Consider the following 59,946-nt stretch of genomic DNA (forward strand, 5'->3'; position numbering starts at 1 on the left):
TAAAATATCCAGAAGTCTATAAGCTTGGGACTTTTTTTTTTTTTTTTTTTTTTTTTTTTTTTTGCAGACACAAAAAGAATCTCTTTCAGAAGATACAATCAATAAGGACCAGTAAACCATGAATTAAAAAAAAAAATTTAAAAATTTAAAAAAAGATGGAAAAAGAAAATTTATATGGTTAAACAGAAATAACAAACTGGTGAAATGGATCATCGCTATATGTTATAAAAGAAAGGTAGTCCGTGAGATTGAAAAAAAATATAAACATGAATGAATTGAGAATATAAAATAATTATTGACCCGCATCTTATTACAGTACTGTGAATGGCAACAAACCAACCAATATTATCATGCTAACTAAGCTGGAGATCCTGGGTTTAAATTCCTAAGACTGCAACCTTCCAATATAAGCTGAGGATAGAGGCTCACATGTGAGGAGTTAGATATATTCACCATGAGAGAATATTGAACTGAAACTTCGGGGGGTTTCTATACCTCAGATACCTTTTTCAAACTCCTTACATTTGTCAGTCATTACACAAACTTTGGGGCAAAATGTTCATGTTAGGCAGTAAAGTAAGATTTTACACTCATATATCAAAACAGAACAACACACTCATATATACAAAGGTACAAACTTGGACTGAAATAACACACAGAGATGCATAATTTCACTCACACAACAGAACCCAAATCCCTCCACTTTCACACAGAAAATCTATAACCACAAGAAAATTCCCAATGGCTCCACTTATTTTTTCAGAATTGTTACAGGCTATAGTGCGGTGTGAGGCTCATTCTGCAAGCTCCTCATGGTACATAACCTTAACCATAAAGAACACTTCAAACTCTCTGTCTGTATCAGCCAGTTGGCACCAAGTCATATTCCAACAACAAATTTCAACATTGCCACTTTCTTCTTGTTTTACAACTTCCATCAATGAAGCCCACTTCATAAAGCGGAAACCAAAACCACAGAACCATTTTCCACAAAAAAAACTCTACTTGTACATAAAAATAAGAAAAAATGAATCGTTTTCCCACTTGGGTATTGGCCATTTTTGTCACATCCCGGGATCGGTTCCGCCGTATCATGATATTGTCCGCTTTGGGCCCCCCTCTCTGCCCGCATGGTTTTGTTTCTGGGAACTCACGAGCAACTTCCTAGAGGGTCACCCATCCTGTGATTGCTCTAACCCCAACTCGCTTAACTTCGGAGTTCCCATGACTCCGAAGCCAATGAGCTCCCAAAAGGCCTCGTGCTAGATGGAGGCGGGCATGTACATATAAGGCACATCACCCCGACGTCCTCGTCGGTACACTCGCACCACACGGCAGAGTAGCTCTGATACCAAATTGTCATATCTCCGGATCAGCTCCGCTATAGCACGATATTGTCCTCTTTGGGCCCTCTTCTCTGCCCTCACGGTTTTGTTTCTGGGAACTCACAAGCAACTTCCCAGTGGGTCACTCATCCTGGGATTGCTCTAGCCCCAACTCGCTTAACTTCGGAGTTCCTATAACTCCGAAGCCAATGAGCTCCCAAAAGGCCTCGTGCTAGATGGAGGCGGGCATGTACATATAAGGCACAGCACCCCCTCTATGTTGGTCGATGTGGGATGTTACAATTTTGATCTTTCTCATCTTTCCAATGGCTAATTCAGAAGATCAAGACTTGAAGCAACTCAAGCAAGTGCTGGTGCAAGTCATGGACAAACTTTCACCAGGAAATTCAGTGAGAGATATCAAATGGGGTTGGAACATGAGTTCAGACCCTTGCAAAGACCAATGGGAGGGTGTGACATGTGATAAACATAATTTTGTGAAGAAAATAGTTCTTGAAATGTCCAATTTAACTGGAGTCATAAAAAGGGAACGCAAGATAAGTACGAACAGGAAAAAAAAAATTAAGCCACACAAAATCTATAACCATACGCAAACAAAAAATCTATAACATCTCTTAGAATTATAATTCTGATCTGGAGTCATAAAAATTTTATATATATATATATATCAGTCCCGATCTCTTGGACCACAGGAGTCCAAGAGATTGTGGTCACCCACCGTTGGATATTAATCCAATGGTTCAAAATGATATATATAAATGCAATATAACATAAATGATTATTACCCGATTCAAGTCAACCGTTGAATTTACATCCAACGGTGGTATATATATATATATATATATATATATATATATATAAAAGCAAGAGTCTATAACCACACGCAAACAGAATATCAGCCACACAGACATCAATTACCAGATTGATGAGCAGACTGGGAGTTCTCATATTGATTACTTCAGTTCTTTTTCCTTAGATCTTCCTCCCTTAACAACAAACCAAACTCAATTTCTGATTTACTTCTCAATTTTCGACATGACAAATGAATAAACCAACCTAGAAAACCAAAAGAACGTTAAAACCAACTTTTTTTTTTTTTACGAAACCCAGAAATCCTTTGAGCAAAACCCGTGCGTTGAGAAGAAGGATGAAGCGCATCTGGAACGGCAACACACGAACGCAACATCTGAGAGGAGAACCAATGAGAAAAAGACCAAAAGGGCGGCTGGATTTGCAGCGCGCCTCCCCAAACAAAAATCGACGCCCCCCCACGCATGCAGAATAGTGAGCTCTGATCTTCCATGGTTGCCCCCAACCAACCCAACCAACTGGTTCGAAACGGACTGGAAAGCTGAGAGCGAACGAAACGTTCGAATTGAAAGAGATGCAAATGGGAAGGGGCAAAAAGGGAACCTAAGGGAAAATTCAACAAAGGGCAAAATCGACAATTCACTATTCCTAAGCTATAGTCTAGGAACAGTGAATCGGTGGATTCGGTTTTAGTATATATATATTTCTTTTATTTTTATGTTTTATTTATTTTTAAACTAAAATAATATTTTATTAAGTTTCCATGTGTTAGTGGGCTCCACTTTGCCCACATGGCACTTAGTTCAGCAAAATTGTGGGTCCCATTAATGCCACGTCAGTATTTTGAACAGATTTTTTTATGGACTTAACGGTGGGGGGCACAGTGAGACACAAAACATCGGTCAACGGGGTAAAGTGGGTCATTTTAACTTTCAAGGGGCAAACTGAGATTTGACCACAGCTTTCGAGGACACTACAGTAAATAAGCCTTTTTTTTTTATGAGTCATTGAATTATTGAGGTTTGATAAGAGTTTAAATTTGGTTATACCTTGCGGCTCATAGTCTTATGAATTCATGAAAGTTTTGTAGTCAATTAATGGGGTCCAAATTATTTCCTTTTGCTTGAACCATTGCTTGATGGACCTAGAGTGTTAGTCAAGTTAGCCCTCCATGATGAGTAGAGACGACTTAACCTAGCCTTATATAAGCTTAAGACTTTGCTCTCATTAGGCACGTTCTCTAACCATAATCTCATCATAAAGAGAGAACTGAAATAGTTTTGAGAGAGAGCAGAAGCCTTAAGTCACTCATGTCTTGTATCTTGTGTTGATGTTGCTACTGGATGAGTTCTGAAGTTGTGTATTCAAGAAGATGGTGACATGCATGTGTACTCCTATGTATTTCCATTTATATGAAAGATCTTAAAATAATATAAATCTAACAGTTGGTATCAGAGCACATGGTTACACACATACTGAAATCAATTTAGCATGCCTATGAGTTTTTGCGATTTATTTACCTATGGATGCCATGATTGTTTGGTTGGTTATTTTTTCAAGTTTTGTTGCAGGTTTAAACATGCCAATATTACAGAATCTATTTTGAAGCATGTTTCAATTGATTTTTGATATCTTGCAAACTTAAAAGTTGTTTTTGACCTACTAAACGACCTTAAAACTCTAAAAATTATATTATGTCACATTATAGCAATGAGTTGTATTATTCTTCTCATCATTCCCTATTCAAAATGTTATGGTGGGTCTGAAACGGACACTGGAAGGCCCCAAAACACTATTCACGGCAATTTTAGGGTTTTTACTCTGATTGTATATGTTTGGTTAGATAGGAACTTATTTTGTTTTGGAAATCAACAAAATTTTCATAAAAAAACCAAACGTAATCCTCAAACCCTAAAGAAATAATCAAAACTGCATCATAAATTGAATTAGTTGATAAGTTTCTTCAATGAATAGAATAGATCTTGTATGTTTGGTTCTGATGGCACAAAATAACATGTAATCTATTTGTAAGTTATAAGTAATCTCTTGCCACAAATTGTGATACTTAATTCAGGAAGCTTGCATATGCTACTTGTTAGTTTTGTAAATTAAATTTAAACTAAAAAACTGTTTTCTCTTAACAAATTGAGAATCGATTTTCTTAGAAAGTACTTATGCTTTCTTTTGCAAATCCTTACAGCATCGAATCCTTCCTCAATCAATTTCATGCAAATTGAAATACTTACTGGATCGAACTTCAAGAGATGGAAGTCTGATCATGAATTTGCTGTTGGAATGAATGAGATCGATTATGCTCTCAGTCACGATGAAATAGCTAGGCTTGTTTCGAATTCCACTACTGAAGTTTATAGGATGCATGAAGCTTGAAGGCTAGCAAACAAGAAGTGTCTCCTCCTTGTGAAAAAAAACAAAAAACAAAAAACAAAAAAAAAACAAAAAAAAAAAAAAAAACCCATCTCGAAAGATATCTATGGCGAAGTTGGGAAACATAAAGTGCAAAGGAGTTTATGGAGTCCATTGATAGGAAGTTCAAGGAGTCAAACAAAGCTAAGACCAAAAACCTGATGTCTAGGCTGGCCAACACGAAGTATGAAGAGGGAGGGAATGTGAGAGAGCATGTAATGGGACTCGTGGACATTGCCGCCAAACTAAACAAGCTGAAAGTGCCTACTGACTCAACTTATTTAGTGCATACTGAACTGGATTCTGTACCCTATAAGCAGACTGGAGAATAGGACCAAAGCAGATAAGAGTAGAGGTTTGGTCAATTGGTCACTACAAAGAAGCATGAGAATAAGGGAGGTGCTGCCAACAAAAAAGTGGAGAAATAGAATCATTTTTCAAAGAGTAACAACTAGCATGGCGTGAATCCTACTACTGAATTCAAATGTTTCTTTTGTAAGAAGGATGGCCACATGAAGAGGAACTACAACCGTTACAAGAAATGGTTCGGAAAAAACAAGAACAAATGTAATAAACAAATAGTTTTAGTGATTTTTTGGTCTAGTTTACGGATGTTCCTTCTAATCCTTAGTGGTTTTAGGGGCTTTTTCGTTCCTGCAGCTACTACGGGCCTGGGCTACCGTAAAGGGCAGATGGATGAAATTGCCCCCATTGAGCCTGAGTTCGAAGATCAAGCCCCAAAAATGTTTCGAAAGGACAGAGATGCCTTAGGAAACACCTTGGTTACCTTCACCAACGAAAATAACAACAGCTTACAAATAAATTTTCTAGCTTGGCATGAGAAGCTTGTGGAATGGGAGCAAAATTGTCATGAGTTTAGCGCTGAAGAGAAAACTAAGTGTTCCTAGGGGAAAGATAGGGTATTAAGGTAGGAGAGAAAGGATTTTACAGAGAGGTTTGGTTGACCATGAGCAAAACGAGAGAAAATGGTGGCTTGAGTGTTTTTCCGGCAGCTTGACAGAGACTTTGTCAAGTGTTAGAACAGCTTGCGAAGAGGGAAAACTAAGGGAAAAGGATGGGCTGAGCATGAAATTACTGGGTTTTGGGAGTAAGAAAGGAAGCATGCTCTCTGATGTGGTTGACGCTTGTTGGGTAGAAGAGGCCCCTTTTATAGCCGCTGGAAGCCATCATTTTCCAAGAAACCCTAATGATTTCTATACAATTTGGCCAAATCTTTCCCTTCCTTTCTCCCCTCATCTCTTCAATCATCTTATTTTGGTGAAATCCACCCTGCCCATTTGCACAAAATCAGGGATTTTTTGGGAGCTCAAGGCCCCCTTTCCCGCGGCTGTTTCAGACTCCTATTTTCAGCCATCTCCTTTCTTTCCTTTCTTCCCTTTTTTTATGGCCAGGACTGATGAGGGAAAGAGAATGAGTATAGATGCTGGTTCGGAGGGCAACTCCTTGCGCGCCAATATCTCTTGGTCTCTTAGATGTTTTGCTTGAAAACTTGTTCCTTCCTTCCTTGCAACCCACGTGGTCTTCCAAACTCCTTCGTGGCTTTATCTTTCAGCCAAAAGATGGAGTCTTTGTTGCTTGCTACTTCTAATTGTATGGGTCTTCTAGGATAGGAAGTCAACCTACCAAACAAATGGGCCACCTTCATTGAATATTGGGCTATAGGGGTTAATTTTAGTGGACTATTTTGATTGGGCTTTTTGGTTGGGTTATTTTCCCTTTTGTGCTCACCCATATATTTGGGCCTAAGAAATGGGCTTGGGTTCCGAGGCTCCCAAGCAACCCGAAACCTCCATTTCTCCAGCCCAAATTAAATTGCAGTGGCATGGCATGGGTTTAGGAGCAACTCAAGGATGACCAGTTAAGTGTCTCTGAAATTACAGCCAGGTTTTTTCCGGGAGGTTGGAAGGGTCACAATGGTCCCCCTTAAAACCCAATCCTTCTTAAACACCGAGGGTGTTGCCTTGAAGAACTTTCCTAGACACTGTAATGTTGGAGGTCACTTACTAGAGTTACCAAGAGTTGACCTACTTTGTGTCACGAAATAGGAGAAAATGTTTGGTGGGTTAGCTCAAGATAACTACTTAGCTTGCGTGATTTATTTGCTTGAGTGACTAGAGAGGCCTGATTTTGCATGGTTGTCATTTGCAAGAGTTGCATTGACTTGCATGCTTGGTTTTGACGTGTATATTTAGCATGTATTATTGGTATTTGGCTTGATGCTTAGCATTGGCATGTATGCCTGATTTTGGCTTGATGCTTAGCATTGGCATGTATGCCTGATTTTGGCTTGTATGCTTGGATGCTTGGCTTTGGCGTGTACACTTGATTTGGGCTTGTATGCTTGGACGCTTTGCATTGGCGTGTATGCTTGATTTTGGCTTGTATGCTTGGATGTTTGGGATTGGCATGTACTGGTAGGATATTTGAAATAAAGCAGGTGCTGGCAGGGTGTTTGAAATAGGGCATGTGCTGGAAGGGTATTTGAAACTTGGCAGGTGCTGGAAGGATATTTAAAATAGGGCATGTGCTGGAAGGGTATTTGAAACATGGCAGGTGCTGGAAGGATATTTAAAATAGGGCATGTGCTGGAAAGATATTTGAAACAGGGCAGGTGCTGGAAGGATGTTTGAAACAGGAAGGTGCTGGAAACTATTTTGTTTGGCATGGAATAGGTGTTGGAAAAAACGTGACTTGGCTTGGCATGATTAGCTTAGACTTGCTATGAGGATGTGGATAATCTAATGGCTGAGTTGAATCAAGATATAGCTTGTTCTGACATGAGAGTATCTCGTATAGCGCATCATTATCTTCCATGTCTTGCTTGACTTGAATCTTGGTTATTGAGGCTTTGGCATTGCTAGTGGTGATTGCAGTGAATTCCTTCCTCAGCCGCCAAGAGCACCATAATCATCAAAAAAAGATTCTTGCAGCGTGGCCTTCTCAATACTTGTTTAGGTCATTGCATGGCGTGATGAACTTAAGATATCCCTTTGTTGTGATGGTGACAACTTGGCATGATGTGGTGATAGCATGGCTTCTTTTCTAGTATTCCAGCAGCTAGAATTGCCAAGTTCTAACATTGTCATTTTCGTGATGACTGTCTTACTTGAAAAGCTTGATATGTGATATCCAGTTTGGTTTGCTTGAAATGATTGCATCAAGTGAAACGCTTGAGTTGCATGGTTTGTGTGGATTGATTCACAAATGCTCGTATTGATGCATGGTGGGTAGAAGAAGAGATACAGGCTTGAGAGCACATAAGAGAGCTGGGCGTATTATCCCCTTGACTAGCTTGGCCTTCACGTGGGCAAAATTGTGTTGCCATTTCCTTTTGAATTTTTTTTTATTTGCAAGTAGCTACTCTCATTTCCTTTCATTTGTCATGGCATGCTTTATTTTCTGATTTTCTGTCATTCTCTTCTTTCTTCTTCTTCTTCAAGATTCAAACCCGTGGGTACTGTGCATCAGTACATAAGTCATATTTCGGAAGCTCGAATCAGAAAACTTCCTTGATGAAAGTTGTTCATCTACTCAAGTAGCCTGTAAAATTTGTAGAATTTGTAGAATTTTTCTGATACCTCAAAGCTGGTCTGCAACTTCTGCATTCATCCATGGCTGGTGAGACAGATTCTGCTTTTGCACGTGTCTTTAACTTATGATGCTTGGATGCTTGCACTTGCTTCACAAAATTTTCTCGAAATTATGTTGTTTATAACATATCCAAAATTGAGGATCATCCACCCATTCTAGTGCTCTCTGCCTCCATTTTACTGAAGCATGTTCATGAGTTGATGTTGATACCTTTGTTGCATGCTTGTTTTCTATGCTTGAATGCCTGAGTTCCTTTGTATTTCCCCGCATTTGTGAACTATAAATCGAATTCTGAGGTTGAGCTTTTGGTTTAGGATTCTAGCTTGGTGATAAATAAGAGTCATATAAGCTCACTTGGGTATGCATGCCAAGTACCCTAGGATTCCGCAGCCCACTCACAAAGGAATATTCACAAAAGGCAAAGACCCTAGGGAGGTCGACTTGATAACCCTCACAATGAGGACCGTGAAGAAAGGCGCTCCGCTGCTCACTTTTGAAGAGCTAGTTCTCCTCGACAAGCTACAAAAAATCCTTCACAAGCTCCGTCCACCAACACGCCGCTAGGCAGCATAGCTGAGAAGGTCGACCTTCACAAATAAACAAGGAAATCAATCAGCATCGCCCAAATTGCGAAGGTCGCCAACATGACCGACTGGCAATGTGTGAGGAAGATGTTGAGAAGCTTGTGAATGACCGACTTCGAGACTTAAAGACCAGAGGAAATTTTGACGATGCACTACGTAAGGAGATGGACCATGTAAACTCTACGCGTTGCACTGTCGAAATCGAGCAGGTTGCTCCCCCGAAGCAATTCTCAATGCCCTCGTTCACACACTTGAAAAGGGATTCCGATCTCGAGAAGGTGTTATGATCCTCTACAAGGCCGACGATGCGCTGATGTGCAAGGTGTTTGCAATGACCTTGCTAGGAGTAGCTCAAGACTGGTTCCACACCCTACCATCGATCAGCAACTTCAAGGAGCTAGCTTACTTCTTCACTAAAGAATACACCTCTTACCGGCCAATCAAGAAGAACCCTGACCACTTGTACAACCTGCACAAGAAGTTCGATGAATCTCTTCGAGTTTACATCAAGAGATTCAAAGTAGAGAAGGCCAACGCGTCCTTTGCTTTCAAGAAATGCCTTCCAGCTGAACACGACTTATACCGCGAGCTGACTATCACTCCCAGCTAGACTCTGGCAGAGGTCTTCACGATCGCAGAATGCTACACATTCTTGGATGACGATCAAATCGCTGCAAAGAAGTCTACCAAGCAAGAAGATCAGCCGTCTAAGCGGGCAAGCCAAAGAAGCGACGGGTTTAGCAACAGGAACAAGGACAAACGCAGGTTGCACCCACAAGAGGACGCTATGGCAGGAGAGAACTACACCGAGTTCACCATCCCTACACATCATATCTTAGCCCAAGTGAAGGACAAACCTTTGGTAAGAAGACCACCACCCTTGAAAGGAGATCCGGACCAAACGCATACTAGAAAATACAGTGCCTTCCATAGGACGCAAGGGCACACTACGAACAACTGCTTCGCTTGGAAAACGCACCTTGAAGAAATCGTGAGAAAAGGTCACTGCACAGAATTCATTGCGAAGCAGGCCATCCAACGAATAGATGATCGTGACACTGCCAGGGAGCCACCTCAGAAGGTCATAAGGATTAACACAGTCCCAGCCGACTTCGAGGACACTAGGCTAACTAGCAAAGAAAAGAAGAGGAAGATCAAACAGGGCACTGTGATCTCCCAAATCTCAATCGACCTTCCACCTGCAAAAGACGGTCATGTGACCGGCTTCCAAAAGAAAGATCTAATCGGCCTCGACATGCCACATGACAATGCCCTTGTCATTAGCATTCAAATTGCTCAGGCCATGGTCAACCGAATCCATGTAGACAAGGACAGCGTAGCCATTATCCTGCAACTGGCGGTCATCCAGCAGATGGGCTTGGAGACGAAGATCAATAAATCAGCCAAATCGTTGACCAGCTTTAATGGTGCAACAACGGTTACCGTTGGCACGATAGACCTTGATGTCTACTCCCCACCTGTAATCAGCTCGCAAACATTCATGGTTATTAATGAGGTCTCACCCTATAATGGCATACTGGGCAGACCATGGATCAGCAAGATTAACGCCATCACATCTGCTATACATCAGAAAATCTGCTACCCAGTGTCGGTCAGATCAACAACGATCAAGAAATGGCAAGGAAATGCTCGGCTCAATGGCTGAAGAAAAGCAAGTAAACACAATTCCTCCCGATGAATCAGGCATCTGAGGAAGGAGAACAGGCAGGTCTCGCTCCTGAAGACCAAGCAGGCCAGAAGCAAAAGGGAATACCTACTCCCCAATAGCAATCAAAGCATCAGGACCAAGTCTAGGGAATCTATCAGGAGGTCTCCCCTGAAGAATGATGGAAACTAGAAGAGGATGTTGAGCTAGTACCTTTGAATCTTGACAAGCCAGAGAGAAAAGCGTGGATTGGCTCGTGCCTAAGCCAGGAGGAGAACGTAAAGCTTGCAGCCTTCCTCAAGAACAACAAAGACGTATTCTCATGGTCGCCATCTAACATGCCCGACATCGACTCGAACATCATCTGTCATCGGCTCCATGTCAACCCAGTCAGTAAGCCAGTGGTGCGAAAGAGACGCAACTTCTCTCTCCAGCAGGTCGCGATCATTGAAGCAGATACCGACAAGCTCCTAGCGACCAGCTTCATCGAAGAGGTCTCCTACTTGGAGTAGCCAGCCAACGTTGTTCTAGCGGCAAAACAAGAAAATGGCAAATGAAGAGTTTGCGTCGACTACACCAACCTCAACAAAGCATTCCTTAAAGACAACTTCCCATTAACAAGAATTGATTAGCTCGTTGATTCAACTTTTCAACACCCAGCTACCTAGTCATGGAAGACGATCCTGTCATTATCTTTCAAGGAAAGGAAGTTCAAACACAATGGAATGCTCACCAACTTCGGGGGTATTATCCATGAAGCTCCTCACCTATCAGCTGACTCCAAGCAAGTGGCCACCCTTATCAACACGCCCCCGGATGCAGGCCAAATAGGCCACCCTCATCAACACGTCCCCGGACGTAGGCCAGACTGGCCACTCTCATCGGTACGTCCCCAGATATAGGCCAAACGGGCCACCCTCATTGACACGTCCTCGAACGTGGGCCAAACTGGCCCTCTTCATCGACACGTCCCTGGACACAGGCTAAATAGGCTAATTTCATCGACACGTCTCCGGACATAAGCCAAACGGGCCACTCTCAATGACACGTCTCCGGACGTATGCCAAACGGGTTACTCATTGACACATCTCCGGATGTAGGACAAACGAGTCACTCTCATCGACACGTTTCTAGACATAGGCCAACCGGGCCACTATCATCGATACGTCCCCGGATGTAGGCCAAACAGGCCACTCTCAACAACACGTCTCTGGACGTAGGCCAATAGGTCACTCATCGACACGTCTCCGAACGTAGACCAAACGGGTCACACTTATTGACAAGTCTCTAGACGTTGGCCAAATGGGTCACTCTTATCAACACGTCTCCGGACATAGGTCAAACCGGTCACTCTCATCGACACGTCTCCAAACGTGGGCCAAACAGGCCACTCTCATTGATAAGTTTCCGGACATAGGCCAAACATGTCACAACCTGAGGAAAAATGTCCTACGGGATATGCAGAACATGCTCGGAGTCCCTCAAAGGGGACCTTGACACTTGTTGAGTTTCCTAAGGAAAAACATCCTACGGGATATGAACAAAATGCCCGGAGTCCCTCAAGGGGGACCTTGGCACTCAAAAAATTCCTAAGGGAGACACACAGTCAAGATATTGGGTGGTTACTCAGGCAGTTCATGAGTCGATATGCAAATTGAAGTTGAAAAAATACCTAAATTTTCATAGCAAGCTGACCAACCAGCTGACGAACCAGCCAAGTTCAACAAAAAGAAGATGGTCAGACAAGACCAATTATTCTAAACAAGAAAGTATACTACAAAAGCTGAAAAGAAATAAAAGAGTCTTCATCTACTCTGAGATGCCAGCAGGAGATCCCTGATCTATAGCCTCTTCAACGTCCGCCTGATCAACCACATTCTCATTACCTCCACCTACCTGATTCGTGATGTCTGTCACTACCTCATCTGTTGCACCTCCCTCTGCTTCATCCTCTTTAGCTACCGCCTCTTCGGCCTACTGCTCTTCATCTCCCTCCATATTCGCAGCATTAACATACTCACTTTGCACAGGGAGCAAGTCAGAACAGAGCATCTCGACGTCTTCATCTCCAATGACAGAAGGGAGCAGACCCATTTGTGTAGTCCAAGTAGCCCAGCTTGTACGCATCTGTGTGTAGGAGCATTTTTTCTTTTGGCAGCTACAAATGGGCTGGGCTGCCGTAAAGAGCGAACTTATGAAATTATCCCTTGTGCCTAAGTTCAAAAATCAAGCCCCAAGAATGCTTCGAAAGGACAGTAGGGCCTTAGGAAACACCCTGGTACCTATGTCACTTTGGATTTAACCTTTCTGGAATCTGAGCTGTTCTTCCATGACCACTCATCCAATTCTACGCTTCAGGGGGAGATACAAAGTGAAGAGCAGAATTGGAGCAACTTCGAAAATGAAGAAATTGTCCTCTGTACAGAAATGATCAATTGTCTTGAGTCTAAAGCACGAGATTACTCTCTATCGAAAAGCGATCAATCGCCCATTCATAGCAATGAATTGCCTGACCCACCTGATCCATGCGAAGATATTTTTGATCCAAGTCTCACACCTACAGACAATACAGAACAACAAGATGAAGACGCCTCTAACTCAACAGTACCAACAGACCAATCTCCTGAGAATATCCTTGAGGTAACTACTCCTACTAGACTTGTTCATTTAGAGAATAAAACTATTTGACATCAATTACCTTTCAGGCAAAATCGTGAGAAGCCACCAAATCGTTATTAACCAAATATTAGCAAGACATCCAAGTATCTAATTGCAAATCATGTATCTACTAAGAAGCTATCTGAACCACTCAAGGCTTTTGTGCATCAGTTGTCTGCTTTCCATTTTCCAACTAAGGTCTCTGAAGCATTGAAAGATCCTAACTGGGTCCAAGCCATAAAAGGGGAGATGAAAGCTCTTGAGAAAAATCAGACTTGGACATTGGAGACTATACCATGAGGAAAAAAGACTATCGGATGTAGATGGGTGTTTACTGTAAAACACAATACAGATGGATCTATCGAACAATACAAGACAAAACTTGTGGCAAAAGGGTACACATAGACCTATGGTATACACTATGAAGAAACCTTTGCTCCAGTTGTAAAGTTAAACACTGTCAGATTCTTATTGCTCCTTGCAACTAATTTGGATTGGCCACTACACCAGTTTGATGTAAAGAATGCTTTTCTACACGGCGAACTCACAGCGGAGATGTACATGGACATTCCTCCTAGATATAATATTACTCAGACTGGAACAGTTTGTAGGTTACAAAAAGCATTGTGTGGATTGAAACAATCATCACGTGCATGGTTTGGACGGTTCACCATGGCAATGAAGAACAATGGTTTCAAACAGTGCAACTCAGATCATACTCTATTCTTGAAACATCGAAAAGGGAAGGTAACAGCATTAATAATCTATGTTGATGATATGATTATTACTGGGAATGATAAACAGGAAATATCACAACTACAAGACTATCTGGCTACGGAGTTTGAGATGAAGGATCTAGGTGGACTCAAGTATTTCTTGGGAATTGAGGTGGCTCGATCGCAGCAAGGCATATTTCTCTCTCAAAGGAAATATGTCTTGGACTTGTTGACAGACATAGGAATGCTAGATTGCAAACCTGCGGACACTCCTATTGTTCAGAATCATCATCTTGGAGAATATCTGGATCAAGTTCCAATTAACAAAGAAAGATACTTAAGGTTAGTGGAAAGATTGATTTATTTGTCACATACTCGACCAGACATTGCTTATGCTGTGCGCGTTGTCAATCAATTTATGCACTCTCCAAGTAAAGACCATATGAATGCAGTTCTTCGAATACTTAGATATTTGAAGTCTGCACCTAGAAAAGGACTTGTTGACAGGACCCGATTCTAATTCCACTTTGGAATTCGGGCCGGATCCTGTGCATGTCCGACACTTGACGAATGTCGGGCACAAAAGACTTTTTTACCCTTCCAATTACAAAATAAGATTTAAAATTTGCCTGGACTCCTACCGAAAATTTGGCAGTCTCCCCTGTAATTTTTTCAAAACCCAAAATTTCCACCTGTCAAACGAACAAATATTTACATCCAACTGCCAGAATAAGTAAACAAGGTATCCAACAATTCTGGTTTTCGACTATGACCAGATATCAGAGCAGTTACTAAAATATACAAGAAATTAAGCGTTTTACAACAAAATCCTACATTACATAGGTGGCGCGGGAGCTAGGAGAAGGCCCGGTGGTAGATTCCTGTGCACATCTACTGCTTGGGGGTGCAAAACATTTGAAAGTGTGAGTGGACAAAAATAGAGTTCTAGAAAACAGTGTATAAACATAGTAACCCCACTGTAAAAATAGATATGAAAATCTGAATATTCAACTGTATTTGAATTATGCTAAATTCAAAGCACTCACAGATTTATATACATATATACAATCACATTCAAAATCAATAAAACTTGCATGAAATCACTTATTTTACTTTAAAACTACCACCTAGGTGTACCCCTATAATTCCGTCAATTCTCCTGGCAGGTCTCGGCCACACATAGTCTATCCAAGCCGCAAACTGGTAGGATTCAGGGGACCGCAGTCAGCCTGATCCGCTGTCAGGTCTCGGTGACACAAAGTCAACCCGAGCCGCAAACTGGTAGGATTCAGGGGACCGCAGTCAGCCTGATCCGCTGTCAGGTCTCGGTGACACAAAGTCAACCCGAGCCGCAAACTGGCAGGATTCAGGGTACCGCAATCAGTCTGATCCACTGGCAGGTCTCGATGACACAAAGTCAACCCGAGCCGCAACTGGCAGGATTCAGGGGACCGTAGTCAGCCTGATCTGCAATTCTGGCTGGTCTCGATGACACAAAGTCAACCCGAGCCGCAAATCCTGGCAAGTCTCAGTGACACTAAGTCAATCCGAGCCGCAAATCCTGGCACTCATGGTGGTTTAAAATAAAATATTTTTGAAAAGTCTGATAAATAACTGTATTTTGGAAAATCTGAAACTATGCTGCCTTTTTATCTGATATAAATCTCAAACTCTGTTTTCTCTAACTCTTTAGCATAATCAACTAAGCAGCATATAAATAAGATATTTAACTTCACAAAGCTTGCTAGGAAAAATCACAATTAATAAAACTTATTCAAGATCAAATAATGAAATTCATTTATCTAAAATCATTTATAAAAGAAAAGTCCACTCACTTCTGGTCCAGGCTAGCTGAACCTCTTGAAGGTCCCTCCTGTGGGTCTGTCTGGCCCCGAGTACCTGATTAAACCATGAATATTTAATTAATAAAACTGCTCAATAAAAGTATTAATTTAAAACCCTGACCCCTGGCTCCTAGAAATGCGTGCACTTACTTTAAAGTCATTCCTATGCCCACTTTAGCATTTCAGACGAGTAAAACTGTCTTAAAAGACCTGAGGCTTCACTAAGCGATAAACTGCCATATCGGTCGATACGGAACCCCATGGGTTCCACGACCTCCGATTGCCAAACTGGGAATCCCTAAAGGTTCCTCACAAAGAAAAACCCATATTCTGCTAGTCTAGTCCGAATTGGACAGTCGGATTGACCACAATCGTGTAATCGCATAATTTCCAAACCCTAGCCCCAGGGTTAGCGATTTCGGAGTATCCGGGACTCCGATTCACAATCCGTTGAATCCTACGCGATTATGAAATTATGTAGAATAACATGTCTGAAATTGGGTGCAATCCAACGGCTCAACAGTACTGAACCCAGAAATCGCACAATATGGAAAATCCGTTCGAGGCTCAAACGGTATCCAAATTGAGATCCACGAAATTCTACGCGCTCTTGACAACACGAGGATCGCAATAATACACAGTGTCACTGCACTACCCTCACCCACGCGCCGCCACAAGCGCCGGCAGCGGTGGGTGTCTAAAGCGATAACGCCTTACCGGAAAAACTCAAAACCATAACTCCAAACTCCTATCCTAGGTATAACACCACATTTGGAACCACTTTTGTTCTTGGACCTACCCCGAAAACTGGCCGAAAACGGCCTATCACGGAGGCCGAAACTCGGCCGAATTGAAAATCGAAAACTGGGCGATCTACGGTTAAAATTGATGCAAACCTATCCAACCATCAGCTAGAGCATCAAAAATAGGTAAGAATCCATACCTTACTCGACATATTTGGAGGAGAATTGAAGGAGAACGAAGGGTTGGAAGTTCTTGCAAAATCGGACGATTTTTCGTCCGATTCCGACGACTGGTGAATGGCGAGCGGCGGGGAAGGATAGGGACGTGACGGCGAGGGCGAGGCGGTCAGGTTGGTACCGGCGCCGTGGCTCGAGGTGGCCTGTGGCAGCGGCTGGGTCGAGTTGCAGGCGGCGGCGCACGCGGGAGGGAAGAGAGAGAGAGGAGACAAAAACTGAGGGAGAAGAGAGAGAGAAGTGATAAAAATATGATTTTTTTGGTCCAAATTACCGTTTTGCCCTTCATGGTAATTTGACCGTATTTTCTTCGTTGCAACTCCAATTCGAGTCCACTCCATGTTTACTGACTCGTTTCGTCGTGCTCTACGCAACGGTGTAAGTGGAATTGTCAAATTCCTTTTTGGTCAAAAAGTCAACTTTTTTCCCAATAAAATATATTGAGGGCAAAATTGTCTTCCTTCAAAATAAATTAATAATTAAATAAGAATTTTTGTTTTGGGTTATTACACTTGTGTTCTCAAAGCATGGTCATCTAAATATTGATGGTTATTCAGATGCAGATTGGGCGAGTAATGTAACAAATAGAAAATCCACATCGGATTACTTCACATTCGTGGGAGGTAATTTAGTGACATGGAGGAGCAAGAAATAGAATGTAGTAGCTTTATCTAGTGCAGACGCCGAGTTCAGAGGCATGACTAAAGGGATTTGTGAACTTCTTTGATTAAGAAAGTTGCTTTCTGAACTTGGGTATAAACCTACATCCACAATGAATCTCTTTTGTGACAACAAGGCTGCTATAGCCATTGCATAGAATCCGGTTCAGCATGATCGTACTAAACATGTTGAGGTGGATCGACACTTCATCAAACAGAAACTTGAGGCTAAAGTGTTTCAGTTTCCTTTTGTGAAATCCAAGGATCAATTGGCGGATATTTTGACAAAGACGATTTCTAGTAAAGCATTCCACAATTCACAGGATCAATTGGGCATTGGCAACATCTATGAACCAACGTGAAGGGGAGTGTTGGCGTGACTTGTGGATATTGACTTACTTTCCTTACACACCAAGAATTCCTATTATAATTGTAATTGATTTACTTTAATTCATGATTTCTTACTGTAAATAAATTTGGGAATTTATTATTTACTTGCCCATTCAGGTTTTGTTGTATTATAAATAAGACCTCCTACAAAGAGAAGAATAGATAGAAAATTCCCACAAACAAATATTCTCTCATAGTTTTCATATTTTAGCAGTTCCCACCCCAGGGCATTAATTAATCTCACGCCCCATGGAAATTTCAAAGAAACCATTCATCCGGAATGCGGACTTCCGCGTTCCTCTGCATACCATAATATCACTTGTATATAGTAAAAAATAAAAAAATAAAAGAAAAAGAAAAAGAAAAAGGAAGTATGCATGCCACCGGTACTGATACTAGAGCATATTTAGTTCATTATAGTGACTCCAAAGCATATTCAGTAAAAGGAGACGATTTTCCTCCTGTTAGTTTATTCCAATGAAAATTATACAGTAAAACCCAAAATGGTCAACCAATGAAGCTGATTTATTCTGGAGAGGGATGTGATTTTTTTGGCTGTTGAAGCTGATTTTTCTTAATTTTTGCTTTTTTTAATTTTTTTAAAATTTTAAAATTTTTTTATTTATATTTTTAATCCATGTGGTATCCACCTCAACAAAAAAAAAAAGCCACATCGGAGCAGCCACGTCATCACTTAACGCCTCCACTAATGGTCTGACTAATGTAGTGATTAATTTGTATGTTTTACAAAAGGTCGAATATGCCCGTAAAGAATTTAAAAGGTTTGGTACTAATTTGAAACGACCCCTAAAAGTTGGGTGCTTTTATGTAGTTAATCCTAAAAAAATTAAAGAGAGAGTATTTTAGAATCAAATGTTACCAAGAGAAACATATGAAACTGAGAAACCATGCGCATCCATTAAAATTCTTGCAATATTATGCATTGAAATGGATATGTTAGAAAACATTAAATATGATAATATAATTAATGATTTTGAGAAATTTTAAATGATCTTTTGTTATTTTGTAGATGCATATGATTTTGGTTTGCCATGATTAATTGTGGAGGATATTGGTGATGAAGAATGTAGACACTTGAAATTTAATTTTTTGTTGAATGTAATGTTTTGGTACTTTTTTTTTCCTTTCTTTGAGGTTTTGTTCGACTGGATTTTCCTCAAACAAGGTTTTAATGGTGTCCAAGTGTCCTTCGTTCCCTTTTGTAAACTCTTATAATTTGAATAAAATTAATTATTTAATAAAAAATGCATTCATTAATTTATCTATAAAAGGCACACTCTTAGAATTTTGCCTGGGGCCTTCAATCACCCAGCGGCGGCCCTATGGATGGGGAGCGTGCGGCTGGGTTGGGTATAGGGAGAGGGGCTGGGTTTTTGTTATTTTATAATTTTATAATTTATTTTTGTTTTTGACTTTTCATTATTATTTAATATAGAGTATTTTTGTACTAAAATTACGAATTTGCCTTTAATATTGACAGAAATTTAGATGAAATTCAAAAAATTGACGGCGAGTCCCAAATTTGTCAATTTCATAAAGTTTTAAATCCTTAATTAATTTACCATGAAAAAAAAAAGTCTGATGTAAATTGACAATTATAATATAGTTAAGGGGGACAACACCATATATTAGCCTCATATTTCGATCCTATGTGTCCATGAGATAGAAATGGGAAAATTATGAAGCGCCTTTCATTTCCAATTATGTGTTATTTTTATTTTTCAATTTGCTAAACCCTTAGGCCCCATTCGTTTATGTTTTCAGGCCCCCATTTTCATTTTCTGGAAGAGAAAACGCCTCAAAACTTGTTCGGTGGTGCACTTGGCAAAATGCGAAAACGATTTACAAAAATGTTTTCAATACTTGCTCTTCAAGTTGAAAAACACCAAAAAGATGTTTACATCCGCTTATTTTTCTACCGAATAGAAAAACAGAGGAATTCTTCTCTCTCCCTTCCCACATCGACACCATTCCTTAGGGCAAGCAGATTTATTTTACAAGGATTCCAATTCGTAATTTTTAGTTCTCATTTATACATGCAGATTTAGAACGAACTCTCTCTATTTCATTGCTATGCTTTTGCTTGTATGAAAATTCTGTCTTCAACCTCCATAGAGACCACAATCATTGCCCAAAAATATAGGTGGTTTCATTAGAGAGGCACCAACGATCTGGAAATTGACCCCATGAATACCCGTGGCCCCATTAGGCGATGTGCAAGGAGAATATACCATAGCTTTGATAATCAAGCTAAAAATAAAAAATAAAAAGAAAGAGAGGTTTGCTGTAAGACATGAATAGTGCAGGACGTTTTCATTGTTTTTGTTTTATGAAACTGATTTCCAATTAAGTTATCGAACACATTCTTGAATCTGAAAATACAAACTCGTTTTTTCATTCTCATTTTCTAAAATTATTATCTGAAAAATTCTCCAAAAATGTTATCAGACGAGCCAGCGTACTAATCTCACTTGTTATATGGTAAAAAATAAAAAATAAAAGAAAAAGAGAAAGGAAGTATGCATGCCACCGGTAGTGACACTAGAGAATATACGTCTTGTGGGAGTAAAAGGCCGCGATTCATTATAGCGACTCCAAAGCATATTTAGTAAAAGGAGACGATTTTTCACCTGTTAGTTTATTCCAATGAAAATTATACAGTAAAACCCAAAATGGCAAACCAATGAAACACCGTAGGCCAATAACATTGAGCGACAACATATGTATATACACGGTTAAAGAAGTAAATGCAAACCTTCAACTCTGACATCATCTGATTTTTTTGGTATACAAATTGACATCTGTAACCTACAACAACAATAGCACTATTCTATTCCCTCTCAGTTCTATTAAATAACTTGCATAATCAGATTTATTCATACTGCTGTTTTTTGACATAAAATACAACATCTAGATGACCATATGTGACAACCACAACTTTGATGGAGTCTATGAACAATCATGCAACTTCACTGCACCTCAACCAGGTCCGCGAAGACCAGAGAACAGCAGAAGTCCCTATCATCTAACCATATAATTGCTCTAGTAGGACCCTAAAGATCAACTTCAGATAAAGAATCTAATGCCTCTTACTCTCTGGGCCTGGCAAGCCAAAGAGAACTCAGGGCTCGAAGACGCGAAAAATAGTCATGTATTGCAAGCAGTGCACGAGCTGATTGTCGGGTCGTCAGTATACGATGCATTTGTTGCAGCGTTTGTTGGCGAAGATTGTCAGCCTGGTAATTGACCAAAATAAGATTACAGAAAATAAGGCAAAAATATTGACATTAGTAGAGCATAAACATGAAAGAAACATAAATAACTAGTAGCATTTTCAGATGTTTTTAAGGGAAGTCAAGTCCCCAAGACAAGATTAAAGAAGCAAGAATTTTCAAACGGGCATAGCAATCTATACTCAAGCCAAGTCCCCAAATTTTTGAACCATTTCTGCTGCACCTCTTCCACGAAACAAACGTTTTGAAACAAAAAATTGTTATTGCCTTCAATAATTGGACACTAGGTTTTTTTTTTATTTTTTATCCAGAGACTACAGACTCAAGAGGGCAACAGTTTTCTAGTGTTTCCAAAAGAATAAAGAGAGACTAGATATTGTAATGATGAAACTTAGGTAGAACAGCCGACGAAAACAAACGAAGAATAGAGTAACTGAAGAAAACAAGAGCTTTTTTCTTCTTTTTTTGAAGGAAACTATGGAAACAAAAAACAATTTGGTTCCATTCCGCCCACAAGTTCCAGCACCATAATATCTACATGCAAGTTCTAGATGCGTCATTCAGAAATGCCAGCATATTCATGATTGAGTTTTTATCTATAGTTCTTGCAATCATCGAAATTCACTAGGATCACACTGCCTACGCAAGCTACTGGAATCAACTATCAAGAATTCACCTGGCGGAGGAAACCCTCAAGAGTTCCTAGCTTTCCCATGGCCATGGCCATTTGACCCATATAGTTTGCTACATTTCCAGATGATCCTGATGGCCCAGGTGAGCCACTGGCCAAGGTTTCAGCAAGGGATTGCTGCAATGCCTCCATCCCTTGTGACAGAGCATCTTCAGCCTGCTGGGATGACTGCTGCAAGTTGTAAATACCCACCAATTGCTGCTCAGTTAACGGTTCCAATTGATTCACCAGAAGCTGCACCAAAGCCAATACAGTTTAAAATGCGGAGATCTAAAACAACTAGAAAAATATAGGACAAAACGAATACATTATGCCCACATGGTATTCAAATTTAATTTTGAGTAGGTCATTATTCATTTTCTTTAAGAGAATAAAACATCAATTTTGATGACACATTCTTTTAAGTTCAAACTTGAGCACTCAAGAATTTCCATTACTTGCAATCAAGGAATAAATGTATTGTTCATTCCATGGATACGGTTATGTGGGCACAGCCAAGTGACTCACAACATAGAAAATGCAGAATTGAACCCATATACATCCAACATTTCCCTTATTTCCATCATGTATAACGTATTATGGAGAGACAGCATGTCAGCATGACAGCCCTAACTCAGAATGTCAAAATAAATGGTTTCATGTCAGGAGATTATCACACTTGGTGAAAACAAGGAAGCAAAATGGTAAAATAACATCTCATACACTAGTAGAAGGATTTATGCAAACACCGCCTAAAACTAAAATGACAAAACCTTTTTGTTTTCCAAGTTCCAAGAAGATCAAGAGAAAAGTTGCTAGAATGCATTACAACTGAAATCAAATACTCAACCACAGCAAAGAAGAGTTGAAACTAATTTTCACCTTAAGGAGCTCAGATGAGCGGAAGCCACCAATCCACATGAAACACCTTTCAGCTGGTGTTTTCCACATTCCTGACAAGATGTGGAAAACATCAGCTTTTGCTGCAGTACCCTTCAGTCTAAAAATGTCATCGTAGTGAGCAATGACATTGTCAATAACGGTACGAAGTTCAGTGTCACCCGCATGTGAATTAACAGCAGCCCTCAACTCATTTATCTGCCTGTTGTGCTCCTCTAGCCACCTTGCATATTCCACATCAAATGCCAGAGCACCTACAGAAGACAAAAACAATTAAAACAACAAAGTTTTACCATCAAATATCAGTTAAGTGGGAACATATATACACGTGTTAAATATATGGGCGTGTTCTTATGCCAGGCAGTTCAGGAATATAACGCTCCTGTTGCCAGAATATGATTTTAGACCATTGATTAGCTTGATTCTTGCTTAAATGTCTGGTCCAAATCCAGCCTGACAACATATGAATCTTATGTTTCCAGACTGTCTGGCAAGAGAATATGACCTCATTATAAACACATTTATACACATATGTATGTATACACACACACACACACACACACACACACACACACACACACACACACACATACATATCCATACATCTTTGCTTCGCTGGCCCCAATAAAGTGAACACAAAACACATGAAATAATCTAATTTATCATGTTAGCAACTACATCCATATTTAATACGATGAACATAGAGAAATCTACAGGACAAACATTTAACCCCAGATGCTCAGACCCGACTGCAAAACATCGGGACGGCCAAATAACAGAAAAATCCAAGACAAGCAAGCTGTAGAAGTATCTAACCAAAAATAATCAACTTACTACACACATGCTGATGGAGAGAATACATAACCCTAAATTTACTGTGACGGAGATTGATGAGGTGACTAGGTTACTGGTTATCCTGGATGGCACTAGATTGGTTCCCTCTAGGAGGGGCAACAGAAGGTGGAAGTTGGATCACTCTGGGTTATACTCGTGCCATTCTTTTTGTTCCTTCATTCAGGATAATGGTTCTGCGGAGGAGTTCCCTTCTCACCCTCAAATTTGGAAGGCTAGGACGACAACACCCCCCCACCCAAAAACCGGGGTTAAAATTCTTCTATGGTAGGTTGCCATTGGAAAAGTAAATACTTGCGACACTTTGCAGAGGCATCGCCCCTTTATGTGCTTATCCCCTCACTGGTGCACTCTTTGCAATATGGACAGGGAAAGCGCGGATCATCTGTTCATTCACTGTCCCTACTCCTTAAAGGTGTGATGGTCACTTCTGCAGGAAGTTAATGCTGCTTGGGTTATTCCTAAAGGCTGCTTTCAGCTGTTATCCTACAAGATTGATGCGCTGGGTAGGGGGAAGAAAGCTAAAGTTCTGTGGGGTTGCTTGGTGCATGCAGTGTTCTGGAAGTTATGGGCTTCAGTTACTCCTGTTTTTAAGGATTTGGCTGTCTCTCCTATTATGTGAGATTTTTTAGGGGTTGTGAAGTGATGTGTTGCTCTCTTCTTTTTTCCTGGGTGGCCTTTTTGTTTGCTTTTCTCCTCTTTTCCTTTGTTTGTTTTGGTCTTGAGGTTGCTGTTTGCTTCTATTTTGCTCTTGTGGATTCCTTATCCACTTGCTTGTTTCTTTGTTTATCTCTTTGATTTTAAAAAGTTTCTATTAAAAAATAAATAAATAAACTTCTTAAACATATATATGCATTTCAAGGCAGGCTACAAAAATATACACAACTGTGGTTATTAAGTCCAGGAAAAAGTAAGAATCGGCAGATGAGATTAATAAGTTCAAATACCATTTCCACTCATCGAATGAGATTGATCTCCAGAGCTTGAAATGAATATTCCCTGCAACATGTAAAACATTAGTATGATACAAAACATCCACGCCCGGCTAAATGAAAAATGTACATAGAAAACCAACCTGCTGGCGGGCACGCTGAAGCTCTTGCTCAAGCTGGGTTAATTTCAGCCGGCTACTCTCAAGCTGTTGTACATATGCCTGAATAGAAGAACCCGATGGAAATAATGTAAAGGCATACATGAATATAATGACACTTCCCCACAAAGAATAGTAGCTATGACTTATAATGAGATAGAGAAAGATTGCACTTAACACATAAACGCACTGAACTTACAAACGCAGTTAGTCTAATAATAATGACAACAATGCAAAAGAGTAACAGATAATAAATTCATAACATATTTTGACCTACCTTTTTTCTTAATCTGCTCTTCCTGGCGGCTTCACGATTTTGAGCAAGTCTTCGCAGTGTCTGTAAAACATTGATTCAAACTAGGGTAAGTTGATAATCATGCAAGACAACACTTTAATAATATATTCAATTGAAATTATCAAACCTTTTGATCACCAGGTTTTTCTTTTGACCTGTCACTCGAATCAGAAACTAGAAGACCAGTCATTTGATTCAGTTCAGTCTGCACAAAAACAAAAAAAAATTAAATTCACCACCAAAAAACAGCTGAAAATCACAATGTTCTCACATGCACAATAATTTCCATATGGAAAAAATAAGGGATATGTCACTTTGAATCTTGGATACAAAAATGACTAAAGAAGTAGGCACTCTTAGAGGAAAACTATATGAATAAAGATGAGATGAACCAGAATTTATAAGCAGCAGATACTGGAAACTGGAACCAAGAGATGTTACCCTCTGATTTTTATCTTCTGTGTCATCTGTTGAAGTATCAGTCCTAGGGCTTCCATCTGCCATACTGGACTCCCCCCAGTTCTCGTGATTGCTACGAGATACAGAAGGCAAATTTTGTTGCGCCTCTTTTTGCAGTGGCAACAGCTGAGATCCCACAATACAAACAGATAAGTTTATATCTAAAGATGCAAGGAACTGGATTCCACAATGCGTTCAACCTTATTGGTCTTGCAATCATTTTATTTTATTTTTGTTATGTTTACTTTAGGAGGGGGTGATAAACAATTACCTTATTTAAAGAGCCAAATTGGGCATCACTACTCCCCAGTGCCTGGCTACTTAATTTATTTTGATTAAATACAGGACCTAAGAAATCCAAAGTAATCAAATGAGAAAAAGGTGTCAGAAGCAAGTAAATACCATAATACAACAAGAGTGAAATATGATCAGAAACTTTTTTGCGCATAGATATATATATATATACAATCCCCTTATATTGAGGGACACCCTTTAGGGTCCCCTACGAATTTTTTTTTTCAATGATCCAAACCATCTATTTTTTATGTCTACATAAATAGATCATCCTCGCAAAAAATTAGACAAATCAGAAACCGTTTCGTCCTACAAAATCAATGAACACAGTGCTTCAAGAAAGTACTAAAATTTCAATAATTCAATTTAGTGGTCAAATGATATCAGATTCAAGTTATTTTTTGTAGAGATAATCATTTAATGAATAGTTTGGATCAGTGAAATACAAACCAGAATGAGCCCTACAAGGCTCTCTCTCTCTCTCTCTCTCTCTCTCTCTCTACACACACACACACACACACACACACACGCTTGCATTTCACACAAAAAAATTAAAACATAAACACAATTAGAATCATATTTCTGTATTATACTCCCACGCCAGAAGTTAGATACGCCTCTAAAGTCACACTTCAGAAAGCCAATGATGATTAGAATTTCGAATAGAACAGTAATTTTCAAGCATGAAGTAGGAGCATAACTCGGTTAATTGGCTGTCCTAATGAGAATCTAGATGTTGACTAGAACATATTCACAAGAAAAAGCACTAAGAAAATCTTATTCATAACCTTATTTACTGAGTATGGACAGTAAAAGACAATATAAAGGTTAGCCGTGGAAAAATTAAAAGATATGGTACAAAATGAACAATCATTCTACTCAAGATAGGGCAAATGAATCTTAGAATCAGGGAAAACGTCAGAAAATATTTATGAAATCAGTAACTTGAAGAAACATCCATATAAAAACAAAAAACAAAAAAAAACAAAAAAAAAAATTTGCTAGTATTCCAATCTACTTCTGATAAACACCAAGATATTAGTTACATACTTCTCCCAATGTCAACAGCATCCTCTATGCGAAAACCAAGAGTTTGCTCTAGAGTTCCAAAGTCTGAAATTCGAGATGAACGAATGGTGCTCCCCTCTGTACCACTGAAAGCACACATAGTTAGAACCAAAACTACCAAAATTGACTGATGCAATTCAACAAACAAGCCATTAAAGCTATGTTATGGTAAGACGTAAAAGGCATACTTGCAAATTGTAATTCAACTATCCACTGAGAGACAAATGTGAGAATGTTACAAAACCATCTTCAATCATAATGCAACCAGATGAAGGAACTTGTATAGTCTGAAAATATACTCTAATTTTGACATTTCATATCAGGATTGAATGATTAACAGATCCTTATAACCATAAGTACCAAAATTGAACAAATGCAATTCAATCAACAAACCATCAAATACATGTCGTTACCCAGAATGGTAGTGCCAAAAAGGTACCACCACAAATCATAATCCAACTGCCCACTAAGTGACAAATGTGAGCATGAGAAACCTCTTCATAATGCAAACAAACAAAGAAACTTGTATTGTCTGAAAATCAACAATAATTTTGACATTTCATTTCAGTATTGAATTGTTAACAAATTAAAAGCCATGAGAGCCATCTTAAATAGCATATGTCCTGTTTTCGGATTTTGGGATCACTAATCATACTCTTATAGAAAATAAACTAAAGGAAATGAGACTTCAGTCCCAAAATTAATACTAAATAAAAGATAATCCACCACGACGAGAAGGAAATTTCCAGTAATATTAAAAAATACTGTAACTTGGTTTGCTTAATTGAACAGTGACATTTTTTTGAGAGACATTTTTTTGACAGACATTGGGAACAACTCCTCCTCTCCATAATACAGCAATAGCTTCTAGTTGCTCTTTCTTTAGTCCTCTTTGTTGGCTGTATTTTATGTTTAACTACTCAATCCTACATATACTGACAAATCACAGCTATAGCCACCTTTCCTCAAATCATTATCTAGACCATTCATATACAATTATGCCAAAAAATCAGTGCGCTCTTTGACCAAATTTGAGGTGGTTAAAGCTTCAATCCAATAAATTCCCAAAGATAACTTGTAACATAGCTTTCTATTTAGCTGTGAATGGTGCGGAAAATATGGATTAACTTCAGATACTGAGGTTATACGCTGTTCAGGTTACATTTTAGAAGACTTGGAGAAAGACCTAACATTACTTGAGTGGTTGTGGTTCCATTCCACTTGTTAAACCGTATAATTCTGTTCCTTTCCGGATACTACCAACTAGCAAATAAAGCAAGATATTCTAATTTCAGCGGCAGATGCTACCAACTTTTGTACTACATTAAAACTTAAATTCATGTTCTAGTAGCAGAGAGGCAGAGCCAGAGCACGGCTGCTAAACTAACTGAAAGCCCAAGGAAACTAATTCAGACAGAATTACCATTAGAAAAGACAAACCACTCAAAACCAAAGGAGCTGTATTGCCTATGAAAACTTAAAACATAAGAATACTAAAATAAATATGGAAAAAATAAGTGGACATTAATTACAGTGTAAGAGATTACTGACGTGGGATTGGAAGTGGGTACTGGAGGAACAAAGCTCGGCATCTCGGTCACGACTTTATTACCGTCATTTGCACCAGTTTTGACTGTTCTACTGCCCATGGATCAACATCATCACCACCACCACCACCACCACAAACCACCAGTACCACCTGATCCCAAAGCCAAAGACACCCTTGAACAACCCCCTTCAAAAAATTAACTAAAACACAACACTCAGAAGCTCCTAAACCACAAACTCCTATCTACCAAATTACCAGAAAGATTAAAACTTTACAAAGACATATACAGAAATAGAACCCAAGCCCCAATCAAAAGCCACGTACTGACGGGAAAATTGAACCTTCAGAAACCCCACAAGCAGAAATACAATATAGCCCAGTTAACCAAAAGCTTACCAATAGTAGAAACTGTATGAACAAGCCGCCAAGTTTGAAGTAAAACCAAGGCCAACTCCACCAAAGTAGATGAAGAATCAGAACTCAAGACACTGAATTTCCACAAATTAAACAAACCCAGAAGCTAAAATTGAAGGAATAGCCCAACGAACCCTAACCCGAGAACCTTTAAGAGGATAAATACCAAGTCCCTTTGACCTTTTGATCGTAATATAGTATTATATAGCATCACTTCTCTCTCTCTCTAAGACTGGAAAATTCAACAGGCCCACCTTGAATTTTGAGCAAATATTTTAACTTTATTAATTTTCTTGAAGAGGTTGGAGAGAGAGAGTAGAAGAAGCGTGACGTCCAGATCATCCCAATCTCTTCCATACGTCCTTTTCTTCTCTGCAACTTTTTCCATCTTTCAAAGATCGCCATTTTTTTTTTAATTTCTTTCATTTCTTTTTTGTCTTATTTTACCGCTTTGAAGCATTAGCTTTTCCTCAATTTTATGTAAATACTATAACTTCCTCGAAAGTTTGACATAATATCACACTGCCCCAACTCCTTTCGGCTTATTCTTTCCTTAACTAATTCACTTCATTTAAATTGGTAATGGGTTTTCAAACTATCTTTACATAATCAATTTTGAGAGGGGTCGATTACAAGACATCGAGTGAAGAAATAATTGCTCTTAACCACTTGAATTATAAATTTATTGCAATTGAGTTTCAAATAATTAATCATACCATCTTTTAGTTCATAAGTCTCAACTCAAGTGCATCATAAAATTAGTGGAATGAGAGCAAAATTTATATTTATGAATTAAGTTAGATTTTATCTTATTGTGCATCTTTTACAAAATACTACATACAATATAGGAAATTAAAGTTTTTAGTAAGAGAATACGATTTTCTCTTCAATATATTTTTATTTATACTTACTATGGATAACTTCTCTACATGAAAATTTTTCAAGACCAATGACCAAAAAAAAATAGTGAAATTTAATGGTTTGTTTTAAAAAAAAAAGTTATGCAGGTGGAATTCTGCTTTGTAAGATACGGTGTCCTTGTAGTTGTAGATTGTAGCTGTAGGGATGGGACTGTAAATGTGAATGCATGACCACTCACGACAAACAAGTCAATTATAGCTTCTATTGTTCTACAAGATTAGGTAAGTTAGGAGCTAGTAAAATTTAGGGAACTTGAGTGGTTGCTTTCAAAATTTGAAACTTTGCATTCTAATTTCTCTTCAACTCCCTAATTAGTGAAGTAAAAGCTTTTAGTGCTCTGGTAACAACGTTTTCTTTTGAGTTACAACGATATTCTATTCTAAGGGGCCGGGAGGAATTTCGAACCCAGGACAGCGGGGTGATAAGGGGGAGGGCAAATTACTAGGCCACTCCACGTCCTTAATAGCAACCCTTTCTATATTACAATATTGCAACTGCTCCAAATGTGGTAAAATCTGTTGTCGTAGCAAGTAACAGTAGTTTCCTAGTTTTAGTGAAGTTTAAGGGGCGTATGTCTATTTGTTGGAAAAATGTGAATAAAATGTATGTATGTTGTCGTCCAACGAATAGCAGCCTTTAAGTCTCACAGTTGCCCATTTGGAAGATCTCATAAGTTTTGCCTCACTGTCTGCAATGACTTGTCTACCCTTTCAAAGCAAAAGTCAAAATTGGTATCTTCGACTCAAAAAATGCTTGTTTACTACCACCACCTATGATAAAAGTTGACGCTTTTGAAAATAATATTTTGTGTTCTTCTTTTCTTTATCCAAAAATAAGATTTTACTTTTGTAGGAAAATTATGTTGTATAAATAAAGAGATTAACAAAATTTATGTTGTTATTGTTTGTGCAAATAATCTTTCGGGAGAATATTCACTTCTAGACTCTTCACCCTTTGAACTTCTTTCTCTCTCTTCCTTGATTCCTGTAAAAAAAGACCGGAATAAATAGATCACATCCCTCCAATGCCTAAATTAGTTCGATTGAATCCAGATGCAACAATAGCAAAAAAGGGTACGAAGATTTCTCTAGAGTAATTACCGGGTGGCTAGAGCCGTGTGGAGAGAGGAGCTTCGAGTGCTTTTGCAAGGTTTCAAAGCTGGATTTAGAGTTACCTTGAGTGTTGAATGAAGCCATGTATTTATAGGAGCCTCAAAGGCTAAAGTTTTGAAAAGAATAAACTCTTATTAGGAAAGAGTTTATTCTTTCCCTAAATTGTAGAGGTTGAGTCCATTAGGGATTTGATTGGGATCATATCTCCTAATTTGATGATGATAAAATCTAAATTGGTGATATTATCTTATTAAATAAAGATAATATATCTCATATTTAAGATATTATCCCTATTTTTAGTATTAATTAATTGGCCACATCAATGGGCTCAATTAATTAACCTAAAGGATATTCTTCTTGTCCATGTGGCGTCTTGTAATTGGAGACGAAAATATTTGCTCCCACAGTTATTATGTATAGGAGTGGGCATATGAATTGGAAAAATTCGAGTACAGACCATATCAAACCACCAATTAGATTTGGTTTGAAAATCTTTTATTTAATTTTATACTTTGTGACGATCTGATTTTTATGGAAAGTTCTGATAAAAACATTTGGGTTGAATAATGCCTAGTCCATCGGTAAATCAAACTAGGACAAAATTAATTTTTTCACGGGGCATGTCACCCTTTTATTGGAATTGACAGGACCCAACTTGGATTCCCCCTTGGAGCCCGTGACGAACCCCTCCTTCACGTTCGACATCTACCCGATGCCAGACTACTTTACTAAAAAGCTCTATAGCCCCATTTTAAACGGATAAACAGTTCGACTTCTATTGAAATTTTGGTAGAGTCTCCCCTATAATTGGAACAATTCCCAAACACGCACAACAGAATCCTCAATACTCGTGCGACTAAACTAAGACCTACACGCCAGACTACCCCGACCAAGGGCCTACGAAACACCCCGCCATGGGTGCTTGGGTTTCGACATATCCAAATATCCAGATCCACTGTTTCCAATATCATTGTTCGAGGAAGGTACATAGGGTGGTGCTAATAGCACTCGAATATAACATATTCCACATCCCAACTCATATACATAATCATATCCCAAATTCCAGATAATCCACATGTACCCAATCCCATATACGTAAACATTCGGACATTGATAGTGTCCATAACTCAATACCCAAATATATATTCATAGTATAGATAGCAACTCTCAAAAGCATATAATCCATAACCCAAAATACATCTCCCTTACAATACTCTTTCCAATAACATAGCCAAGTTCCAAGACTCGTCTTCACAAATATCCAAATCAAATTATCTCATATATCGTATTACATAACTCCAAATAATCAAAATAATCCAATAATCCTATAAAATAATCTCGTAAACCCATCGAGACCCCAAAATAATTCAAATAATAATCAAAACTTGTTTACACATGCAATTCCCATAAAACACTATACCCCACAATTAAAACAATAATATAGTTTCACAAACAAACCCAATATCACCCAAACCATATGCTTTAATAATAATCATAATAGTAATAATAATCCCTGAAAATCCCATATCACATTCGATAAAAATCACATTCGAAACCCAAAATCCATATACTTTATAACTAATATAAGTTCTAAATCAAGTCTCATTGATGGATGCTGTTCTATATTAGAAAAATAATGCTCATGTAAAACAATGTCCACACACAACAGGTCCACGCTGCTCAATCCAGAGAGAGCTCTTCTTGTGGAATACGTGAAGCAAAATACCTATTTGAGAAAATAAACGGGCTTAATTAGTACGCATACCCAATAACAAACTTTAACTTAAAACCTTAGTTCTCATGTCTCAAAGTAAGTGTGCACGACTACCGGAGAGTCTCTAAGACCAAACTAACGCATTTTGAAAGGTGGAATGACCTCGAAAGACTCACGGTCAACCGGACAGTCAAACTTTCCATATTTGTCAACCGAGCTCGCGAGCCCACGATCTCTAATTTTCAAACCGAAATTTCCTATGGGTCCAACAAAGTCCACTAAACAAGTTCTGTAAGTTTAATCTTGATCGAGCGGTCGGATGTAAGCTAATCACCCTATCGGACAGTGATCGCTTTGCTTAACCCTAGCATCAATGATTCGGAGTATCTGGGACTCCGATTCTCGATCCGTGAGCTCTTACCCGATCCTAGATGTAAAGAGAGCAACATAATTGAAATTGGGACTGATCGAATGTATGAACCCATCAAACCCGGATATTGCATATTAGGTGCAATATATGCAATATCCGTTCGACTGTCATATGATAACCAAATTCAATTTCGAGCATACCGTCGTGTTCAAAACAACGTGAGGAGTATTTTAGAACCTAATGGGCTGCCACAAAGTGGTCCACACATCCACCGGGGGCAACGATTGGGTGCCTTGAAAAAATTCGCGGCCGATAAACTCCAATCCGCCAATCAATACCCATACCATTAGAATCATATTACCTATGAGATCAACTTTTGTTCTTGGACCAAGGCCAAAAACTAACTGGAACTAGCCGAATCGAAGCCAAAATCGTCTACATAATTGGGGGTTAAAAATCAATCTCTAAAACCTCAAAAATAACCTAAATAAGCACATAAACAGGGAGAGCACAAGATTAGATGAAATTTCCTACCTCGTTCGACAATTTTGGCAGCTGGAGTTGCCAGAAGAAACAAGGATTTTGGCTCGGTTTCAATCCATAATTGCGACCGATATTGGAGTTTCAAAGGTGGAAATGGGTATTGATGTGTAGAGGAGGAAGAGATGAATGTTTTGTGAATTATGGTGTTGTCAGTCGTGGTCGGACGACGGGGAAAATGCTGGCCAAACTAGCCTGTCTGTTTCGCGAATGGGAGAGAGAGAGAGAGAGAGAGAGAGAGAGAGAGAGAGAGAGAGAGAGCGGAGCTGTTTTAAAATCTAACTTCGAAAAATTTACGGTTGTGCTATTGTACTTCCATTGACCAAAACTTATTCGTTAAAACTTCGATTTGAGCCCACTACGTGTCTACAAAATGGTGCCACTCAAATCCTCAAAATCCTTCCAGATTAAACGTTTCTAAAGTGGCCCTACTTCCAAGGGCAAAATTGTAATTTCACAATTACATAAATTGAATAAAATAATTAAATTGGGTCGGGGGTGTTACAGGAATTTGGAATATTATTAGGTTGTTATAAGGTAGATTTTGATTAACTTATAAAATCCTGAAATTTTATACTTGAATTAGAACTCACATTTCAAGTATTAGGGATGAACTATGTCTATGACCGACCATGTGAATACGGGCTCTGCCCAAGCCCATGCTACACATGAAAGCCTCGTAGAGCCGCCTTGTCTTAAGAAAAGGCCCATAGACAAGCTAGTTCAGTATGGGTAGCTTATATAATGGGGTGGATTTTGGTGAGAGGGTTGTTTGTGCAAATTTCTCATGGGAGAATATTCGCAAGAGATTCTTCACCCTTCTAGCTTCCTTCTCTCTCTTCCTCCTTGATCCTTGTAAAATAAAGTGGAGTAAATAGACTAGGTCTGGGGGGTGTTAGCTAAAGGACATCCAATGCCTAAGTTAGTTAGACGATCTTGAGAAAAATACGAAAATAATAAAGAAGGTCGGAGTTTTCTCTACTGTACAAGAGAGCCAGGTGGCCGGAGCCATGTGTGTGGTCAGAGCTGTGTGAGCGAAAAGAGAGAGAGAGAGAGAGAGAGAGAGAGAGAGAGAGAGAGATTGTAGGGTTTTTCGAATTATCTCATGTATTTGGTGTAGCCATGTATTTATAGTCCCCTTGCCTTCTAGGGTTTTTCATAGAATAATTCTCCTATGGAAGGGAATTATTCTCACCCTTAACTTGAGAGATTGAATCAATCAGAGATTTAATGAAGAACAAATCCTTAATTTATGGTATTATCCCTATTTTAAGTCTAAACATATGACCAATTAAACAGAGCATAATTGTTGACCTAAGTAATATTCTTATTGTCCGCGTGGCGCCTCATGATTGGTTGCTGAAATATTTGCTCCCACAAATGCCATTCAACTTCTACATGGCACATGCGTGGCATGGAGGAGGTAAGAAATATTTATCGAGCTTTCTAATCACTTATGGGCTTTCTTTTGTGAACTGGGCTCCTCATTGGAGGAGGCTTTTAATTTCATTTTAGAAGTTGAGTTCCCAAACGGGAGGAAACTTTGCACAGAGTTTCATTACTATTAATGGGTGGCTCCGCGATTTCTTATGGGCACAAGCATCCCAAGTAATTCAACGCAGCATACAACTTTCCGTTGTACTGCGCTCTCCAAGTGTGCTTGTTCCTCCCTTCTTCCTTACCATGGCAAGTCTTTGTGAAATAACTCCCATGAGAAGAAAAAAGAAGGCATTAATTGGAATCAGCTTGTGATTGCTTCCAGGTCAAGGATACCCAACTATATAAATGCAAGACTTCTCTTCACTCATCTTTAAATTGCCAACTTGTTTTCCTCAACTTTCAGCTTGTGAGAAAGATCTTGGAGGATTGTACAGCTTACTGAGGAGAGCAGTTGTCGTGCACACCAAGGTAGGTCACGCTTGGGTTTTTTTTTTTCTTTTTCTCTTTGATTATTTTTTGCGACTAGGACTAGCTGGCTAGCTCGACAAGTTGTCACCATGACATGACAATGACAGTGAATGTCAGTGGCTGCCATGAAAATTCTTTTTATTTTTTTACACTTCACAGCGAGGACCATTTGGCTTGGATTAACTGTTTGTTGCAGAGATCTCGAGGCAATGCTGAGAAAGTTTGGTAGAGGTAGCTGCGGCAGCCAATAGTAGCTACTAGCGGCGGCGGCGGCGTAGCCATTCTTTTCCTTTTCTTCTCGGCATAAGGCAATTGGCTTGTGTTATGGCTAACTGCGAGATCGGGCTTGCCTAGTTGCGCTAAGGTCGCGAAGACGTTGTTGCCGCATTGGCTGATGTCGGTTGTTGTTGGCTGATGTCGATTGTATCTAGTATCCCTTTTTTCTTTTTTCTTTTTTTGTGTGCCACAACTTAGGGTTTTGACTTGATTTTTTATATTCCTTTTTGCAACTGTTCAGCTAGCATGTCTTCTAATGAGAGTAGTCAATCACTTAGTTCACAAGTGCTCTTATACTTGTGGGGCGATTCCGAGGTGTACAAGAAGTGGTTCGTGGCTAACTTGCACTGCATCGTGATCTAGGCTGAATTTCAGAAGTGGCATGATATCTTTGCCTCTGCCATACACAAGGGTGTGCATGTCAGGTTGGTAGAACCTTCAACTAATAATGTGCCCTGTACAGACTTGAACAATCCAAGTGCCAGGATCATCACCTTTCATCCCTTATACTTCTCCTTGGGCTTCATGTTCCCATGTCCAAGTTTTTCAGAGGGTGTTTTGTGCCATGGAATGTGCTCTAAGCCAATGTACTCCTAACATCTATTGGGCGATCATCTATTTTGACAACCTGAACCGCTTCTTTAAGTTAGGCTTGATGGTGGGGGAGTTCTTTTACTTCTTTGAGGTGAGATGTTGCGAGAAATATGCTCAGCTATGTGTAAGTAAGGCCAAGCTATTTGATAGTTTCAGCCAAGGAGACCACGTGTGAAATGCTGATGTTTTGGAGATCACCGGCAAGTGGGAAGGTGAGGTAAACAATGGTCCACTAGTTCTCATCACCTACTGAATTTTTATTTTTTTTTATTATCTCGAACTGGACAAGTAGGAAGGTGAGGTAGACAATTTTACTTGAATTTTTTTAATGTGTCACTAACTAACCTCTGTGTTTTTCTTGCAATTAAGGATATCACCCAAAAGCTTGATCTCGAACCGGACATGGCTAAGGTTCGTCGGGCACTAAACATCCCTGTGAGGTTTCGAGAATTGCGTTGGCTGCTGAGTGAGCATTAAAGGAAGGGTGGTGGCCTGCCCCCTATAAGGGACATTGAAAATTAGGAGTAATATGGCCCCGACTAGGATGATTAGCCTGGCGAACTGGAGGATTCCTTAACCAAAATTTCTGGAAAGAGGAGGATGGCTCCTAAGCATTCTAGAGATGAAGTTGTGTCCTTACAAGCCAGGGAAGCACCCTAATCAAGAAGAAGTCTCATCTTCCTTCCGTGAGGAGGGTCTCGTTTGCTAAGAATAAGGCACATGGCATGCAAGATATTAGGGATGCCATTCCTTGGTCTTTGGATAAGAAGTCAAAGACTAGTAATTTGCTTTATAGAGATGCTAGTGCCAAGCCTGATTCTCTTATCGAGCAGCATAGAGCAACTGATCTTCCTCGTAAGAGTTCGAATCGTTTGCACCAATCTAAAGACGAGGATTGAACTGAGAAATTTGTTTCTTCTCTTGGCAACCGTGCTCCATTTGTTAAAATACGAGAGATCAAGGGTGGAGCTGGTCCAGCCTTGTTGACTTCCTTTGAAGCGAGATGGCGGCAGTGTAGATGGCAAAAGAGTTATCTGTTCAAGCTAAAGGTTGCAATGATCTACCTAGGAATACCAAGTCTAGCCATGTTAAGGATGTGTGTACACCTGATCTACTCGAGAGTAACCTTCTGGGAGGTTAGGCTGCTTGTGCTGGTGATATTGGCACTTTTTCAAGTCTTTCTCTAAAAGAGCTGAAGAGTGAAGCTCTTACTTGCTTAAAAAATAAGTGACTTATGCCACCAAGGTCATTCAGAGCTCATCTACTGTTGCTCCTCCTTATGTGGAACTTGAAAAGCTGGAAAAGAAGAATGTAGCTTTCACTAACCTGCTCTCAACTGAGCGAAAGTGCTTTGAGACTACAGTTTTAGACTTTAAAAAGATACTTGTCCCTGCTGAAGAATTCCTTCGCACTAGAGGATATGGAATTTGACTTCATTGTTGCTGCCCTTCGTGATAAAAATGAGACTTATGACCATTTTGATCGTGAGTTTACTGACATGATCCATAGCTATGACAAGCTGCTAGACAAGTTCAATGCCACTAAGAAGCTGCTAAGGCACCCAAGTCTGATGTTGTTGTTGATGCTTATAAGCTGGGCTACTTGGACTACAAGAGAGGAGTTGCTTCCTATCCCCAAGGACGGACCCACAGTGGGGTCAATGGGGTCAAACGACCCCATGGAGTCCATGGAAGCAAGCTACAAGGTAGCTTTGAAATGGGGTATGACCCCATGAGAGATTGGATCTGCAGACAAGAGGAAGAAGAAGATGAACATGGGCTGTGTTCTGTTTCAAAGGAGCTGGCCAAAACGACGTCGTTTTGGCCCAGCTTATAATTTTTTTTTTAAAACAGACTGTCCAAAACGGCGTCGTTTTGGACTAAAACGCGCTGGCCAAAACGGCGTCGTTTTGGACCAGAACGCGCGAATTTTTTTTTAAAACTCGCTGGCCAAAACGGCGTCGTTTTGGACCAGCGAATTTTTTTTAAAAACCCGCTGGCCGAAACGGCGTCGTTTTGGACCAGCGTATTTTTTTTTAAAATCCGCTGGCCAAAACGACGCCGTTTTGGACCAGCGAAATTTTTTTTTAAAAGACCTGGCCAAAACGACGTCGTTTTGGCCCAGGTGTTATAAAAAAAAGACACAGCTCAGTTTCTCTTCTTCTTCCTCCCGAATTTTCTTCTCAAAACACATATTTTCTAAACCCTCATACCCAAATCCCCAATCTCCACCCCCCACAAACCTTTAACCCTCTTCTCCACCAAGCCTTGAAGCCCCAAATCCTCCATTGTCGCCGCTGCCAGCAGCTCCGCCATTTCCAAAAGCTTGCCTCCACTTCCACCACCTCACAATTCAAGGTAAATTCTAACTCTAAACCTAAATTACTTAAATTGAAATTGAATTTATGATTGTATTATATTGTTTAGATTTATTGGATGTTTCATTTATGAATTTTTTGTGGTTAATTGGTATAAATTTGATGTTGTTTAGATTTATTGGATGTTTCAAAAAGAATTTTTTGTGGATAATTGGTATAAATTTGGTGTTGTTTAGATTTATTGGATGTTTCATTTATGAATTTTTTGTGGTTAATTGGTATAAATTTGGTGTTGTTTAGATTTATTGGATGTTTCATGTATGAATTTTTTGTGGTTAATTGGTATAAATTTGGTGTTGTTTAGATTTATTAGATGTTTCATTTATGAATTTTTTGTGGTTAATTGGTATAAATTTGGTGTTCTCTTGAATTGATTTTAGTTATTATTTTGATTAATTTATGTAGAATTATGGAAAGATTTTTTAAGAGAAAGTCATCATTGGGTAGTTCGGATAGTGTGGGAAGTTCAAAAACTTCAAGTTCAAGACAAAGTCAGTTAGATGAGGTTTTGGCTAATCTTCAGGCAGACCCGGGACTAAGAATTCGTATGATTGAGTATGATGCTAATATTAGAGATGAGGTTCGAAGAGCATATCTACAAAAAGGACCTTGTCAACCTAGAGGTCATTCTTTCCCACAAAGTAATATCTCAGGACTTAATCGACGCTTCATTCCCCAATGGTTTGATGAATTTGATTGGTTGGAGTATAGTGTATCTAAAGATGCTGCATTTTGTCTTTATTGCTATCTCTTTAAATCCAATTTTGAACAAGTGGGTAGTGAAGCCTTCACTGGAGTAGGGTTTAAGAATTGGAAGAAAGGGAGAGAAAGAATGAAGGTGCATGTTGGACCGGTTGGTAGTGTTCATAATAAAGCTAGAGAAGCCGCTACAAATTTGATGAATCAAAATACACATATTGAAACGGCTGTGAGCAAACACTCTGAACAAGCTCGGATGGCATATCGAAGATGCTTAATTGCATCAATCAAGTGCACTAAGTTTCTATTGAGACAAGGTCTTTCTTTTCGTGGAAATGATGAAAGTGCCACTTCAAGCAATAGGGGAAATTACTTGGAGCTATTGCAATTCCTTGCAGACAATGATGAGAAAGTTAAAGAAGTTGTGTTGGAAAATGCTCCGGGGAATCTCAAGTTAGTAGCTCCAAAGATTCAAAAAGATATTGTCAATGCATGTGCCGGGGAAACACTTGATGTCATCATGAGTGATTTAAAAGATAGATTCTTTTCTATATTGGTGGATGAAGCACGTGATATTTTTGTGAAAGAGCAAATGGCTATGGTGTTGCGTTATGTGGATGACAAAGGGCATGTAATTGAAAGGTTTGTGGGGGTTCAACATGTTACCGACACCACTTCAAGTTCACTAAAGGATGCCATTGACATATTCTTTTCTTCCAATGGTTTGAGCTTTTCCAAGTTACGAGGACAAGGTTATGATGGAGCTAGCAATATGAGAGGGGAGTTGAATGGCCTTAAAACAAAGATTTTGAGAGAACAACCTTGTGCATACTATGTTCATTGCTTTGCTCATCAACTTCAACTAGCACTTGTTACCGTAGCAAAGAAGAATATTGATATTGCCTCTTTCTTCACAACCACTAATAGTGTGGTTAACCATGTTGGAGCATCGTGTAAGCGGCGTGATGCACTTAGAGCACAACTCCAAGAAGAACTTGTGATAGCTTTTGAAAATGATTGTCTTATAACGGGCGAGGTTTGCATCAAGAAACAAGTCTCAAACGTGCCGGTGACACACGATGGAGCTCACACTACGGTACCATTATTAGCATCATTTCTATGTTTTCATCTGTGATTCATGTGCTTCAAATGATTATTGATGATTCATGTGCTTCAAATGATTATTGATGATAATCCCAATGATAGTGCCGGTGAAGCAAATAAGATTCAAAGGGAAATGCTTACTTTTCAGTTTGTGTTTCACCCATTCTTAATGAAGGCTATATTGGGACTCACAAATGATGTGTCACAAGCATTGCAAAAGAAAGATCAAGAAATTGTGAATGCAATGGCTTTGGTGAAATCATGCAAGGAAAAGCTACATTGGATGAGGAATAATGGGTTTGATGCATTGGTTGAAGAGGTGTCTTCATTTTGTGACAAACATCATATTGATGTTCCTAACATGGATGAGGCATTCGTACTTCCAGGGAGGTCAAGGCGTAATGCTCCAATAAAGACAAATCGTCATCATTATCGTGTGGAGCTCTTTATTTATGTCATTGACGAGCAACTTACGAAGTTAGATGATCGTTTTAATGAGGTAAATACTGAGTTGCTTATTTGTTTGGCATGTTTGAGTCCAAATGATTCATTTGTAGCTTTTGATAAACAAAAGTTACTTCGTCTTGCTCAATTTTATCCTCAAGACTTTTCTTATGGGGAGGGCATTCTCCGGTTGCTACTGCTTCAATCGAGAGGGCATTCTCCGTCATGAATATTATCAAAGGTCCACTTCGGAACAAAATGGGAGATCAATGGTTGAGTGATAGCTTGCTTGTTTATGTTGAGAAGGATGTTTTTGATTGTATTGAAAATGAAGCTATAATGCTACGTTTTCAAAATATGAAACCTCGTCGTGGCCAATTGTAATTTGTAATGTTGTTTTTTAACATGAATTATGAATGAATGTACTCTAATCATTTTATGGGATCCTACGTCTCCTTTAGAACGTTTTGGATTGGGTCCTATATTTCCCTTGGGATGTTTTGGATGGGTGCCTACGTCTCCCTTAGAACGTTTTGGACGAGGTCCTATGTTTCCCTTAGGACATTTTGGATGGGTTTCTACATCTCCCTAAGGATGTTTTGGACGGGGTTCTACATTTCCCTTAGGACATTTTGGATGATATCCTACATCTCCCTTATGACGTTTTGGATGTCTTTATATGCCATTCTTAGGGCATTTTCGATTAGCTTTCTCTTGAATATTTCTTTGAATGGAAAATTAGTCTTGCATTGATGTTTGTGTGAATACATTACTTTATTGAATGGAAACTACTTGCAAAACATCAAAAGTGACTTTTCCTTTATCTGAAGTATAGAAGGCTCAATCGCTTGCTTGAAACTAAGCTGATAAACGAAAGCTTCATGTGTAACAACCCAAACCTAAATTCATATTTAATTAGTAATTTATGAAGAGAAAAAGATAATTTTGCCCTTGGAATAATTTATTAAAGAAAAGTTGACTTTTTGACCAAGAAGGAGTTTGACACTTTCACACACACCGTCGCATAGAGCACGACGAAACGAGTTCGTAGACACGAAGTGGACTCGACTCGGAGCTTTAACGACGAAACTAACGTTAAAATATTACGAGGGGCAAAACGGTAATTTGGAAAATTAGATTTTTTTTAAAAAAAACCTCACTTCTCTCTCTTCTCCCTCAGTCTCTCTCTCTCTCTCTCTCTCTCTCTCTCTCTCTCTCTCTCTCTCTCTCTCTCCCACAGTCCCCTCCCCATTAAACAGCCGATCGGCTTTCTCCTCACCACCACCACGTCGAGTCACTATCTTCGTCGGTACCAGTCCCAAAAGAACCAGCTCATCATCCTCTACAAGTCCTAGCCCTCGGCCGCTCCGCTCCACCGCCGGTGTCGTCGGAATCTGCAGAAATCGCGCCGGTTTTTTCAAAAATTCAAAAATCGCTCGTTCTCCCTCATTTCTTCTCCAAATTTGAAAAGTAAGGTATGGATTTCTACCTATTTTCCATGCTCTAGTTGATGGTTGGGTAGGATTGCATCGATTTTGAACGTAGGTAGCTCGAGTTTTGAATTGAAATTCGGTAAATTTTGGGATCTCGATTCCGGCCACTTCTGGTCATTTTTTGAGGTAGGTCCAAGAACAAAAGTTGCTCTAAATAGGGTGTTATACCTAGGGTAGGAGTTTGGAGCCGTGGTTCTGAGATTTTCCTGCGATACGTAATCGCTTTGGCACCCAGCGCTGCCGGCACCTGTGGCGGCGTATGGGCGAGGGTAGTGAAGTGGCATTGTGTCTCGATGAGATCCTTAGGTTGTCACGAGTACGTAGGAATTCGTGGATCGCAATTTGGATACCGTTTGAGCCTCGAACGGATTTACATATTGTGTGATTTCCGGGTTCAATATGGTTGAGCCGTTGGATCGTAATCAGTTTCAGATATGTTAATTTAGACCATTCCAGGATCATTTAGGATTCGACGGATTGTGAATCGGAGTTTCGGATACTTCGAAATCGTGAACCCTAGGGTTAGGGTTTAGAAATCATGAGATTGTATAATCGTGATCAATCCGACCATCCAATCGAGACCAAACCCTCGGGACATGTGTCCTAGATATATTGGAACTTCTAGAGGCTTCCGGATCATATTATGATGTCATGGGCCCGCAGGGTTCCGGGTTGACTTTTTGGGACTTTAGCACTTTTTGAGTCCCAAGATACTGCTAAACTATTCCAAGTGGAAGGAAAGCTTTTATGGGCATAGGAATAACTTTAATCTGACGCACATATTTCTAGGGGTCAGGGTTCAGGGTTTTTAAATTAATACTATATTGTATTAATAGAATATTATGGTCATTGAATCAGGCACCCGGGCACCAGTTGACCTGCAAAAGGGACCTTCAAGAGGTCCAGCGAGCACGGACTACCAGTGAGTGGACTCTTTGTTTTTATAAATGAATTTAAGCAGTTCAGTTTCAGTTACAGTATTTGATCTTGAATTAATTTTATTCAAAGATTAATGTTATAAGCTGTTCTATGCTTTTGAATATTTTATTTTGCATGCTGCCGAGTGGAATACCCTTTAAAGGATATAGGAAAAGAAATTCTAGTTAATTATCAGATAAATGGCAGTAGAATTTTAGAGGTTACAGAAATTCAGTTATTCAACAAATTTTCTTCAGAAACTTTATATTTTCCTAAACCACCTTGTACCCAGATATACAAATGTTGCCTTCGGTAAATAAGTTGCCTTCAGATTAAATGTTGCCTTAGGATTCTATTGATTGCCTTCGGTTTAGTCAGCATGCTTCACAGTTGCCCCACGAGTTCTTTGGTACTCGAACTCGTGTGGAGCGAGTAATGCGGATCAGGTAGACTACGGTCCCCTAAATCCTGCGAGTTGCGGCTCGAACTGACCTTGTGTCACTGAGACCTGCGAGTATGTATCACCCATGGTAATGCAAGGAATTGACGGATATTAGGGAGTGACGGAAATAAGAGGTACACCTAAGTGGTAGTTTTAAACTGTTTTCAATGCCTTAAGAAATTAATGTTAACCATGAGTATGATTGGCTTATATACATGTATAATTATATGAGTGCATTGATTTCAGTAATAAAGAGAATAATTTAGTTTGTATAATTCTTTTTCCAATGGGGTTAGTATGTTCATATGTTATTTTCTAAACTTTGTTTTTTGGTCCACTCACCCTTTTTAATGTTTTGCGCCCCCAGGCATTAGTCATGCACAGGGATCCACCACCGGGCAGTTTTCCACCTTCCGCGCTTTCCTTTCTAATGTAGGACTTGTTTTGTAAAAGTATTGACTCCTTTGTAAATTCTTAGTAGTCGCTCTGATGTTTTGCCTTAGACTTAGAATTGAACTGTTGAAATGTGTATATATATATATATATCTGCATGCTGGCAGTTGGTTGTATATATATATGCTTGTTTGGCAGGTGTAAATATTTTGGTATTGACCCAATTACAAGGGAGACTCTGCCGATTTTTTTCAGTAGAAGTCAACCTTATTTTTTTATCGTGCTTTGTATAGAAGGGCAATTAGGTCATTCGCCCCCGACATCCGCCAGGTGTCAGACACGCACAGGGTCCGGCTCAGATTCCAAAGCGAAATTTGGGTTGGGTCATGTCATCATGAGTAATACCTTCGAAGGTGATAATGAAGGAAACATGCATCTAATGCTTAGGAAATAAACTTTAGCCACACATACAACAAAAACATTCTAAATGGCGGATTCATTCTGTTTATAGTAGTTGAGCTAAACCTTTTTCATTTTAAACCAAGTATCTTAGCCTAGTCTCTTTGAACATAAATAGGAAAGGAAAAAGGGAATCGATCTTTACCCTTGATGACCTTTTCTTGATTTCTCCAATAATGAACACCTTTGTTGGAAAGGCCTTTTGTTTCTCTTGATTTTGATTCCTTGACCTTAAGGCTCCAAGATTGGAGTCCTCTACCTCACCACACTAAATGCTCCTAGAGATGAAGATTAGGCAATCAAGAAGTATAGATGCTAGTCTACTTCTTGATTGGACTAATTTTTGGTTTATGGAAGATGAGATACAAAGATGATCACTCATCAGCCAAAGTAGGAAACCAAAAACCCTAGCTAGGTTTATTCCAACTCTTAGCTTATATAAACAACACAAAAGGCAATTGGGTGGGTATTTGGGGCTCCATTTGGTCCATGAGTCATGTCATCTCATGCCACTTATCCCTTGCGGCCCAATAGCCTTTTGGGCTATTTTGTCACTTTCCTTTTAAATCATATTTAAAAGCCCAATCCAATATTTCTATATGTCAATATTAATTCCATAATTAATCTTTTAATTTTGATTTAACTATTAAATTTTAACTATAGTCTTACTTAATTGACCCGGTCAAACTATATGACTTTGGTCAATTGCTCCGGGTCAACATGTTTACTTTTGACCGTTGACTTTGACATTTGATTATCAACCATTGACTTGTATCTCCTCATTTCATTTCTCCTTATATGTACCTCTAATCACATTCTTTGGGTGTGTGTATCCCTAGGTTCCCTTTAGCTAGGTAATGGGTTGATTCAACTCCTCAGAGATGATATACAAATTTAATTCCACAATTTAATTCTTCATTATAATAGAGGTTACTTGAAACCTTTTAGGACATCCACAAACCATGGTTGTCGCTTAGCAGCAAGTCATGGTTATCCGAGCTAAATGAGATGTTGTGAAAGAACCTATTCAAATTAGAATGACCGTGCAATTGAATCATTCTCTTATGTCAATACTTTCTATTCACATTTTTAGATCATAGAATCCGATTGTCAATATCCTAATGTGAATCATTCCTTTTATATGATTATCCTGGTAAGATTTGAAGACTTCTTCTTTCAAGTCTTATCCACTACTCTGAGCAGAGATTCGACCAATCATATCTTGGAGTATTCTCTCTCCTTTACTAAGAGTAGAGATTCCTTGCTGTACATTCATTTGCTTTCATGACTCTATTGAGAATCTTGATGAGCATCTTTCAGCTATGCCTAATTCAGCATGACCATATGCAATTTATTAAGAATCTTGATGAGCATCCTTTACCTAGAGTAGAGATTCAAAGATTAACAACATACCTACAAAACATCTATGATGCCTCAAGTCTAAAGATTAGTTTGCACCATTGCAATTTATGAGTTCCAGCTTGACATGTGAGTAACAACTTCCATGTTGTAACTCATGTGTTAGATCAAGTTCAATGTATTTGTTCTTGTACGAGCACCTACACACATATCGATGTGTCTCCACACTTAATGGCTTGAGACCTTGTCATTCCCTACATATAGAGACGATACTGTGTGTACTGGTCTTTGTGAAATATTGACTCCAAATTAATATTCCTATGATCAGGAACATATTTAGGATTTAGGGATATAAGAAGTCTCCATGTATGCAATCTCATTACATAGCTCTCATTTGAGACCTTGCCAGTCCCTACATATAGAGACGATAATGTGTGTACTAGTCTTTGCGAAATATTGACGCCCAATCAATATTCCTATTATCAGGAACATATTTAGGATTTAGGGATGATAAGAAGTCTCCATGTATGCAATCTCATTACATAGCTCTCATATCCACTTTTGTAATCCTTGGACTATGGTTGTTCTACAAATTGAAAGATAATATTAATGTATAAAACAACTTATTGATAACATAATATGTCTTTTATCAAAGATGTCCTTAACTCTAACTATTACATAGTTGGCTTTACCTATTTCTAACAGTACAAGGTATCATTGGCTTAGGCTTGGGTTTCAATTTGTCTTTGTTCAGTGATGAAGACCTTTCTAAGTACAAGGTCATCAGGTTGGAATTGTCTGACCTTATCTTTTGTTGTAGTAAGACTTCAATTGCAGCTTATAAGCTAAAACTTGGACAATGGCTTTCGCGCTCTTTTTCGAGTAAGTCAAGGTTGACCTTCATCTGCTTGGAATTCTGGCTAATGCTGCCCACATCAATTCTCATGGAGGGGATAGTGATACGATGGGGAATGATGACTTATGTTCCATATGACAAGGAAAATTGGATTTCACCAGTTGATCTCCTTTTGGTATACAATAAGCCCATAGAGCTTCAGGGAGCTCATTTACCCATTTCCCTATTGCGCCTTCTAGTCTTTTCTTTAGGCAGTCCATCACAATTTTGTTGGATGCCTTTTTTTGGCAATTGCCTTGTGGATATCTTGGAGTAAACAAGTGTTGCTTGATGCCACAGTTCTCAAAGAATCTTGTGAACTGTGACCCATTGTCGGTGAACAGGGTCAGCTTCTTTAGTAAAGATAGAGCTTCGGCCTTGATCCCTTTAGTAAAGTAGTCAGTGTCGATGATCATCATGTCTTTCTTAGTAGGTGCTGGAGGCATGAGACCAACTAAGTCAATGGCTCATTGCATAAATGTCCATGGACTGTTCTGCGGATGGTACACTTAAGTAGGTAGGTTAGGAACTGGCTTGTATCATTGGCATCGATCACATCTTTGACATACTCCATGAAATTATGGCGCATGGTAGGCAAGAAGTAGCCTAAGTAACCTATGCTTAGAGCTTTCTAGGCAAGTGACCTGCCCCTAGAGTGGTTGACGCACTCGCCATCTTAGATTTTGCAGAGCACCTCAAGTGTTTGAAGGTACTTTATACATCTAAGATGAGGGTCGGAATATGATCTACAAATGAGCTTGTTGCCTTGCAGGTAATATTTTGCAGCTTTCTGTTGGACCTTTCTAGTTTCAGACTTGTCTTTTGGAAAATTTTCATTGACCAAGTAGTCAATGATGAGGTCTAGCCAGCTGGGATCCTCATCGATCTGTATTGTGCCTGCTTGCTTTGCCTCACGAATGCTTGGCTAATCGAGGTTTTCGATAGGGATAGAGTTCCTGAAAGTAAGTAATATCTTCAAAAATTCTAGGCTTTGTTAAGGTACTGGATCATTCTTAGGTGCTTTGCCATGACTTGCATGAGGCTTGGTTAATGATCAGTTGTGAGTCTGAATAGATGGCTAACCTCTTGATCGACAATACCTTTTGTTGTGCGCAGTCTAGCGAGTTTGATAGCTTGTTCCAACATAATTCCATCCTGGGTGATTATGACACGCAACTGCCAATATGTCTTTGGGTAGGTCAGGATAGGCGGAGGAGTTCTTATCAATTTTGAGACTTTCTTGTTTTTTTTTTGTTACCATCTTCTCTTCTTCGGCTAATGGAGTGAACTGTGCAATGAAATTTGCCAAAGCATGGGCTTTTATAGTAGTCTTCGACCAATAGAGGAGGTTGTATTGGCCCAATTCTATAGCCTATTTCATGAGTCGTTGAGAAGCGTTGGGGCTACGGAGAATCAATCTCAAAGGAAAGTAGATTATGACAATGATTCGGTGAGCTTGGTAGTAGGGTCTTAATTTTCTAGTGGAAACTACAAAGACCAAAATGAGCTTCTCCATTTTCTGATAGCGAGAGGGTTTTTGACGTTTAAAATACCGGATGTTGGCCCCCTAGCTCTTCTCAAATGATAGTTGAGCTGACGGCTGAGTCAGACACTGCTAAGTAGGCAAACAGGTCTTCTCCTAGCAGAGGTTTCGAAAGTAGGGGAGGTAAAATGAAGTATGCCTTCAAGTTTTGAAAGGCTACTTCGCACTCCTTGTCTCATTTGTCCCTCTATCCTCTTTTCAAGGCTTTACCCGTCAAACTTTGGATCTCCTCATGATAAAAGATGACTTCATTTTGAGGATGTCCTTGATTTGATTTGGACGAGCCTCGGTGCCTCTTTGGGTGACTAAGTACCCCAAAAATTGGCCAGATGAGACTCCAAATGTGTACTTGCTCGGATTCAACTTCATGCAGTATTTTTGGAGAAGGCCGAAAGCTTTGGCAAGGTTCTTGATGTGACCTACTCTTTGAAGATTTTGTTTACGAACCTCTAGTAGGTTGCTCCGACTTTTTTTAGCCCAAATAACATGAATTCGTAGCAGTATGTACCCCTTTCGATGATGAATAAGGTCTTTGCTTTGTTGTAGTATAGTTGCATGAATACTGATTTTAAAGCTTGTGATTTTTCAGGAGCCACTAGTGGACTAATGGCTTAGTCCCCAGTAGAGTCGCCATTTATGTTGGGGTCTTTTTCAGTTGGAAGGATCGTCCGGGCTTTTGATTTTTGGATTGCCATAAAGTGGTGAATCAAGCCTTCATTGCCCATTTTTTTGAGTTAGTGAGAATTAGGCCCAAAGCATCCCGAGGGAGAAGTAAGTCCCAAGGGGTTACTTTGTTCTTCTTTTAGCAGCTACATGTTTTGTGCAGATGTTTTCGGCAGCTAGATGAAGAGTTAGAGATGGTGCATTAATGTTTCACAGGCTTGGCATGAGAGTTTTCCTTGGTGATTCGAGATACTACTAGGCTTGGCATGAGAGGCTAGTGGTTTGGGACCTAAGAGAAAATGAGCATAAAGAATCCAAGGCTTGAGATTTTTGGTGTTTTCAGCAGCTAGAAAAAAGGCTTGTGATGTCTGCATTTTCTTACCAAAAAGGTAATGACTAAGCTTACTTGGGTAATGCATGCCAAGTGCTTGTGAAAATGTCTCATAGTAGCTTGTGGGCTGTGCTTTGAACTTTCGAAATGTTTCTCTTAGAATATGAGTTGGAGATTTTGACACATGAAAACAGACTTCTCAGTGGTTGTGTTGAAACTGGTCTTGTGTCATTTGAAGGAAAAATAAATTTTTGGTGCAATTTCAAAGGGCTAAGCTGCTGGAATAGTGCAATTTTCGCTACAGGTAGGGATGGCAAAAATCCCCGCTGGGGCGGGTCCCCGTTGGGTCTCCGACCCTAACGGAGGGAGATTTCGGGCCAAACGGGTATCGGGTACGAGGATCCCCGAACTTGAAAAATCCCCTACGAGTATGGGGAGGGGATGGTATTGGTGTCCCCATCCCCGAACCCGACCCAAAAATATATATATATATATATGTTTATATTTAAATAAATAAATATATAATTATAATATTTTTGTTTAATCCTAAATTAACATCCCTCTCCTAATTTTTCTTAATCTTCTTTGGAATTTCATATTTATGTGATTTCGAATAGTTGAGTTGAACTTTATAGTATGTGGATGCGTTGAATGATAATTCAATATGAAACTTAATGTTAAAATGTATTATAAATATTTTTCATGCAAAAAAAAGTGGGAATTCGGGGCAGGTATGGAGAATAGTCCCCCGACAGGAATGAGGATGGGGATTTCCTGAAACCTATTAAACAGGGGTGGGTTTGGGGACGGGGCGAGGATGAAGAGCGGGGAAGGGGATGGTATTGTCATACCCGACCCCTACCCGACCCGTTGCCATCCCTAGCTGCAGGGCATGTTTTGCGAACCTGTTTGACATGCTTCCCTAACTGTTACTGCAACGAAATCTGGGAAAATGAAGCCTGGTATGTCTAGTTCTAATTTGGAAAGTTTGGGATTTGTTGGTTGTAAGCTTGATTTCTAGTGATTTTCCAAAGGTAAGATATCCTAGCTAGAATGGTTGGAAAATTTGTGTATAAGTTTTGCTTAGCATGTTTCTTTTGTTTGAGAATTTAGCATGTCCTTCCTCTTGGCATTGAGTGCTAATCTGGGCATTGCTAGAGCATGATCTTGAGCAATATTATCTTGAGAGCGTGATGTTATATGGTATTGCTGCAAGAGCATGAGTTCTTCAATTTGCTTTAAATGCTTGAATTGCTTGGAATCCCTGAATTGCTTGGAATGCTTGAATGAAATGAAATTTCTTGGCCTATGGATTGGTTTTATGCCATGTGAATTTGTGAAATGCTTGGTTGATGAGTTTGCTTGCTGCTTATTCATCATCTCTCTACTTTGCAGGAGGTTTACATATATATATATATATATATATATATATATTTATTTATATATATATAAAGAAAATAAGAGCAATGATGCAAGTCCAGGTGCTCAAGAAATCATCTTCAAAAAAACGAGCATCTCAAGTTTGTTTGAGAAGAATGATGACGATGAGGACGTTACGATTTACAACAGAAATGATTGATTTCAAAGATATAAGGAATTGCATGAGGAGGCGATAGTTGTTGGATGTTGCAAGTGGAGAATGGATGAATGTAGGAAAATATGCTTCTGGCACCTCTGTTTTTTTTTTTTTTTTTTCATGAGTACCTCTCCAATGTCTATATCTTTTTCAAACTCGATTGAGAGGCTCCAAAGTATGAGAAGTCCCATTTTCTTATTGATTCACTAGTAACTTGATAGCATGAAGGTGAGTTTTGGTTGCTTACACCTTGACTTGCGATATGAAGGCTTCTGGAGGATTTGAACCGCTTGACCAGGGAGACTTTGGGTGAGACAGAGAACAAGCTAGTTGTTAAGGTGACTTTGAGTGTTCTTTTAGAGATGCAATGAGTTTGTTTAATTGTTGTAAGGATGGATTGAGTTCTGGAGGTTATGAATCATAGACACTGAAGGATGTTTAAAATCGAGCATGTGCTGGAAGGATGTTTGAAATCGGGCATGTGCTGGAAGGATGTTTGAAATAGGGCAGGTGCTGGAAATTCTTTGCTTGTGGAGTAGGTGTTGGAAGAATGTAACTTGGCTAGGAATGATATAGCTTAAACTTGCTATCAGGATGTAGATAATCTAATCAAGATTTAGCTTGGTTTGGCATGAGAATGGAATGAAGTTGAGTCATACAATTTCTTGGAATCAAGGTATAGCCTGGTATGACATGAGAAAATTTGAAGTTTCCAGAAATTTATGTGCTAGATGCTTGACTTGTGCTTGAGTTGGTTTTTTCTTTTCTTTTCATGTAAATTTGGCTTGATTGATTTGCTTGGCATGTTGTAATCTCCTTCTTGGCATGTTGCAGAGGTCCTGTTTCATCACTTACAACATGAGGTTGCTTGAGTCTGAATGGTACCATGTTTTAACATGGGTAAGCCCCCCAAGAGGTTAAGGTCTTGAAAAAGCATAATGTTTGGCACCGAATTCCAAATTGATTTTTGACAAAGGTTAGGTGTGCTGATTACTGGTGGAAACTCAGAGGTAGATGGCTTGTTGAGTTGGCAGTAATTAGCTTATTTCAAAAAGGGAAAATAGAAAACTGTTTGTCACCATAATGCAGGATTGTCTAGGCTTGTTGTAATCAAAGAGATGATTTTTACTATATGGCAAAAAAGGTGGATGGCTTTGCTTGTTTGTCTAGCCCCCGAGTTAGCTTGTTGGGATCAGCAATTGGTTGCAAAGTTGGGTTATGTACTCTTTGGCTTACTCGGGGTCAAGAAACAGAGTAGGTGCCTTCTTGTTTTTTTTTTTTTTTTTCTCCTGCAACTTGCTTCAAAGAAGATCTCTTGAAGAAGCAAGCTAAAGATGAGAAGGAAGAGGCGAAGTGAGTTGCTGGAAGAGATACATACATCTTGTTTTCCTCAAGAAAAGTAACAAACAGTTTGCTTTCCTCCAGGAGGAAAACTGAAATTTATAGCAGCTTTTGAATTCTTGTCTCTTTCTTTTGCTTGGCACGAAGCCCCCAAGTCATTTGGAGTTTGCATGTAAAGTTTGTTATGATGAATCTGCCTAAGCCCCCATAGGCATTTCATAAGATGTTTTGTCTAAGAAGGTATATCTATAACATAAGAGAAAACATTATAAATGCTTTTGCATCTGTTTTTTTATTATAATTATTTATTTAAGAACAACTGAACAAAGCAAAATCGAAGAGAATGCACTTATATTTAAATTTTGTTGTAGTGCAGTTGCATGAATACTAATTTTAAAGTTTGTGATTTTTCAAGAGCCACTACAAGACTAATGGCCTAGTCCCTAGCAAAGTCGTCATTTATGTTGGGGTCTTTTTCAATTGGAAGGCTCGTCCGGGCTTGTTGATTCTTGAATCGCCATAAAGTGGTGAATCAAGTCTTCGTTGTCCCTTTTTCTGAGTTAGCAAGACTAAGCCCAAAGCATCCCGAAGGAGAAGCAAGTCCCAGTGGAGTACTTTGTTCTTCTTCCAGCGGCTGTGTGTTTTGTGCTAATGTTTCCAATAGCTAGACGAAGAGTTAAAGATGGGGCATTGATGTTGCACAGGCTTGGCATAAGAGTTTGCCTTGGTGAATTGAGATACTACTAGGCTTGGCATGAGAGGCTGGTGGCTTGGGAGCTATGAAAAAATGAGCATAAAGAAAGGATTAAGGCTTGAAATTTTGGGTGTTTTCGGCAGCTAGACGAAGAGCTTGTGATATCTGCGTTTTCTTACCAAAAAGGTAATGACTATGGTTTCAACTTCACTTGAGAGGATGGGTGTTTCAAATTTAGGGTGCAGTTTTTTAAGAGAGAGAGAGAGAGAGAGAGAGAGAGAGAGAGAGAGAGAGAGGTAGGGATGAATAGATGAGTGGCTTGAGTAGATTGACGATTACTTGGTCGTGCTCTGGATGGTTGAAGATGACTTGTTGATGTTGATCTCAGATTATATGAGATTGGCATGAGAGCTTGGAGTATAAGAGCTAAAGACCCATAAGTTTAGCAAATGAGAATGCTTGTGCTTGGCTTGGTGTTTGATATACTTGAGTTTAGGAGTTGAGAATTTATTGTTTGAAGCTATGGCTATGGTGGTTTGGTTGTTTGGCTATGATGGTTGTTGGGATGCTTATAGCAGTCAAATGAATTGGGTTTCAAATAGCATAGTGTTTGGGCCTAAATTTGGCACACCCAAGAGAAATCCAAGAAGAAGGCCCGTGGTAAGAAACACATACCCAAAACCCAAAAGGCCCAAAACATGGAAAGCCGACATTTGGGCTTTAAAAGATCAGCCCACAGAATTTGTTTGGATTCAAACCCAAGAAACTAAACAAATATATCTCCCACGTGGCTACCTCAGCTATTGAGAGGGTCAACATTTTCAACTAGAGTTTTTATGGGAAGAGACGTCTCCGGGAAACTGCCGACAGGAAATCAAGAAGCCCACCTATTTTCAGAGATTTGTTTTGCCCCGAAAACAATAATCCATCTTTTAAAAGGATTCACAGGCCATGCCTTCTCAATTAGAACAGGAAATAAGGAATTATTCAGAAAGTACAGAAGAAAACCAAACCGCCATGGAAAGCACACACAAGCGTTGGCGTTGGTTGAAACAAAAAAAAGCAGTCACCCAGGGAACTAGGGAAGGGATCACTGGAGACTATTGAGAACTTGTCTGCCACGGTTGATAAAGATCTTTTCTAAAAAAATCTTTTGCCGCCCATTTAAAAAATTAGAAAACACCTCCAAAAGAGGATGTCTTATAAAAACAGAAGCAGGCAAGGAAAAAAAGGACAATCAACTCATCAATCAAAAACACAACACCAAGAAAAAGCCAAGAGCTCACTTGAATTCCAAAATTCAGACTTAGAAGACAAGTCTTCTAGAACGAGACACCTCGTTACAAATTTGGTTCAGCAAAAGCCAAGACAAGCAGAGTTTGAGTTTTCACAGACGTGGAGACCCCAGAAAACTCAGGACGAGTCTTATTCAAGCAGAACAACTCTCGTAGTACGATCCTTAGCTCATCAGACCATCGAGAATAGCCACTTCTGTCCCTTTCAAGCAGGAGGAGTTGCAGTTCTGCCTATTCAAAAGGCCTCACAAAGCGTGAAGAAAACGTAAAGCTCTGCCAAAATCCAACTTTGGTATCGATTTGCAGGTCAACCCAGCATTTGAAGTCACAAAGCAGTGCGGACCAATCCAGATATGTCCAGTCCAGCCTAAGCAGAGTCTTCCATTCAAGCGGAAACGAAGTTCCGACAGTCCTTTAACTTGTCTAGAGTTAAATATGTGTATTTATTATCTCGCAAAAGGCAGCTCTGCCTAAAACAGTCCACTTCTATCAAACACTTCTGGCCAGAACAGCCGTTTCCTTTATATACTGAGATAAATTATGAAAGTCCTTACCAGCCTAAGGCAAGAAAAGAACTTACTTGGGAGATATTCCTCACCCAAATTCACAATCGTTTGATTTTTAGAAGTCAGTAACTTGGGGCGCAAGTTATCTATTCTAAAAAGAAGTCTGCTAGAATTCACGTTGCTAGCAGTGGCACGCTCGCACACCAAAGAAAGCTGACTCGCTTGACCAGTACATGGTCTCCAAGCCAGTGGGGAACTTCGCCCTTCCATCACAGGAGCTAAACGCGAAAACGGGTGAACAATTTGGCACGCCCAGTGGGACATCTCAGTATACATACTTCAGCAGAACCGTTCACAGGTTTACACATACAGGAAGCTCTAGCCAGAATTCATACTAGATATGGAGACAAACCAGATGGCTCGCAGGGAAGGTTCCGAGTCAGAAGAAAGCGACGCCAGACAATCAGCTCGCGGCAGCACAGGAAGTAGACATTCTGGAACTAACTCCAGAAGGATGAATCAAATACAGGAGTCAATACTCCGACAAGAAGCCACGGTCCAAAGGAGCCAAGACACTCTCAATAATATGACAACAATGATGCAATGGCAGGTTAACAGGCAGTTCCGGAAAGACCGAGAGAGCGCCATGGCCAGAGTCCAAAACCCCGATGCTGTAGTCCAGCAGTTGGATCTCCCTCATGGTCCTCCACCAGGACTGGCATGGCCATACCAGGAAAATCCTTTAGTTGCACAGATAGCTGGAGTACCAGATCACAGAGAAGTCCAGGCTGGTCCAAGAGAGGGAATCCTTCCTAATCAAGAGCAGGAGGTCCCAGTCCGACCAAATGACCTTGTATTGGTTCAGCAGAACCAGCCAGAACCTCAGCCCATTCCACCCTTGGTGGTCCAGCATGATCAACCTTTGGCATTTCAGCCAGAACCACCAGCTGTATTGCCATATAGACCCAGAAGGATGGACCCTAATCCATTCCCTCCACCCGCAAGAGGGAGAAGGGGCAGAGGGGGCAATAACCTTTTTGCTAACCAGGACAGGAATAGACCGGGGGCAAACTGGAGAAATCACCCAGATATCGAAGAGCAGGAAGGACACAGAGAAGAACCTCCACTCAGACCATACAGAATGGAGCCCAGAATCGATTACATTCAGGCAGAACAGGGACAGAATCCTCCCCCCATCAACGCTCTGAATGATATAGGGGCATTGCAGAGAATGATCAGGGAAATCATGGAACCCGAGGCCAGAAGAGGTGAAAGGCCTATATACAGGAAACCATATCCAGCCTGCATCGATCAAATACCATTACCTCCAGGCTTCAAAGTACCAAACTTCACCTTGTTCAACGGGGAAGATTCCCATGCTTCCTCAGTTGAACATATAGGCAGGTTCTCCGTCCAATGCATAGCTATTGAGAACAACCCTTTGTTGAAACTAAGACTCTTCGGCAATTCTCTCTCTGGACAGGCTTTCACCTGGTATACTAGCCTGCCAGCCAATTCTGTGCAGACTTGGGAACAGATGGAGAACGTCTTCCATGACTATTATTACAGGATCCAGCCAGAAGTCACCATCAGTGACTTGGCCGCCCTCAAGCAAAGCGAAGATGAACCAGCCCAAGACTTCATAACCAGGTTCAGAAAGCTTAAAATGAAGTGCCGGATCCCCATGGAGGAGAGACATTTCATCCAGATGGCCCAAGCTGCCCTTAAAATCTCTCTCAGAAAGAGGTTCGACGGGATATTGTTCGGGGACCTGGCAGAATTGGCTGATAAGGCTTCCAAATACGAGGAGCTGCTCAGAGAGGAACAACAGAGAAGGAACTCCTCTAAAGGCACTTATTACAAATCCCCTTCCTCTTCGGTCCACCTAATTGGGGTGGAATCACAGGAGGACACAGAAGAGTCAGAAGAGAAAGAGGTTTCGGTGGCAGAAATGGCAAAACTAAAACATCCTATTAGTTGCAAAGCCCTTACAAAGCCACCTAAAGACCAAAAGCCACCACCATTCACGGGAGGATTCGTTCCCAACAAGCCAATGCAGAACAAGGTGTACTCTTTTGATTTAACCAAGGTTGATGCTTTGTTCGATGAAATGCTGCTGCAGAAGGCAATAGAAACGCCTCACAGAATACCCAAGCCGGAGGAACTCAAAGGTAGACAGTACTGCAGGTGGCACAACTCTTGGAACCATTCCACCAATAGTTGTGTCGTTTTCAGGGACGTGATACAAGAAGGAATAACGGCAGGAAGGTTGAAACTGGCGGAAAAACCGCCATCGGTCACGACAGATCCTTTCCCTCAACCACAAGTCAACATGGTTAACTTGAATTGGCCAGAACAGAGAGAAACTCAGCCAATGACAGATACTAGTTGTAGCAGGGGCAGAAGGATCATAAGGGAGACCAGCCAGAAACCAAGAGCCACCATATCAGCTGGGGTAGTCCTTTGTAGCAGGTGCAAGTGTGAAACAGAGCTAGAAGTCGTTCTAGACAAACAGAATCAGCCCACGCCTAGTGTCTTTGATAGGATTGGAACCTCACCCCAGGGCAAAGCAAGGCACAGGAGCCATTTCAGGCCTTCACAATGCAGCGAAAGGAAGGTAGAACAGCCCAGGAAGGAGACATCAATCGAGGCACCCGGGAATGGAAAGCCCTTGGCAACAATCATAGAGGGCAGGTGGTACTCCGTAGGGAAAAGCGGCAGACCAACCATGGAGTTAACCAGAACTCAGAGAAGGAGAATCCAGAGGCAATACTGCACATATCTCAAGAGCCAGAATAAAACTCAGGTACATATAGAGACCAATTCTTCCAGGAAAGGAAAGAATCCCGAAACAATGCCCCAGGCAGAACAGGAAGCTTGTCACCCAAGAAAGCTACCGGAAGCAGAACCTCCGGCCAGGTCTCCTGTCCATCCAGCCTCCTCGTCTGGCAGTCAACCCAACATCTTGCAGGCACAATGGAAATCCGAGCCTACCCCGCAGCAAGGGAAAGATGACCCCACGGAGGGATATGAAGAGGAACAATTGGACTATGGAACATTTGCAGAAGGACAGAATGAACCCCTCGGAACTGAAGAACAAGATGATTGGACCGAAGAATACGGGGAAGAACTGATGGAATTTGAGGAAGAATTGGATGCTGAAACAGGGGCTTTTGGCGCAGAGTTAGAAGACTTACTACAGAGTGACTTGGGAGTTAATATGGTGTTCATCCTGCCAGAAAAATTCAGGGCCGCCGAGGGACAAGAAAGCACCTTGGAAGGAGATGTTTTCTCTCAGGAAAGCTTTGAGTGCAGACTGGCGGAAACAAAGGAGATGCCAGAACAACAGGCAGACAACCCCAGAACAGGCGGAACTGCCAAAAACCCAGCTACGGAGCAGTGTTATTTTCCCAAACCAACCAGAGAAATGGCAAACCATCTCAGGCCTTTGTTTATAACAGCAAACCTCGGAGGCATCCCTATTTCCAAAATCATGATAGATGGAGGTGCAGCCATTAATCTACTACCCCACAGAATGCTGAGCAAAATGGGCAGAACAGAGAAGGATTTGATTCCAACACGTTTGACCGTCACCAACTTCGCTGGGGGCATCACAAAAATTCATGGCATCTTAGACGTGGATGTCATAGTTGGAAGCAAGGAATTAAAAATAGCATTCTTTGTGATAGACACTACTTCCACCACTTACAATGCACTACTTGGCAGGGATTGGATTCACCAGAGCCTTTGTGTCCCTTCCACTCTCCACCAGCAGCTAGCACTATGGAATGATGAAGGCCAAATGGAGATTGTAGAGGCCGATCCACGGCCATTCCTACCCTCTGCCATGTGTCTTGAAGCAAGGTATTATCATGACGACCTCGGTCCTTTTACTTTCTTTGGAGTCAACCAGAACGGCCGCCCCCATGGTGTCACGGCCCAAAGGCTCATTGAAGAAGGTCTAGCCAATTCCATGGAGGACTGGAATAGACCTTTCTACGCTAAAAACTCTGATGATTAGTCCCAATCAACTGGAAAAGGATCGAGCTACAACAATCCGATCCATCACAAAAAGATTGTTGATATACTGGGAAGAAAGGAAGTTTTTTACACAGAATCCAGCCACCAATATGGCAGAATTCACTCACGAAAGTACGAAGGAGCAAGAAGAGGAAGTTTTACAGGAAGAAGTATTAGATTTTGCACCAGCAGCATTGGATGACTCCCTGCCAGAAGTGGAGGATCCTCTACAAGAAATAAACTTAGGGACAAAAGAAGATCCAAGACCTACTTTCATCAGCACACTCTTAGAAGAACCACTCAAGTCTGAACTCATGGCACTTTTGCAGGAGTTCAGAGATTGTTTTGCTTGGCACTATCACGAGATGCCAGGACTGGACAGACAGCTAGTAGAGCACAAACTGCCAATCAAAGATGGCTACCTTCCAGTTAAACAGGCTAGGAGAAGAATGTCCATGGACACAGAACTGAAGGTCAAGGAAGAAATAGAAAGGCTGCTCAAGGCAGGATTCATCAGACCAGCCATCTATGCCGATTGGCTAGCAAATATTGTACCTGTCCTCAAAAGAAAAACAGGGGCAGTTAGAATATGTGTGGATTACAGAAATCTGAACGAAGCATCTCCCAAAGACGAATATCCTATGCCAATGGCGGACATGCTAATAGACGGAGCTGCTCATAACCAGATGCTATCTTTCATGGATGGCAACGCAGGTTATAACCAGATCATGATGGCAGAACAAGACATCCACAAGACAGCCTTCATGTGTCCAGGGCATATAGGTGCTTTCGAATATACTGTAATGCCTTTCGGTTTAAGAAACGCGGGTGCTACCTATCAAAGGGCAATGAATTCCATCTTTCATGATATGATAGGACATTCTTTGGAAGTATACATAGATGATGTAGTGATTAAGTCCCCCGAGGAAGGAAACCACATATCAAGTCTAAGGAAGGCATTTCTAAGAATGAGGCAGCACAAGCTAAAAATGAACCCCAAAAAATGTGTTTTTGGAGTCCAGGCAGGAAATTTCTTAGGATTCTTGGTTCACCAAAGAGGCATAGAAGTTGACAAGAATAAAGCAAAGTCCATCATGGAAGCCCTACCACCTCGGAACAAAAAGGAACTTCAGAGTCTCCTAGGAAAAATCAATTTTCTAAGGAGATTCATATCTAATTCTGCAGGAAAGATTCAGCCTTTTTCTTCCCTGTTAAGACTAAAACAGGAACAAACATTCAAATGGGAAGAACAGCACCAACGGGCATTCCAAGAAATAAAAGATTACCTCTCAAATCCACCAGTTCTGTCCCCACCAAAGAGAGGCAGACCACTCAAACTCTATGTGTCTGCATCAGAGGTGTCCATTGGAAGTCTGTTAGTCCAGGACAACAAGGAAGGAAAGGAGCAGGCAGTTTACTATCTAAGCA

The 59,946-nt window shown here is 40.0% G+C and overlaps 3 protein-coding genes across 5 annotated transcripts; 2 read left to right on the plus strand and 1 right to left on the minus strand.

Moving 5' to 3' along the window:
• The first annotated feature begins 9,563 nt into the window (after positions 1-9,563).
• LOC117635252 lies at positions 9,564-10,442 on the plus strand. The gene has a single exon (XM_034369601.1). The coding sequence runs from the start codon at positions 9,564-9,566 to the stop codon at positions 10,440-10,442; it is 879 nt and encodes a 292-aa protein (XP_034225492.1).
• A 9,938-nt stretch (positions 10,443-20,380) lies between these two features.
• Positions 20,381-28,917, minus strand: LOC117634006 (transcription factor HBP-1b(c38)-like). Of its 3 annotated transcripts, none has more exons than XM_034367903.1 (12): positions 28,514-28,917; positions 28,120-28,267; positions 26,551-26,654; positions 25,478-25,554; positions 25,189-25,332; positions 24,875-24,952; positions 24,730-24,789; positions 24,438-24,515; positions 24,310-24,361; positions 22,493-22,764; positions 21,617-21,865; positions 20,381-20,943 (listed from the first exon to the last, which is right to left on the minus strand). In XM_034367903.1, the coding sequence occupies exons 2-12, from the start codon at positions 28,215-28,217 to the stop codon at positions 20,797-20,799; spliced, it is 1,359 nt and encodes a 452-aa protein (XP_034223794.1). In that variant the 5' UTR covers positions 28,218-28,267; positions 28,514-28,917; the 3' UTR covers positions 20,381-20,796. The 3 variants fall into 3 exon arrangements, with proteins under 3 accessions (XP_034223794.1, XP_034223795.1, XP_034223793.1); XM_034367904.1 differs by having other exon boundaries at positions 28,120-28,303; XM_034367902.1 differs by having other exon boundaries at positions 28,120-28,317.
• A 9,835-nt stretch (positions 28,918-38,752) lies between these two features.
• On the plus strand, positions 38,753-40,819 carry LOC117635253 (zinc finger MYM-type protein 1-like). Its single transcript, XM_034369602.1, has 2 exons — positions 38,753-40,138; positions 40,322-40,819. Exons 1-2 carry the CDS (start codon positions 38,753-38,755, stop codon positions 40,817-40,819), a joined length of 1,884 nt encoding a protein of 627 aa, XP_034225493.1.
• The last annotated feature ends 19,127 nt before the right edge of the window (positions 40,820-59,946 follow it).

Source organism: Prunus dulcis, chromosome 7, assembly GCF_902201215.1.
Source record: "Prunus dulcis chromosome 7, ALMONDv2, whole genome shotgun sequence".
In the NCBI taxonomy this organism is placed as follows: Eukaryota; Viridiplantae; Streptophyta; class Magnoliopsida; order Rosales; family Rosaceae; genus Prunus; species Prunus dulcis.

Excerpts from the sequence above, each read along its gene's own strand:
- LOC117635252 (XM_034369601.1), top strand. The coding sequence starts at position 9,564 with ATGGCAGGAGAGAACTACACCGAGTTCACCATCCCTACACATCATATC.
- LOC117635253 (XM_034369602.1), top strand. The coding sequence starts at position 38,753 with ATGGAAAGATTTTTTAAGAGAAAGTCATCATTGGGTAGTTCGGATAGT. Across the intron at positions 40,139-40,321 it reads ACGATGGAGCTCACACTACG|GCTATATTGGGACTCACAAA; the intron begins GTACCATTATTA and ends TTCTTAATGAAG.
- LOC117634006 (XM_034367903.1), bottom strand. The coding sequence starts at position 28,217 with ATGGGCAGTAGAACAGTCAAAACTGGTGCAAATGACGGTAATAAAGTC. Across the intron at positions 24,953-25,188 it reads CAGAAGATAAAAATCAGAGG|ACTGAACTGAATCAAATGAC; the intron begins GTAACATCTCTT and ends GTTTTTGTGCAG. Across the intron at positions 21,866-22,492 it reads GCTCATCTGAGCTCCTTAAG|CTTCTGGTGAATCAATTGGA; the intron begins GTGAAAATTAGT and ends GCTTTGGTGCAG.